This window comes from Triticum aestivum, chromosome 2A (assembly GCF_018294505.1).
Source record: "Triticum aestivum cultivar Chinese Spring chromosome 2A, IWGSC CS RefSeq v2.1, whole genome shotgun sequence".
Lineage (NCBI taxonomy): Eukaryota > Viridiplantae > Streptophyta > Magnoliopsida > Poales > Poaceae > Triticum > Triticum aestivum.
This window is the reverse complement of record NC_057797.1, coordinates 67101223-67172958: the sequence shown is the minus strand read 5'-3', so window position 1 is coordinate 67172958 and position 71736 is coordinate 67101223. Positions and strand designations below refer to the sequence as shown.

At 46.0% G+C, this 71736-nt stretch overlaps 4 protein-coding genes and 1 pseudogene across 5 annotated transcripts; 3 read left to right on the top strand and 2 right to left on the bottom strand.

The window, feature by feature from the left end:
- Positions 1-18027: 18027 nt before the first annotated feature.
- LOC123187525 (uncharacterized) lies at positions 18028-18683 on the bottom strand. Its single transcript, XM_044599399.1, has one exon. It carries the CDS (start codon positions 18585-18587, stop codon positions 18234-18236), a length of 354 nt encoding a protein of 117 aa, XP_044455334.1. The 5' UTR covers positions 18588-18683; the 3' UTR covers positions 18028-18233.
- Positions 18684-26228: 7545 nt separating this feature from the next.
- On the top strand, positions 26229-34156 carry LOC123187524 (F-box/kelch-repeat protein SKIP6). Of its 2 annotated transcripts, none has more exons than XM_044599397.1 (3): positions 26229-27520; positions 27652-27733; positions 32936-34156. In XM_044599397.1, exon 1 carries the CDS (start codon positions 26336-26338, stop codon positions 27467-27469), a length of 1134 nt encoding a protein of 377 aa, XP_044455332.1. In that variant the 5' UTR covers positions 26229-26335; the 3' UTR covers positions 27470-27520; positions 27652-27733; positions 32936-34156. The 2 variants fall into 2 exon arrangements, with proteins under 2 accessions (XP_044455332.1, XP_044455333.1); XM_044599398.1 differs by having other exon boundaries at positions 27652-27753.
- A 671-nt stretch (positions 34157-34827) lies between these two features.
- Positions 34828-36386, bottom strand: LOC123184756 (uncharacterized). The gene has a single exon (XM_044596820.1). It carries the CDS (start codon positions 35539-35541, stop codon positions 35167-35169), a length of 375 nt encoding a protein of 124 aa, XP_044452755.1. The 5' UTR covers positions 35542-36386; the 3' UTR covers positions 34828-35166.
- A 7889-nt stretch (positions 36387-44275) lies between these two features.
- LOC123187523 (uncharacterized) lies at positions 44276-47149 on the top strand. The gene is made up of 3 exons (XM_044599396.1): positions 44276-44565; positions 44690-44780; positions 46759-47149. The coding sequence occupies exons 1-3, from the start codon at positions 44496-44498 to the stop codon at positions 46907-46909; spliced, it is 312 nt and encodes a 103-aa protein (XP_044455331.1). The 5' UTR covers positions 44276-44495; the 3' UTR covers positions 46910-47149.
- A 4103-nt stretch (positions 47150-51252) lies between these two features.
- LOC123187522 (putative disease resistance protein RGA4) lies at positions 51253-60272 on the top strand (annotated as a pseudogene).
- The last annotated feature ends 11464 nt before the right edge of the window (positions 60273-71736 follow it).

The following is a 71736-nucleotide window of genomic DNA, read 5'->3' as shown; positions in this document are numbered from 1 at the left end:
CGCCTTGGCCTATATGGTCCAAGGGCACCAGCCCCAAGAGGCCCATGCGCCTAGGGTTTCAAGAAAGAAGAGTCCCACAAGGGGAAGGCACCTCCTAGGTGCCTTGGGGGGGAGGGAAACCTCCCCTGGCTGCCGCCCCTTCCTCAGTTGGGATCTGAGGGGGCCGCCCCCCCCCCTCCCCTTGGGCTCCCTATATATAGTGGGGAAGGAGGGCCTCTCAAGACACACCTTTGCCTTTGGTGCAGCCCTTCCCCTCTCCCAAGTCCTTCTCCTCTCCCGTGGTGCTTGGCGAAGCCCTGCAGGATTGCCACGCTCCTCCACCACCACCACGCTGTTGTGCTTCTGCTGGATGGAGTCTTCCTCAACCTCTCCCTCTCTCCTTGCTGGATCAAGGCATGGGAGACGTCACCGGGCTGTACGTGTGTTGAACGCGGAGGTGCCGTGCGTTCGGCACTTGGTCATCGGTGATTTGGATCACGACGAGTACGACTCCATCAACCCCGTTCACTTGAACGCTTCTGCTTAGCGATCTACAAGGGTATGTAGATGCACTCTCCTTCCCCTCGTTGCTGGTCTCTCCATAGATAGATCTTGGTGACACGTAGGAAAATTTTGAATTTCTGCTACGTTCCCCAATAGTGGTATCAGAGCTAGGTCTATTGCGTAGATTCTATGCACGAGTAGAACACAAAGTAGTTGTGGGCGTTGATTTTGTTCAATATGCTTACCGTTACTAGTCCAATCTTGATTCGGCGGCATTGTGGGATGAAGCGGCCCGGACCAACCTTACACGTACGCTTACGTGAGACCGGTTCCACCGACAAACATGCACTAGTTGCATAAGGTGGCTGGCGGGTGTCTGTCTCTCCCACTTTAGTCGGATCGGATTCGATGAAAAGGGTCCTTATGAAGGGTAAATAGCAATTGGCATATCACGTTGTGGTCTTTGCGTAGGTAAGAAATGTTCTTGCTAGAAAGCCATAGCAGCCACGTAAAACATGCAAACAACAATTAGAGGACGTCTAACTTGTTTTTGCAGGGTATGCTATGTGATGTGATATGGCCAAAGGATGTGATGAATGATATATGTGATGTATGAGATGATCATGTTCTTGTAATAGGAATCACGACTTGCATGTCGATGAGTATGACAACCGGCAGGAGCCATAGGAGTTGTCTTTATTTATTTATGACCTGCGTGTCAACATAAACGTCATGTAATTACTTTACTTTATTGCTAACCGTTAGCTGTAGTAGTAGAAGCAATAGATGACGTGACAACTTCAAGAAGACACGATGATGGAGATCATGATGATGGAGATCATGGTGTCATGCCGGTGACGATGATGATCATGGAGCCTCGAAGATGGAGATCAAAAGGAGCAAAGTGATGATGGCCATATCATGTCACTATTTGATTGCATGTGATGTTTATCATGTTTATACATCTTATTTGCTTAGAACGACAGTAGTAAATAAGATGATCCCTCATTAAAATTTCAAGAAAGTGTTCCCCCTAACTGTGCACCGTTGCGACAGTTCGTTGTTTCAATGCACCACGTGATGATCGGGTGTTTGATCCAAACGTTCACATACAACGGGTGTAAGACAGATTTACACATGCAAAAACTTAGGTTGACTTGACGAGCCTAGCATGTGTACAGACATGGCCTCGGAACACAGAAGACAGAAAGGTCGAGCATGAGTCGTATGGCAGATACGATCAACATGAAGATGTTCACCGATGCTGACTAGTCCGTCTCACGTGATGATCGGACATGGCCTAGTTGACTCGGATCATGTAATCTCTTATATTACTAGAGGGATGTCTATCTGAGTGGGAGTTCATAAGATGAACTTGTTTATCCTGAACATAGTCAAAAAGGATTTCACAAATTATGTCGTAGCTCGCGCTTCAGTTCTACTGTTTAGTTATGTTCCTAGAGAAAATTTAGTTGAAAGTTGATAGTAGCAATTATGCGGAGTAGGTCCGTAAACTGAGGATTGTCCTCATTGCTTCATAGAAGGCTTATGTCCTTAATGCACCGCTCAGTGTGCTGAACCTCGAACGTTGTCTGTGGATGTTGCGAACATCTGACATACACATTTTGATAACTACGTGATAGTTCAGTTAAACGGTTTAGAGTTGAGGCACCGAAGATGTTTTGAAACGTCGCAAAACATATGAGATGTTTCGAGGGCTGAAATTGGGATTTCAGGCTCATGCCCACGTTAAGAGGTATAAGACCTCCGACGATTTTCTTAGCCTACAAACTAAGGAGAAAAGCTTAATTGTTGAGCTTGTGCTCAGATTGTCTGAGTACAACAATCATTTGAATCGAGTGGGAGTTGATCTTCCAGATGAGACAGTGATGTTTCTCCGAAGTCATTACCACCAAGCTGCTAGAGCTTCGTGATGAACTATAACATATCAGGGACATATATGATGATCCTTGAGATATTCGCGATGTTTGACACCACGAAAGTAGAAGTCAAGTAGGAGCATCAATTGTTGATGGTTAGTTAAAAACCACTAGTTTCAAGAAGGGCAAGGGCAAGAAGGGATACTTCATGAAACGGCAAATCAGCTGCTGCTCTAGTGAAGAAACCCAAGGTTGAACCCAAACCCGAGACTAAGTGCTTCTGTAATAAGGGGAACAGCCACTGGAGCGGAACTACCCTAGATACTTGGTAGATGAGGAGGCTGGCAAGGTAGATAGAAGTATATTGGTTATACATTGTGTTGATGTGTACTTTACTGGTACTCCTAGTAGCACCAGGGAATTAGATACCGGTTCGGTTGCTAAGTGTTAGTAATTCGAAATAAAAGCTACAGAATAAACGGAGACTAGCTAAAGGTGAGCTGACGATATGTGTTGGAAGTGTTTCCAATGTTGGTATGATCAAGCATCGCACGCTCCCTCTACCATCGAGATTGGTGTTTGCGTTGAGCATAGACATGATTGGATTATGTCTATCGCGATACGGTTATTCATTTAAGGAGAATAATGGTTACTCTGTTTATTTGAATAATACCTTCAATGGTCTTACACCTAAAATGAATAGTTTATTGAATCTCGATCGTAGTGATACACATGTTCATGCCAAAAGATAGTAATGATAGTACCACCTGCTTGTGGCACTTCCACGTAAGTCATATCGGTATAAAACGCATGAAGAAGCTCCATGTTGATGGATCTTTGGGCTCACTCATTTTGAAAAGTTTGAGACATGCGAACCGTGTCTATTGGTGTATATGCATGAAGAAACTCCATGCAGATGGATCGTTTGGACTCACTTGATTTTGAATCACTTGAGACATGCAAATCATACCACATGGGCAAGATGACTGAAAGCCTCGGTTTCAGTAAAATGGAACTGGAAAGCAACTTGTTGGAAGTAATACATTTTGATGTGTGCAGTCCAATGAGTGCTGAGACGTGTAGTGGATATCGTTATGTTCTTACTTCACAGATGATTTGAGTAGATGTTGAGTATATTTACTTGATGAATCACGAGTCTGAATTATTGAAAGGTTCAAGTAATTTCAGGGTGAAGTTGAAAGATCGTCGTGACAAGAGGATAAAATATTTATGATATGATCATAGAGATGAATATCTGAATTACGAGTTTGGCACAGAATTAAGACATTGTGGAAATTGTTTCACAACTAATACAGCCTGGAACACCATAGTGTGATGGTGTGTCCGAACATCATAACTGCACCCTATTGGATATGATGCATACCATGATGTCTCTTATCGAATTACCACAATAGTTTATGGGTTAGGCATTAGAGACAACCACATTCACTTTAAATAGGGCACCACGTAATTCCGATGAGATGACACCGTATGAACTATGGTTTAGAGAAACCTAAGCTGTCATTTCTTAAAAGTTTGGGGCTGCGATGCTTATGTGAAAAAGTTTCAGGCTGATAAGCTCGAACCCAAAGCGGATAAATGCATCTTCATAGGACACCCAAAACAGTTGGGTATACCTCCTATTTCAGATCCGAAAGCAATAAGGGATTGTTTCTAGAATCGGATCCTTTCTCGAGGAAAAGTTTCTCTCGAAAGAATTGAGTGGGAGGATGGTGGAGACTTGATGAGGTTATTGAACCGTCTCTTCAACTAGTTTGTGACAGGGCACAGGGAGTTGTTCCTGTGGCACCTACACCAATTGAAGTGGAAGCTTATGATAGTGATCATGAAACTTCAGATCAAGTCACTACCAAACCTCGTGGGATGACAAGGATGTGTACTAGTTCAGAGTGGTACGTAATCCTGTCTTGGAAGTCATGTTGCTAGACAACAATGAACCTACGAGCTATGGAGAAGCGATGGTGGGCCCAGATTCCGATGAATGGCTCGAGGTCATAAAATCCGAGAGAGGATCCATGTATGAAAACAAAGTGTAGACTTTGGCAGAACGGCTCGATGGTCGTGAGGCTGTTGAGTACAGATGGATTTTAAAAGGAAGACGGACAATGATGGTAAGTATCACCATTAAGAAAGCTCGACTTGTCGTTAAGATGTTTTCCGACAAGTTCAAGGAGTTGACTACGATGAGACTTTCTCACACGTAGCGATGCTAAGAGTCTGTTGGAATTATATTAGCGATTACTGCATTATTTATGAAATCTTGCAGATAGGATGTCAAAACATTGTTTCCTCGATGATTTTCTTGAGGAAAGGTTGTATGTGATACAACCGGAAGGTTTTTTCTTTCAATCCTGAAAGATGCTAATAAGTATGCAAAGCTCCAGCAATCCTTCTAAGGACTGGAGTAAGCATCTCGGAGTTGGAATGTATGCTTTGATAGATGATCAAAGATTTTGGGTGTATACAAAGTTTATGAGAAACTTGTATTTCCAAAGAAGTGAGTGGGAGCACTATAGAATTTCTGATGAGTATATGTTGTTAACATATTGTTGATCGGAAATAACATAGAATTTCTGGAAAGCATATAGGGTTATTTGAAAACTGTTTTTCAATGGAAAACCTGGATTAAGCTACTTGAGCATTGAGCATCAAGATCTATAAGGATAGATCAAAACGCTTAATGGTACTTTCAAATGAGCACATACCTTGACATGATCTTGAAGGTGTTCAAGATGGATCAGTCAAAGAAGGAGTTCTTGCCTGAGTTGTAAGGTGTGAAGTTAAGACTTAAAGGTCGACCACGGCAAAATAGAGAGAAAGGACGAAGGCCGTCCCCTATGCTTAAGACATAGGCTCTATAGTATGCTATACTGTGTACCGCACCTGAAGTGTGCCTTGCCATGAGTCAGTCAAGGGGTACAAGAGTGATCCAAGAGTGGATCACAGGACAGCGGTCAAAGTTATCCTTAGTAACTGGTGGACTAAGGAATTTTCTCGATTATGGAGGTGGTAAAAGAGTTCGTCGTAAAGGGTTACGCCGATGCAAACTTTGACACTAATCCAGATTATTCTGAGTAGTAAACTGGATTCGTATAGTAGAACAGATATTTGGAATAGCTCCAAATGTAGCATAGTAGTTGCATCTACAAGATGACATAGAAATTTGTGAAGTACATACGGATCTGAAATGTTCAGACCCGTTGACTAAAACCTCTCTCACAAGCAACATGATCAAACCCAGAACTCATTGAGTGTTAATCACATAGTGATGTGAACTAGATTATTGACTCTAGTAAACTCTTTGGATGTTGGTCACATGGCGATGTGACCTGTGAGTGTTAATCACATGGCGATGTGAACTAGATTATTAACTCTAGTGCAAGTGGGAGACTGTTGGAAATATGCCCTAGAGGCAATAATAAATTGATTATTATTATATTTCCTTGTTCATGATAATCGTTTATTATCCATGCTAGAATTGTATTGATAGGAAACTCAGATACATGTGTGGATACATAGACAACACCATGTCCCTAGTAAGCCTCTAGTTGACTAGCTCGTTGATCAATAGATGGTTACAGTTTCCTGACCATGGACATTGGATGTCATTGATAACGGGATCACATCATTAGGAGAATGATGTGATGGACAAGACCCAATCCTAAGCCTAGCACAAAGATCGTGTAGTTCGTATGCTAAAGCTTTTCTAATGTCAAGTATCATTTCCTTAGACCATGAGATTGTGCAACTCCCGGATACCGTAGGAATGCTTTGGGTGTACCAAACTTCACAACGTAACTGGGTGACTATAAAGGTGCACTACAGGTATCTCCGAAAGTGTTTGTTGGGTTGGCACGAATCGAGACTGGGATTTGTCACTCCGTGTGACGGAGAGGTATCTCTGGGCCCACTCGGTAGGACATCATCATAATGTGCACAATGTGATCAAGGAGTTGATCACGGGATGATGTGTTACGGAACGAGTAAAGAGATTTGCCGGTAACGAGATTGAACAAAGGTATCGGGATACCGACGATCGAATCTCGGGCAAGTATCGTACCGATAGACAAAGGGAATTGTATACGGGATTGATTAAGTCCTTGACATCCTGGTTCATCCGATGAGATCATCGTGGAACATGTGGGAGCCAACATGGGTATCCAGATCCCGCTGTTGGTTATTGACCGGAGAACGTCTCGGTCATGTCTGCATGTCTCCCGAACTCGTAGGGTCTACACACTTAAGGTTCGATGACGCTAGGGTTATAAAGGAAGTTTGTATGTGGTTACCGAATGTTGTTAGGAGTCCCGGATGAGATCCCGGACGTCACGAGGAGTTCCGGAATGGTCCGGAGGTAAAGATTTATATATAGGAAATCCTGTTTCGGCCATCGGGACAAGTTTTGGGGTCATCTGTATTGTACCGGGACCACCGGAAGGGTCCCGGGGGTCCACCTGGTGGGGCCACCTACCCGGGGGGGCACATGGGCTGTAGGGGGTGCGCCTTGGCCTATATGGTCCAAGGGCACCAGCCCCAAGAGGCCCATGCGCCTAGGGTTTCAAGAAAGAAGAGTCCCACAAGGGGAAGGCACCTCCTAGGTGCCTTGGGGGGAGGGAAACCTCCCCTGGCCGCCGCCCCTTCCTCAGATGGGATCTGAGGGGGCCGGCCCCCCCTCCCCTTGGGCTCCCTATATATAGTGGGGAAGGAGGGCCTCTCAAGACACACCTTTGCCTTTGGTGCAGCCCTTCCCCTCTCCCAAGTCCTTCTCCTCTCCCGTGGTGCTTGGCGAAGCCCTGCAGGATTGCCACGCTCCTCCACCACCACCACGCCGTTGTGCTGCTGCTGGATGGAGTCTTCCTCAACCTCTCCCTCTCTCCTTGCTGGATCAAGGCATGGGAGACGTCACCGGGCTGTACGTGTGTTGAACGCGGAGGTGCCGTGCGTTCGGCACTTGGTCATCGGTGATTTGGATCACGACGAGTACGACTCCATCAACCCCGTTCACTTGAACGCTTCCGCTTAGTGATCTACAAGGGTATGTAGATGCACTCTCCTTCCCCTCGTTGCTGGTCTCTCCATAGATAGATCTTGGTGACACATAGGAAAATTTTGAATTTCTGCTACGTTCCCCAACATTATATTGATTGCATGTGATGTTTATCTTTTATGCATCTTATCTTGCTTTGATTGACGGTAGCATTATAAGATGATCTCTCACTAAATTATCAAGAAGTGTTCTCCCTGAGTATGCACCGTTGCCAAAGTTCGTCGTGCCCAGACACCACGTGATGATCGGGTGTGATAAGCTCTACGTCCATCTACAACGGGTGCAAGCCAGTTTTGCACACGCGGAATACTCAGGTTATACTTGACGAGCCTAGCATATGCAGATATGGCCTCGGAACACGGAGACCGAAAGGTCGAGCGTGAATCATATAGTAGATATGATCAACATAATGATGTTCACCGATGAAACTACTCCATCTCACGTGATGATCGGTTATGGTTTAGTTGATTTGGATCACGTGATCACTTAGAAGATTAGAGAATGTCTATCTAAGTGGGAGTTCTTAAGTAATATGATTAATTGAACTTAAATTTATCATGAACTTAGTCCTTGATAGTATCTTGCTTGTTTATGTTGATTGTAGATAGATGGCCCGTGCTGTTGTTCCGTTGAATTTTAATGCGTTCCTTGAGAAAGCAAAGTTGAAAGATGATGGTAGCAATTACACGGACTGGGTCCGTAACTTGAGGATTATCCTCATTGCTGCACAGAAGAATTACGTCCTGGAAGCACCGCTGGGTGCCAGGCCTGCTGCTGGAGCAACACCAGATGTTATGAACGTCTAGCAGAGCAAAGCTGATGACTACTCGATAGTTCAGTGTGCCATGCTTTACGGCTTAGAATCGGGACTTCAACGACGTTTTGAACATCATGGAGCATATGAGATGTTCCAGGAGTTGAAGTTAATATTTCAAGCAAATGCCCAGATTGAGAGATATGAAGTCTCCAATAAGTTCTATAGCTGCAAGATGGAGGAGAACAGTTCTGTCAGTGAGCATATACTCAAAATGTATGGGTATAATAATCACTTGATTCAGATGGGAGTTAATCTTCCAGATGATTGCGTCATTGACAGAATTCTCCAATCACTGCCACCAAGCTACAAGAGCTTCGTGATGAACTATAATATGCAAGGGATGAATAAGACTATTCCCGAGCTCTTTGCAATGCTGAAAGCCGCGGAGGTAGAAATCTAAAAGGAGCATCAAGTGTTGATGGTCAACAAGACCACTAGTTTCAAGTAAAAGGGCAAAGGGAAGAAGAAGGGGAACTTAAAGAAGAACGGCAAGCAAGTTGCTGCTCAAGAGAAGAAACCCAAGTCTGGACCTAAGCCTGAAACTGAGTGCTTCTACTGCAAGCAGACTGGTCACTGGAAGTGGAACTGCCCCAAGTATTTGGAGGATAAGAAGGATGGCAAGGTGAACAAAGGTATATGTGATATACATGTTATTGATGTGTACCTTACTAGAGCTCGCAGTAGCACCTGGGTATTTGATACTGGATCTGTTGCTAATATTTGCAACTCAAAACAGGGACTACGGAATAGGCAAACACTGGCAAAGGACGAGGTGACGATGCGCGTGGGAAACGCTTCCAAAGTCGATGTGATCGCGGTCGGCACGCTACCTCTACATCTACCTTCGGGATTAGTATTAGACCTAAATAATTGTTATTTGGTGCCAGCGTTGAGCATGAACATTATATCTAGATCTTGTTTAATGCGAGACGGTTATTCATTTAAATCAGAGAATAATGGTTGTTCTATTTATATGAGTAATATCTTTTATGGTCATGCACCCTTGAAGAGTGGTCTATTCTTATTGAATCTCGATATTAATGATACACATATTCATAATGTTGAAGCCAAAAGATGTAGAGTTGATAATGACGGTGCAACTTATTTGTGGCACTGCCGTTTAGGTCATGTCGGTGTAAAGCGCATGAAGAAACTCCATACTGATGGACTTTTGGAACCACTTGATTATGAATCACTTGGTACTTGCGAACCGTGCCTCATGGGCAAGATGACTAAAACACCATTCTCCGGTACTATGGAGAGAGCAACAGATTTGTTGGAAATCATACATACAGATGTATGTGGTCCGATGAATATTGAGGCTCGTGGCGGATATCGTTATTTTCTCACCTTCACAGATGATTTAAGCAGATATGGGCATATCTACTTAATGAAACATAAGTCTGAAACATTTGAAAAGTTCAAAGAATTTCAGAGTGAAGTTGAAAATCATCGTAACAAGAAAATAAAGTTTCTACGATCTGATCGTGGAGGAGAATATTTGAGTTACGAGTTTGGTGTACATTTGAAAAATTGTGGAATAGTTTCGCAACTCATGCCACCCGAAACACCACAGCGTAATGGTGTGTCCGAACGTCGTAATCGTACTTTACTAGATATGGTGTGATCTATGATGTCTCTTACAGATTTACCGCTATTGTTTTGGGGTTATGCTTTAGAGACGGTCGCATTCACGTTAAATAGGGCACCATCAAAATCCATTGAGACGACGCCTTATGAACTATAGTTTGGCAAGAAACCAAAGTTGTCGTTTCTTAAAGTTTGGGGCTGCGATGCTTATGTGAAAAAGCTTCAACCTGATAAGCTCGAACCCAAATCGGAGAAATGTGTCTTCATAGGATACCCAAAGGAGACTGTTGGGTACACCTTCTATCAAAGATCCGAAGGCAAGACATTCGTTGCTAAGAATGGATCCTTTCTAGAGAAGGAGTTTCTCTCGAAAGAAGTGAGTGGGAGGAAAGTAGAACTTGATGAGGTAACTGTACCTGCTCCCTTATTGGAAAGTAGTACATCACAGAAAACTGTTTCAGTGACACCTACACCAATTAGTGAGGAAGCTAATGATGATGATCATGAAACTTCAGAACAAGATACTACTGAACCTCGTAGATCAACCAGAGTGAGATCCGCACCAGAGTGGTACGGTAATCCTGTTCTGGAAGTCATGCTACTAGATCATGATGAACCTACGAACTATGAAGAAGCGATGGTGAGCCCAGATTCCGCAAAATGGCTTGAAGCCATGAAATCTGAGATGGGATCCATGTATGAGAACAAAGTGTGGACTTTGGTTGACTTGCCCGATGATCGGCAAGCAATTGAGAATAAATGGATCTTCAAGAAGAAGACTGACGCTGACGGTAATATTACTGTCTACAAAGCTCGACTTGTCGCAAAAGGTTTTCGACAAGTTCAAGGGGTTGACTACGATGAGACCTTCTCACCCGTAGCGATGCTTAAGTCTGTCCGAATCATGTTAGCAATTGCCGCATTTTATGATTTTGAAATCTGGCAGATGGATGTCAAAACTGCATTCCTGAATGGATTTCTGGAAGAAGAGTTGTATATGATGCAACCAGAAGGTTTTGTTGATCCAAAGGGAGCTAACAAAGTGTGCAAGCTCCAGCGATCCATTTATGGACTGGTGCAAGCCTCTCGGAGTTGGAATAAACGCTTTGATAGTGTGATCAAAGCATTTGGTTTTATACAGACTTTTGGAGAAGCATGTATTTACAAGAAAGTGAGTGGGAGCTCTGTAGCATTTCTGATATTATATGTGGATGACATATTACTGATTGGAAATGATATAGAATTTCTGGATAGCATAAAGGGATACTTGAATAAGAGTTTTTAAATGAAAGACCTCGGTGAAGCTGCTTACATATTAGGCATAAAGATCTATAGAGATAGATCAAGACGCTTAATTGGACTTTCACAAAGCACATACCTTGACAAGATTTTGAAGAAGTTCAAAATGGATCAAGCAAAGAAAGGGTTCTTGCCTGTGTTACAAGGTGTGAAATTGAGTAAGACTCAAAGCCCGACCACTGCAGAAGATAGAGAGAAAATGAAAAATGTTCCCTATGCTTAAGCCATAGGCTCTATCATGTATGCAATGTTGTGTACCAGACCTGATGTGTGCCTTGCTATAAGTTTAGCAGGGAGGTACCAAAGTAATCCAGGAGTGGATCACTGGACAACGGTCAAGAACATCCTGAAGTACCTGAAAAGGACTAAGGATATGTTTCTCGTATATGGAGGTGACAAAGAGCTCATCGTAAACGGTTACGTTGATGCAAGCTTTGACACTGATTCGGACGATTCTAAATCGCAAACCGGATACGTGTTTACATTAAACGGTGGAGCTGTCAGTTGGTGCAGTTCTAAACAAAGTGTCGTGGCGGGATCTACATGTGAAGCGGAGTACATAGCTGCTTCGGAAGCAGCAAATGAAGGAGTCTGGATGAAGGAGTTCATATCCGATCTAGGTGTCATACCTAGTGCATCGGGTCCAATGAAAATCTTTTGTGACAATACTGGTGCAATTGCCTTGGCAAAGGAATCCAGATTTCACAAGAGAACCAAGCACATCAAGAGATGCTTCAATTCCATCCGGGATCTAGTCCAGGTGGGAGACATAGAGATTTGCAAGATACATACGGATCTGAATGTTGCATACCCATTGACTAAACCTCTTCCACGAGCAAAACATGATCAGCACCAAGGCTCCATGGGTGTTAGAATCATTACTGTGTAATCTAGATTATTGACTCTAGTGCAAGTGGGAGACTGAAGGAAATATGCCCTAGAGGCAATAATAAAGTTATTATTTATTTCCTTATATCATGATAAATGTTTATTATTCATGCTAGAATTGTATTAACCGGAAACATAATACATGTATGAATACATAGACAAACAGAGTGTCACTAGTATGCCTCTACTTGACTAGCTCGTTAATCAAAGATGGTTATGTTTCCTAATCATAAACAAAGAGTTGTTATTTGATTAACGAGGTCACATCATTAGTTGAATGATCTGAGTGACATGACCCATTCCATTAGCTTAGCACCCGATCGTTTAGTATGTTGCTATTGCTTTTCTTCATGACTTATACATGTTCCTATGACTATGAGATTATGCAACTCCCGTTTGCCGGAGGAACACTTTGTGTGCTACCAAACGTCACAACGTAAAAGGGTGATTATAAAGGTGCTCTACAGGTGTCTCCAAAGGTAGATGTTGGGTTGGCGTATTTCGAGATTAGGATTTGTCACTCCGATTGTCGGAGAGGTATCTCTGGGCCCTCTCGGTAATGCACATCACATAAGCCTTGCAAGCATTACAACTAATGAGTTAGTTGCAAGATGATGTATTACAGAACGAGTAAAGAGACTTGCCGGTAACGAGATTGAACTAGGTATTGGATACCGACGATCGAATCTCGGGCAAGTAACATACCGATGACAAAGGGAACAACGTATGTTGTTATGCGGTCTGACCGATAAAGATCTTCGTAGAATATGTAGGAGCCAATATGGGCATCCAGGTCCCGCTATTGGTTATTGACCGGAGACGTGTCTCGGTCATGTCTACATTGTTCTCGAACCGTAGGGTCCGCACGCTTAACGTTACGATGACAGTTATTATGAGTTTATGCATTTTGATGTACCGAAGGTTGTTCGGAGTCCCGGATGTGATCACGGACATGACGAGGAGTCTCGAAATGGTCGAGACATAAAGATTGATATATTGGAAGCCTATGTTTGGATATCAGAAGTGTTCTGGGTGAAATCGGGATTTTACCGGAGTACCGGGAGGTTACCGGAACCCCCCGGGAGCTATATGGGCCTTAGTGGGCTTTAGTGGAAAGGAGAAAGGGGCAGCCCAAGGTGGCCGCGCGCCTCCCCCCTCCCCTAGTCCTATTAGGACTAGGAGAGGTGGCCAGCCCCCCTCTCTCTCTTCCCCCCCTCAAGGAATCCTATTCCAACTAGGATTGGGGGGGGGGGAATCCTACTCCCAGAGGGAGTAGGACTCTCCTGGCGCGCCCTCCTTGGCCAGCCTCCCCCTCCCCCTTGGCTCCTTTATATACGGGGGCAGGGGGGAACCCTAGAACACACAAGTTGATCATCGTGATCGTTCCTTAGCCGTGTGCGGTGCCCCCTGCCACCATATTCCACCTCGATCATATCGTTGTAGTGCTTAGGCGAAGCCCTGCGTCGGTAGAACATCAAGATCGTCACCACGCTGTCGTGCTGACGGAACTCCTCCCCTAAGCTTTGCTGGATCGGAGCCCGGGGATCGTCATCGAGCTGTACGTGTGCTAAGAACTCGAAGGTGCCGGAGTAACGGTGCTTGGATCGGTCGGATCGGGAAGAAGACGTACGACTACTTCCTCTACGTTGTGTAAATGCTTCCGTTGCGATCTACAAGGGCACGTAGATCATACTCTCCCCCTCGTTGCTATGCATCACCATGATCTTGCGTGTGCGTAGGAAATTTTTTGAAATTACTACGTTCCCCATCACACTCCTGGCGGGGCCTGCGGTCATCCCAACGTCCTCCATCTCGTCCACCTCCTCGGTCGTAGCCCCGACCGTTGCGCTCGGGGCGTCGACCGACGTGTCCATCTCAAATGGCCCTGAGCTCTTGACAATCGTTGGTGTTGTGGGTGCGCATGTTGTGGAAGGCGCAGAACGTGAGAAGATCTCGGCCACACTTTGTGTCTGGCTCTGCCGTGAGTACGACCACCCCTTTGTGCTTCACGTCTTTGACCTTGGCCTTCTTCTCCTCTAGATCCACGGCGGGGAGCTCGAGGAGGGAGAGGCGCCCCTGTTGGAAATATGCCCTAGAGGCAATAATAAATTAGTTATTATTATATTTCCTTGTTCATGATAATCGGTTATTATCCATGCTAGAATTGTATTGATAGGAAACTCAGATACATGTGTGGATACATAGACAACACCATGTCCCTAGTAAGCCTCTAGTTGACTAGCTAGCTCGTTGATCAATAGATGGTTACGGTTTCCTAACCATGTACATTGGATGTCGTTGATGACGGGATCACATCATTAGGAGAATGATGTGATGGACAAGACCCAATCCTAAGCCTAGCACAAGATCGTGTAGTTCGTATGCTAAAGCTTTTCTAATGTCAAGTATCATTTCCTTAGACCATGAGATTGTGCAACTCCCAGATACCGTAGGAATGCTTTGGGTGCACCAAACGTCACAACGTAACTGGGTGGCTATAAAGGTGCACTGCGGGTATCTCCGAAAGTGTCTGTTGGGTTGGCACGAATCGAGACTGGGATTTGTCACTCCGTGTAACGGAGAGGTATCTCTGGGCCCACTTGGTAGGACATCATCATAATGTGCACAATGTGACCAAGGAGTTGATCACGGGATGATGTGTTACGGAACGAGTAAAGAGACTTGCCGGTAACGAGATTGAACGAGGTATAGGGATACCGACGGTCGAATCTCGGGCAAGTATCGTACCGATAGACAAAGGGAATTGTATACGAGATTGATTAAATCCTTGACATCGTGGTTCATCCGATGAGATCATCATGGAACATGTGGGAGCCAACATGGGTATCCAGATCCCGCTATTGGTTATTGGTCGGAGGGTTGTCTCGGTCATGTCTACATGGTTCCCGAACCCGTAGGGTCTACACACTTAAGGTTTGATGACGCTAGGGTTATAGGAAAAGTATGTACGTGGTTACCGAATGTTGTTCGGAGTCCCGGATGAGATCCCGGACGTCACGAGGAGTTCCGGAATGGTCCGGAGGTAAAGATTTATATATGGGAAGTCCCATTTTGGTCACCGGAAAAGTTTCGGGTGCTATCGGTAACGTACCGGGACCACCGGGAGGGTCCCGGGGGTCCACCAGGTGGGGCCACCAGCCCCAGAAGGCTGTGTGGGCCAAGTGTGGGAGGGGACCAGTCCCAGGTAGGCTGGTGCGCCCCCCACCAAGGCCCAAGGCGCAGGGAGAGTGGGAGGGGGCAAACCCTAGGTCCAGATGGGCCTTAAGGCCCACCCTAGGGCGCCCCCCTCTCTCCCTCTCCCCTCTAGCCGCCACCCTAGATGGGATCTAGGGCTGCCGCCCCCCTTGGGGAGGGAACCCTAGAGGGGGCGCAGCCCCTCCCCTCCCCTATATACACTTGAGGTATGGGGTTGCCCAACATCTGTGATTTGATCTCTCTCTTGGTGCAGCCCTACCCCTCTCCCTCCTCGTCTCTCGTAGTGCTTGGCGAAGCCCTGCTGGAGTACCGCGCTCCTCCACCATCACCATGCCATTGTGCTGCTGCTGGACGGAGTCTTCCCCAACCTCTCCCTCTCTCCTTGCTGGATCAAGGCGTGGGAGACGTCACCGGGCTGTACATGTGTTGAACGCGGAGGCGCCGTTGTTCGGCGCTTAGATCGAAATCGACCGTGATCTGAATCGCTGCGTGTACGACTCCACCAACCGCGTTCTTGTAACGCTTCTGCATTGCGATCTTCAAGGGTATGAAGATGCACTCCTCTCTCTCGTTGCTAGTCTCTCCATAGATTGATCTTGGTGACACGTAGGAAAATTTTGAATTTCTGCTACGATCCCCAATAGCCCCTCCTCTGCTCTTGCACAATTGGTTGCTATGTTGAACAGTTTCAAAGTCATGCACAACTCCTCATGGATGGCGAGCTCCTCCTTCATCTTGATGTCGCAGATACCATCAGAAAACGCTGAGACGATGGCCTCGTCCGTCACCCTGGGGATCTTGAGACGCACGTTGTTGAAGCGTTGTATGTACTTCTGCAGGGTCTCTCCCGGCTGTTGCTTGATGCGGCGCAGGTCACCCTCGGCCGGGGGGCAATCGCGAGTGGCCTGGAAGTTGGCAACGAAGTGATCACGCATCTCATCCCAGTAGGAGATCGAGCCCGGGGGGCAGGTTCAGGAGCCATGAGCGAGCGCCGTCCTTGAGAGCCATGGGAAACCAGTTCGCCATGACCTTTTCTTCGCCGTTGGCCGCCTCGATGCTTAGCTCGTAGAGCTGCAAGAACTCCGTAGCGTCGGGGGTGCCGTCGTAGCAAGGAGGCAGATCCGGTTTGAACTTGCCTGGCCAGACAATGCTACGCAGCTCAGGAGTGAAGGCGCGACAGCCTGCCGTGGCCACTGGGGCCAGTCATGGAGGCGGAGCTTGATCTTGGTGTCCCTGCACCGCCACGGCAAGTGGCGCATGGCCCTGCCGCAGCAAGCGATCCTGACGTGGCGGTGCCGAGAGCGGTGGAGCATTTTCTTACGGACGGGGAACCTCTTGGCAGTTTCCTTCTTCGTGCGCGGGCACACGGCGCGGTGGATTACGCCGTGGGACTGCACATCTTGGAGCGAAGACGTCGTCCTGACGCGGAGGAGGCGGAGGCGCTCCATGAGTCGCGCGTCTCGGTGCGAGGGCGCCATCTTGTTGCGGAGGGGGCGGAAGCGCTCCGTGAGCCACATCGCCCGCAGCCGGGGGCGGGCGAGGCAGCGAGAGGGATGGTGCAAGAGAGCCCCCCGCGGTGGTGACGCCGTCTTGGGCTCCACGGTGACCTCCGTCCTGCCGTCTTGCTGGTCTTGGTCTCGTTGCACCGATATGGAAAACTTTGCCTGATGCCTCGGGACTCCTCGCTTGCGCTTGCCTCTTTAGCACCAAAGAGGAAACGAGGACACTCAGCGCGCTGGCGCCCGCCTGGCTCCGGTCGTCATGGCTTGCGTCACAGAAACCTCGCGAGGTGTCCCTTGCCTTGAACTCTCCGCCTCTCGCGAGCCAGCCTGGTGAGGCCGCCCCTAAGAAGGTCTTGCGTCGTCCGCCTCGCGAGGCTTGGCCCTCGCGAGGGTCTTAAGTATTTGCTGGTGAAGATGGGTTGGCGGGGCCGCTGGTGGAGCCACACTGTGGGCCGCAGGCAGGCAAGTCTGGGGACCCTCGTTCCCAAAACGCTGACACGTTCGTTTCGTAAGACAAGAATCAAAAATTGGATTCAAGATTTTTGATAAAAGTTGAAAAGAAGTTGCACTGGTTGGTACTACCTCCCTTTCAAATTAGTTGAAGTTATGGTTTTGTCTAAGTCAAACTTCTCCAAGTTTGACCAGGTTTATATGAAAAATCCAATATCTACAACATCAGATGTATACTCCCTTCGCCTAGAATTACTTGTCACATAAATGGATGTATCTAGACGAATTTTTAGTTCTAGATCCATTAATTTCTATCCATTTTTGCGTCAAGTAATTTAGGACCGAGGGAGTATATGAATAAAAGTATATATCTGATGATGAATTTAATGAAAGTAATTTGATGGTGTGAATGTTGATATGTTTTTTCTACATATTTGGTCCCAAATTAGAGAAGTTTGATATAGGATCAACCTAAAACTAAAATTGTGTCTCGTTGGAGGAAATTTGCGATAAGGAACGAGAGTTACGAGGATACAAGACGTGTTATCCATTGTTTGGCTAGGGGGAAGGGAGTTGAGGAGAGAAGGGGAAAGGGAACCAAAGAGGTCAATTTCCACGCCTCTCTTCCCTAGCCCCTTGCTAATTCAGGCTGGATAGAGGTTCCTCCCAAATTCTCACCGATAATTGTTCCCACCACACATCAAAAAGGAGACTGAGACTAAAATTCTAGTAATTCTCAAGTCTAATCTCTAGACAAACTCCTCGCTGTTGTAATCTTCATTCCCTTTCCCTCAGACTGCCAGACACGCTGCAAGTAATTTGGAGAGGGGGAAGTAGTTTCGGAAGTAAACAAACATGCAATTACTGGATACAGCCCGCAAGCAACAGTTTAAGCAGACGAACCAGAGTATACACAGCCATTAATCAGAACTCCATTGTCATGGATCTCTTCTACGTACAGAGTCTCCGAATAAAACACAGCAAAGAGATTCATCGAGATACAAAGCGAGGCGACCTGCCATGAGAATCCAGTAAGATGATCAGGTCCTCTTGACGGGGTCGAAGTTGGAGACGGCGACGACGGCCCCGGCGATGCCGGCGAAGACGACCCCGCCGGACACGATGCTGAGCAGGAAGTTCTTGAGCGACGGGGACAGCCCCGGGGACGCGGCCTCCGCGACCTCGGGCAGCACCAGCGCCGCCGCCACGGCCGCCGCGGTCAGCCCGGCCGTGAGCTTCTCCTGCACGGACGCGGAGGACGCCCGGACGGCCGTCATCCTCGCCGCGGGCCTGCCGGCCCTGGCCACCGGCAGGGGCCGGAACGACGCGGCCTTCTTGAGCCCGGCGACGGACAGGGGCGCCGCGACGGCGGACAAGGACGCGGTGGCGGCCATGGCGTGCGTGCTGCGTGGGTGCGTCTTCTTCTTGGCTTGGCGCGCGGCGTGAGGTGTGTGGGGGACGGGATGGTTGGCGCGGAGAAGGTTTTAGTAGGGCGTGTGGAGGATCGCGGCGTGCCAGGTCGGCGCGGGAGTCCGACGTGGGGAGCTCTCGTCGCGCCGTGGAGGGATAACGTTATCCCCGGAGGTGGCATGTGGCTGTGGCGTTCCAGCTTGCGATTTCCGGTTCGGATCTGATTGGCTCAGGTCCCCCCTTTCTCCGTGTTAATTTTTTCAACTACACACAAGGTCCGGAAAATTCTCACAAAATTGGTGTGTTTACATCCTGTGATGGGGTGTGAGGCACATAACTTAGCAAGAACGTGTCTCTTTGTGTGTCGACATAATAAGTTGTGCGTACAATTACCATCCGTCTTTCCTTTTATAAAGCGCAAATATTTGTTATACATAGTGTTCTGGATTCATACCGAGTCCAACAAGTTCAAAACTTTTAGTACTTTGTACGTGTGCATTTGATTCGTTTTTAAGCAAAGGATATGCCCTTAAAATAATTTTAAAAAAAACACATAAGCTCACTAAAAAAAAGACAAGCGATCTGATGTCTACATGAAGAGACGCATGAGACTTTGCGTGTAGAATTTGCAAGAGACCAATTCTAGAGAAACTAGACTAACCTTGAGGGTTTGAAAGATGGACTGTACTAACGCGCAGTCGTTCGGATTTTAAACAACAAATTAGGACGACCTAACTAGTGCGTGCATGCATGCGAGTGCATGCAGCCATTTTTCTTCACATGCATGTGATTACTAGTTTTTCTCTCTCTTCATGCACATGTCATGACTCTTAATACAACGCCTAATTATATGCATGCATGTAAGACAAAATTGATGACATCACTCTAGATTTTCTCATATTTTGAATTTCCAAAATGTTTTGTAGTTCAAACCGTCGGTCCGATCGAAAAATTGTTTTCACATAAAAAATTCGGCGCGACGAGACATTCGAAACTAGATTCCATGTTAATATGTTTCGACAACTTTTTTTTCTGAGGCAAAATGTTACCACGCCTGGGTATGCAAGTTATCACGTATATGGTACATAAATTACCACAATGTTTACATAGGCAAAATTCTGGCCATAAAAATGACTTCTTCCAGCTTTCTCCCCTGATTTCGGGCATAAAAAGTGCGAAAAAGCTAATGTCATCATAGATTGTTTTTGTTTTAAAATTTTAAAATGTTTTATAGCTCAGACCGCTTGTTAGATCCAAAATCTGTTTTTACAAAAAAATCCGCCACGGCGAGACCATGTTTTTTTTGGCATGGTTCGAATACTTTTTTTTGGGTCAAAAATTATCATGCCTGGGCTAAATAAATTATCAGCTCTGCTATGCGTATATTACCGTGTTATTTACATAGATCCTACCAAACTTTGTTTTCATCAACTTTTGTTCACGGGTCAAAGTTATCGAGGTGTTTGTACCTAAATTATCAGATCCGAGAGCCTATATTACCATGTTATTTATACTGATGTTACCGAAGTATGTTTCCAAACAACTTTGTTACGCGAGTCAAAGTTATCGTGGTGTTTGTATCTAAGTTATCAGATCCGAGAGTGTATATTATCATGTTATTTACATGAGAAAAAAATTAGTGGTATGTTTTCAACAACTTTTTTTCACGGGTCAAAGTTATCGTGGTGTTTGTACCTAACTTATTAGGTCCAGAAGCCTATATTATCATGCTTATTACACAAAAAGTTACCGGTGGTATGTTATTAACATCTTTTTCCCCTAGTCAAAGTTATTGTAGTGTTTGTATCTAAGTTATCAAGTCCGGGGGCATATATTACCATGTTATTATTTACATAGATGTTACCGAAGTATGTTTTCAACAACTTTTTTTCACGGGTCAAAGTTATCGTGGTGTTTGTACATAAGTTATCAAGTCCGGGAGTGTATATTACCATGTTATTTACAAAGAGAGTATATTTCCAACAACAACAAAAATTCACGTGTCAAAGTTATCGTGGTATTTGTACCTAAATTATCAGGTATGCGATGTATATATTACCATGCGATTTACAAAAATAAGTTACCAGGGGTGTTTTTAACAACTTATTTCCTGGGTTAAAATTACCCCTCGATATTTATATGCAACTTATCAGCTCTGTGGTGCCTAAATTATCATGCTATTTATAAAGAAGTTATCGGTACTATATTTTCAACAACTTTTTTTTACGGGGCAGAGTTATCGTGGTGTTTGAACCTAAGTTATCATGTCCAGGAGCCTATATTATCATGCTATTTACACGAAAAGTTATCGGTGATATATTTTTAACAACTTTTTTTCACGTGTCAAAGTTTTTGTGTTGTTTGTACCTAAATTATGAGGTCTTCGATGTGTATATTACCATGCGATTTACAAATAAGTTATCAGGGATGTTTTTCAACAACTTATTCCCCGGGTTAAAATTACCCCTAGGTGTTTGTATGCAAATTATCAGCTCCGTAATGCCTAAATTATCATACTATTTACATAGAAGTTATCTGGGTTCGGATTTTAGCATTTTCGTAAATATAATAGGACATCTACTTGACACAAACTGCATCTATTGTCCCTCGGATTTATCTGTTGAAACTAAATTTACCTCTTAATTTACCCAAGCTGCATTTCACAAAGAGAGAATGGAACAATGAAAGTCTGATTTTTCTGAAAACTAATAGTAGACCTTGGCCTCATACACTTTCTTCAGATAAAAGAACACTAAAAACAGAATTTTCTGGATTGAAATGATGCATTTGTACGCATGTTCTAGCTGTTACTGCCGCTGCTCATTTGGTATTCTAATTGGAAGCAAAATGCAGTTGCTTCAGAGGTCAAATCTGCAATTTATTCAGAGGCCAAAAGTGCAGTCACTCCGTCACACGCAAGCTGCTGCAATTTCTTCAGAGGCCAAAACTGTCGTTGCTGCAACCGCTCCTCAGACGCGCGAGGCGAGCAGCGGCACGACGGCTCCCTCTGCCGCCCGAGCGGCAGGCACCGGCGGTAATGATGGGCGGCGGATGCAGCCCGAGGTCGAGGCACATGCGGCGATGGTGGGCAGCGGATCCAGCCTGAGGTCGATGCAGCCGGCGGTAGTGGGCGCCTGGACTTCTCCCTCTCCCGTTTCTCTTCCTCTCACAGCCGGAGCTGGCTGAGCTCGGCCATGGCAGCCATGGCGCAGACGGAGCAGAATCTCGCGTGGATGGAGATGAAAGATTGAGGGGCTCGATTGGGGGCTGTACGGGTCGGAGGGAGGTGGCAGCCGGCGGCGGCGCTCGCGGGATGGGCGGCGGCGGGCGTTCCGGTCGCTCGCAGGGAGCTTTCTTTTTCTCGTGCGTGACAGTGAAAGAAATTATCGAGCGGTTGCCTGCGTCCTACGTGGGGATCGAAGGGCCATCAGGTCATACGCGCCTGTTGCAAACCACCAGTCGGCAAGATTTTAGCTTTGTCGTTGAAAGATTGGTTAAACAATCCAAATAAAGTGAAAATCTAAGGTTATCGAGAGCATTATAGTCAGGGGCTTGTCTATTGGCGTTTTCCTTCTTTTCGAGAAAGAAAGCCTCACGCCGGCCCCGCCACCGATCTGCCTGGCCTTAGGGCCATGGAGGCGTGGCGGATCTTGGTCCTTTCTAGTGGGAGGGCTTATACTTCATTTTAGATGCTTTTTTTAGTCTGTCCAGGGATTGTGTCATGCTCAAGAAGGTGAGACGTCGGCGGCTCTCTGAAGATGGAGTAAGGTTCTTCCCGCCTTGCCCTGTCCCGACGGTGCGCCTCGCGTCATCAAAGGGCGTGTGAAGGTGTGTCTCTGACGGATCTAGCAAGATTCCGTCAATGTTTGTCTTTGGCAGATCTGCGTGGATCCGGTCTTTGTTCGTCCACGTTCATCTGTCTACTGGTTGAATCCATTTCGGTCCATGCTTCTCTTCATTGGCGGCGGTTGTTGTACCAGTGCGTTGGTCCTTTATGGCCTTAGCACGACGACTTCCTGATTGTTCACTGTAATAAGATTTGACCGGCTTCGGTGAGGGAGGGGCGATGACTATGCCGCGCGCTTTGGCTCGCTCCAGTGATTGTACTCGTCGCTATGTGCTCTAAGGACACGAATGTAATTTTTGTTACTTCTTGTGCTCTTTGTACCGCCATGACGTTTGATGAATAGATGAATAGTTTTTCGTCTCTCGAATGGCAAGTTGTCAAACAGTTCAATTGTCAGAAAAAAAATCATTTCACACAATATCGTCGCCAACACAAGTACACAACTACCCTAAGGAACTCCGGATGACAATTTGCAGGGTTGGAAGCCAACGATCCATGGAACCAAAACATACGTGGGTGCGCCCGGCACCATGTGGGTTTAAGAGCCAGTTCTTTTAGCCTCATGATTCTCCAGAATCGTGATTCTGGGAAACTGCCTAGAGAATCATCTGCCCACAGAATCGTCTGCCCAGTTCTTTTCTGTGATTCTAACCTGTGATTGTTGTATGAGTTGTGTGCTGAAATGTCTGTAATGCCCCTAGACCGAAGTGTGTGATACATTGGTAACACTTGGTTATTTTGAACACGAAAACGAGTTGCAAATCTCATAAAGCATATAATATTACAATATAAAGCAAGTTGCAAAATCATAAATTGCTTGTATTACAATTTAGGACGAAAGTTGGAAATATTATATAGTGCTAAATATTACAAATTTCGTACTAACCAAATAACCATACAAATCGAAAACAGCATAAGCAAACAAGTAGCAGTATAATTTTTTTGATTCATACAAACAGAGTTGAACTAATATGTAACAGAGATATGACAAAGAGAAGGGGAGAAAGGATGAGATAGAGAGGAGCTCACCAACACCGGTGAAGTGGGCTCGGTCGACGCCGGCGCCTCCTGCTGCAGGGCGGTTGGGTCGGTGCGGGGAAGCCGGTTGGCCTCCTACTGCAGGGCGGTTGGGTCGGGGCGGGGAAGCCGGTTTGCCTCCTGCTGCCGGTGCCGAGGGGTCGGGGGTGGCTGTGGACTAGACGGGGATGCCCTGTAGAGGACCGCCGGCGGCGGAGCTGATGATTTCGGGGCGGGGAATCCGGCGGCGGCGCCAGCCCTAGGTCGCACGGGGATGGGGATGAGCGACGGGGACGAACGACTGGGGGGGATCGACGAGTACTGGGCTGGGGCGCTGGGCCTCTGTCGGTCGGCTGGCCCGAGTGGCGTATTGGGGGTAATTTCTACATCCAATAGGGGTATTTGCTAAAACTGAATCATTTTGCTTTGCGGGAATCGCCAGAATCGTCAAGTTTGCTCGATTCTGAAATACACTGCCGATTGTGGGTGATTCTAGACGATTCCTGGAGAAGCAATGAGTTCTTTTGCGATTGTGATTTTCCAGGCAGTGATTCTTCAGAATCGAGTCGAAAGAACTGGCCCTAACTACACAAGGTCCGGCAAAATTCTCACAAAACTGGCGTGTTTACATTGTGTGATGGAGTGTGAAGCACATAATTTAGCAAGAAACGTGTCCCTTTGCCTGTCGAGATAATAAGCTGTGCATACAATTACATTTTCTCTTTTTTTGCGGCAATAATTCCAGTATTCAATTACACTTTCTCTTGAAGACCCACCCTCCATCTTTCCTTCATATAGCGTAAAAATTTGTTGTACACAGTGTTCTGGGTTCATACAGAATCCACCAAATTCAAACTTTCAACTTTCAATACTTTGCAAGTGTGCATTTGATATTTTTTAAAGAAGATTATATGCCCTTGTATTAATTAAAAAACACATAAGATCACTAAAAAATAAGACACGTGATCTGATGTCTGTGTATTTGCGTGTAGAATTTGCAAGAGACCAAATCACACTCGTTATAACCAGTAAGTTTTTTTTTAGGCAACGTTATAACCAGTTTTTTTTAGAAGTACATTATAACCAGTAGAAGAAAGTATACTTTCCCCCCTCAAATCTCTCTAGCTGGATCAAATTCCCCCCAAAGTCTAAAACCGGTTAAATTACCCCCTCAACTCTGCAATACCAGATCAATTAGCCCCTTGAGTGGTTTTGGGAAGGATTGCAGGTGGTTTTGACTAAAGGTTGTTGACTGGGATAATGTTTTTGAATTGGCAATGAAAGTGAGCAAGATGCCGCCGTGCTGGCCGTGCTGTCCCGCCGCGAACAGAGTAACCGCCGCCGCCCCGTCCAGTAGCAGTACACGGCTGCCATGGCTAGGCTCGGCCAGCGCCCTCCTGTACCACGCACACTCAGCTCGTCTCGCTCACCTACGTCACCCATGGCCGAGGCCATATCCCCAAGCTTGGCCGGCCACGGCCTGACCCCCCTGCAGCCGCGTCCCACATAGGGAGCACGCCCCCAGTTGGAGCCGCACTGCCGTACTACAGCGCTACACGCACGTGTCTGCACTCTGCAGATGCCCAGCCGCCCGCGCTTGTGCCCGGCGAGCTCCATTGGACCGCCATGGCCAAAAGGGCCAAGCTCCGTTGTCATGTTTGCACTTCTGGGCTGAAACCCTTAGATCACAGGCTCACACTAACATCCTGCCACCCCGTCGCCATGTTTGCCAAACACAACAAGCCGAGCAGAGCACAAGAACGGCTCACCGGCCTCGGCGCGACAGGCTCAATGACCCGCATCAACGTCACCGGCGCCGGCGATCTCGACTTCCTTTTTTGCGTCACGGTCCCGCGCCCGCCGGCCTCGAGGCCCTCATCGCCTCCCTTCCGCCGGCGTGCATGGCGGACGCAACTCATATCACACGACATGAAGAGCAACACATACCGCCAAGAGAACGCCTTCTCCATGGAGCTCTGCCCGGTCTGCCACGGGGACCTCGTCTTCCTCCCGAGGGAGGCGTGAAGGTCACTGACGCTGGACCTCCACGACGTCACCACCCACCGCGTCGCCCATCTCGGCATGAAGAAGTACAACCAGCACCGGTTCGAGCTCGCGCTTACCAGCCGACAGCTTACGGAGTCTGTTGTGCTGGACGTTGCCCCCTCGCCGACCTTCGGCGGCGCCACAACGGCGTGCACACGGGTGCCCAGCGCGTCGGAACTGGGCAGGAATGACGCCATCGTCACCGTGAGGACGCGCCTCGGGCAACGCATAAGCCCCAGCGATCTCGCACTCGGCTACAATCTCCGCGGCGCGCCAGCGCCAACAACCTCAACCTAGATGAATGGTCAGAGCCACTACTTCCCGGCGCGGTGCTCGCTCGTCAAGAACATTGCGTCGCGGGGCAAGTCAAGTCAAAACCGGTTGCAATCCTTCCCAAAACCACTCAAGGGGCTTATTGATCGGGTATTGCAGATTTTAGGGGATGATTTAACCGGTTTTAGACTTTAGGGGGAATTTGATCCAACTAGATGGATTTGAGGGTGAAAAGTATACTTTCTTCTAACCAGTAAGTTTTTTTTTGAGGGCATCTTCTAACCAGTAAGTACACTCTTGGACTAGCCCACGTTTAAGTTCCCAAAACGTTAGCCCATGTCAGCCCAAAACTTTGTATGCTTCCCTTGGGCCGGGGGCCCGGAATAAGAGAGTGACGAGCCTCCGTCGTCAAACCAGCCGTGCTCGAGTCGTGCACAGACTCTTCTCAAAAAGAAAAAAAGAAAAAGAAAAAGAAAAAAGAGTCGTGCACACAGACGCTGAGACGCATCATCCTTCTTCCCCTCCCATCCCCAACGACGACGGCGAGCCATGTCCGCCGCCACCGCCTCTTCGCCGCAGCCGCCGGAGGCCATCCGCGGAACCCTCATCCCCGTCCTGCCCGACGACCTGGCCGTCCAGTGCATCGCGCTCCTCCCGCGCGCCGCGCACCCAACCCTCGCCCTCGTCTCCCGCGCGCTGCACGCGCTCCTCTGCCTCCACCCGGAGCCCCTCCTCGCCGCCCGGCGCCGCCTCCGCCGCTCCGACCCCCACATCGTCGTCTCGGTCCGGCCGCCCTACTCCGCGTCCCCTCGCTTCTTCCTGCTGCTGCCGCATCCCGGGTGGCCCCCTCTGCCTCTCCCCTCCCCCCCGATCCCCGTCTCCTCCTCCTCGGCCGTCGCCGTCAACGGGCACCGGCTCTACCTCGTCGGCGGATCCGTGGCCGGGATCCCCGCTTCGTCGGTGCAGATCCTGGACACCCGCACCAGATCCTGGTCCATCGGCCCGCGCCTCTCCTCCCCGCGGGAGTTCGCTGCCGCCGCGGTCCTTCCCGGTCTGCTATTCGTCGCCGGAGGCTGTGTTCCGTCGTCCCCATTCTGGGCCGAGGCTCTCGACCTTGCTTCCCCTTGCGCCAGGTGGTCCACGGTCCCCAGCCCGGACCACCTCCGGGAGAAGTGGATGCACGGCTGCGTGTCGCTCGCCGGGAAGGTCCTTGCGGTGGCCGACCGCGGCGGCTTGGTCTACCACCCGGCGGCGCCACCTGGTGAGGCGTGGGTGCCGGTCTCCCCGGTCCTTGACATGGGATGGAAGGGCCGTGCTGCCGTGGTCGGTGGAATCCTCTACTCCTACGATTACATGGGGCAGGTCAAGGGATATGATCCAGATACTGATGCCTGGAACACGGTGGAAGGGTTGGAGAAGGAGCTGCCGAGGTTCCTGTGTGGTGCCACTCTTGCCAATGTCGGCGGATTGCTCTACCTGATCTGGGAAGGGAAGTTGAAAGGGAAAGCTAGTAATGAAAAAGGCAAAGTGAAGGACATGTTGGTGATTGAATGGGCTACCATTGAGGTCACGAGGGCCGAAGAGGGGCGGTTAAGTGGGAAGGTAATATCCAGGGATACTGCTGTGTTCACAGACATGCCGAGGGGTTCTGCGATCACACATTGCATTTCATTGGATCTATGACATGGTTGCTGCAGATGTGAAGCAAGGAGAGTATGCCTGTTTCATCAAAAGGTAAATATATGATTTGTTGATTTGTTATACATGCCTTTTTGCGCCAACTGCAATCATGCAGTTTATGTTGTTTAACAGTTTGAACAACTACCAACTAGCATTGTTTATATTTGGCTTCATTGCTGTTTCAGATTAATTGTTGGCTGAGACTCTCGAAAAACTCGGTATTGTGTGCAGTACAGCTTGACATTTGCGGGGAATGCTTCGCTGGAGGTAGGCATATGTTCTTAGAGGTATCACAATAGTCAAGAAATTACTTGGCAATAATTCATAGGTTACTATGTTGAATAAGGACACTGTATTGGTAATGGACACAGGGAGTTCGTTGTTCGGGTCGATGTGACTGTTTAGCTATTTAGCTGTTTCGTGTGAGTCGGTAATGGTCATAACTCATAAATTTTGTACTCGCTCCGTTTTCATTTACTCTGCATATTAGGATTGACCTAACTCAAACTTTATAAATTTGACCAAGTTTATCGAAAACAATCTAAACTTTCACAATAAAAAATATATATGGTATGAACATATATTGAATGATGATTCTAATTGTATTGACCTGGTATTGTGGATGTTAATTTTTTTTTGTATAAACTTGGTCAAAGTTTAGAAAGTTTGACCCAAGACAAAGCTAATATGAAAAGTAAATAAAATGGAGGTAGTATGAAGTTGCTTTGTGTGAATACAAACCGCGTGTAGCTTGGGCTCTTCGCATAAGAGATAGGGCATTGCTGATAAGCTAGTGAATTGGTGATACATTTTGCATTCAGTTTTGACTTATATATCGGATCAACATGGTCTAATGTGCAAGGGAGGTTGGTTTTGTCAGTTTTGTGGAATTAAATTTGACAAATAAAAACAAGATTGGCAGTGATGTTGTTCATGCAATCTTATGTCCAGTTAAATGCCTTCTAATATCGAGCGTTGACATAGTTGAAAAACATAGTGTTGGGTTTGAGTAATCAAGATACAAACCTTTTGTGCAATTGCAAGGGATGCCAACTATAACACCCCTCCTTGTAAGAAGGAATGTTACCACATAAACACAACCAAAGCCTAACATGCTTGTGGGAGAAGTCCGACAGCATCTCTCTTGTACCGCCGGACATCCACGACAGGCAATTGAACAAACAGAGTATATATAAATGATACCACATCTTGTTTCAAAAAAAAAAAATGACACCACAAGCAGAAGCATTCAACAAGCTCATATAACCCATATGCTACACCGGAACAAGAAACCATACGTTCCAAGCACACACAGGTACTAGGTGGGGACTAGCAAACTTCAACCCACCTTGTAAAGTAAACATAGTGGTGGGAACAAACCGAAGCAAAGTTTATACACAACAAGTAGATCCTAGCTATCAAGAACAATGAACTAAAGTACGAGGGTTATCATGATCAAGCTAGGTGAATAAAAGGGGTGTGTAATTTGGGAGTGAACACTGTGAGGCATGTTATAGAATAGATAGTATCATGAAGATGAACCATGCTTGAACGGGTGAATGTTATACTCAAACCTCCCATGCTTTGAATGGCGTGAGAATGCATGAAGAATATAATGCAACCAAATAAGACCGAGGACTTGGCTTTGAGCTACCGCTGGCAAGCTGAGGAGGGATGACGTCTCAGCCAAACTCCTTTTCAACCCTCACCAAGAGGACAATAACATGAGGATGGACCCGAAGGACCATACGCTTGCAAAGCGAGAATCAGTCCTTTAATTGGGAAGATCCACTCATGATGGAATTTTTTATCAAGAACAAATCCCTACCACATACTAGTGGTATGGTGTATTAAATTATACTCTAGGGAATTGTATGTTCACCATTGCATGAATGTAAAAAACAAATGTGAACATGAACATAGTATTAAGAGAGTAATCTAACCATTGTTGCCCGGTGTACTTGCCTCAGCCGTTGCGAGGCTACCAGCGGTTGATTGGTGCTTGCAACCTGCTGTAGAAACATAAATATCAGTTTTAAAGTTTGCACCATAACATGATGTGAAAAACATACCAAAAAGCGCGCCTATCGCATTTTTGGGGTAGCAACCCTTTGCTGCCCTTTCGCCGAAAAAATCACATCTTGAGCTAGGAAGCTTGAAAACAAGCAAACAAGATGGCTATGGATTCATAAGGAACTTATCTACAAATAACTCCAACTATTCAAATTCAGAATATGAACTTATGAAGGTCAAAACCAGCAAGTACTTCATTGTTGTTTTCAGATTTAGAAATAACGAGTAGCCGCCTTTGGAAATTTATAGCAAAAAGAATACCCATGAGAATTAATTGAAACCTTTCGTACTAACAACTATGCATCACACACAACATAGCAGGGAACAAAAGCCTTTGGAAATTTATAGCAAAAAGAATACCCATGAGAATTAATTGAAACCTTTCGTACTAACAACTATGCATCACACACAACATAGCAGGGAACAAAACATGAATTTAATTGAATGGTAAAAGCTCCTAAAGCCCACGAGAAAACTCTATTTTCGTTGCCTCTGAAATTTCCGACAATTACAAAAGAGCAGTCATAACATGAGCTTCACAATTTCGATTGATAAATGATACGTTTAACCACTCGAAACGATCGTGGGAACAATACCTACAAAACATTCCACATACTGATTTTGCCATACAGGGACTCGAAATTGATGATTTCCATGTGTGAATACTTAGAAACAACAATATAGACAAATTATTGCCCTATTTCCCAAATGACCTTGCTGCTTCCAACCCTAGGAACCTAGGATTCACCTTGTACAACAACTGGGAGGATCATCTAGGGTGGGGGAACTCACCCTTGAGGCTTGAGCAAGGGGAATCAGACAGGGTAGGTGAGGATCTTTTTCTCCTCCCCTTATCTTCTCCTCTTCTTGTCTCCACTTCCTCAATATCAGGTCCAGGTTGCCCTAGGGGGTGGGGAGGGTGTGGTGTAGCAAGGAGGGACCTGGGGAGGAGTGGGGAGGGAAGGGATGATGGAGTAGCGGACTGGAGAAGAGATGGAAGGAACCGTGGAAGGACCCTTCTTCTTAGGGAAGAGAAGAAATAGAGACGTGGAGGATGGAGTGGTCGGCTCATGTGGATAGGAGGAGATGAAGATAAGGTCAAACTTCATTTTTTTTAATATAACCTAATTTCAAAGTAAAAGAAATAATCCTCGCCATCGAATCAAACAAACCGTGTAAGATGCATCCGAACTCCGGTTTGCTCAAACAAGTAGTCTACTTCGACGAGTCTGACGCATCCTCGGCATCGGATATTTGATTCGTTGAATCGATAAGTTGGATAAAGAGAGCCCAAAAGCATGAATGGACTGCTCGTCGACGGTCGAAATGGACTACTCGTTTGGGCAAATTGGAGTTTGTATGCATCTTACACAGTTTGTTTGATTCAATGCCAAGGATAATTTATTGATTTTGAAATTATGCTATATAAAAAAAGAAGTTGGACCTTATCTTCATCTTCACCACATGAGCTCCTCCTATCCACATGAGTCGACCACTCCATCCTCCACATCACTCTTTCTTCTCTTCCCCAAGAAGAAGGTTCCCTTCCACGGTTCGTTCTATCTCTTCTCCACCGGCAACCCCATCCTCCCTTCCCTCCCCAGGTCCCTACTTGCCGCACCATGCCCTCCCCCACCTCCTAGGGCAGCATAGACCTGACCTTGAGGAAGAAGTGGAGACAAGAAGAGGAGGAGGAGATCCTCACCTCCCCTGTCTGATTCCCCTTGATAATTCTCAAGCCTCGAAGGTGAGTTCCCCCACCCTACATGATCCTCTCAGGTGCTGTACATGGTAAATCCTAGGTTCCTAGGGTTGGGAAGCAGCAAATTCATTTGGAAATTAGGGGAATAATCTGTCTATATTGCTATTTCTGGGTATCCAGATCTGGAAATCACCAATTTTGAGTCCCTATATATGGAATGTTTCGTATGTATTGTTCCCATGATCGTTTCGAGTGGTTAAACATATCAATCGGAGTTGCGAAGCTCCTGTTATGCCTGTTTCTTTGCAGTTGTTCAGAATTTCAGGGGCAGCGAAGAATAGAGTTTTGCCTTGGGCTTTAGGAGCTTTTACCATTCAAATAAATTCATGTTTTGTTCCCTGCTATGCTGTCTGTGATGCATAATTGCTAGTACGAAAGGTTTCAGTTAATTCTCATGAGTATTAATGTTGCTATGAATTTTCAAAGTCGGCTACTCTCTATTTCTGAATCTGAAAATAGCAGTGAAGTGCTTGCTGGTTTTGACCTTCATAAGTTCATATTCTGAGTTTGAATTGTTAGTTATTTGTATATTTATGAAACCATAGCCATCTTGTTTGATTGTTTTCGAGCTTCCTAGCTCAAGATGTGAATTTGCCGTGAAAGAGCAGCAAAGGGTTGCTCCCTCGGGAATGCAATTAGGCGCGTTTTTGGGTATGTCTTTCATCATATTTTGGCACAATCTTTAAAACTGGTATTTATGTTTCTACATCTATTTTTATTACATGCTTTGTTGTGTGCTTGCTGAGTCTTTAGACTCACCTCTTGTGAGCTTTATTTCACGTACATCACTGTGAGGCTTTGCAAGTAGTTGGAAGGGCGTAGCTCCCATGGGTGTTCACTCCCAAATTACACACCCCTTTTATTCACCTAGCTTGATCATGATAACCCTCGTACTTTAGTTCATTGTTCTTGATAGCTAGGATCTACTTGTTGTGTATAAACTTTGCTTCGGTTTGTTCTCATGACCATTATGCTTTCTCTCCAAGGTGGATTGGAATTTACGGGTCCCACCATATATGTTTGTGTGCTCGGAACAGTTGGTTTCCTGTTTCGGTGTAGCATGTCGGTTTGGGGCTTCACCACCGAGCTCTGTATGTTAATTACGAGCTTTTTATATGCTCCCTCTTGTGTTTCGTATATATATACTCTGTTTATTCAATTGCCTGCCGTGAATGTCCGACGGTACAAAGGAGTTGCTGCCGGATTTTTCCCATAAGCATGTTAGGCTTTGGTTGTGTTCTGGTGGTAATATGCTTATGGCATGAATGAGATCATAGAGTTTGTTTTGTGCCACCCGCCATATTACTCCACCTCGTGGATTACATCTTCACACCATTTAGTCAGGTCTAATGCATCGTTTCAGTAGCAGCAGTGGTTATTATACCATAAATGTTTCCTCACAATATTTGACCTTGGCACTGAAGGAAATTTGACATGTCACCAAATGAAGAAACAATATTTCCATATTTCCATCATCTTATCATACCGTGGTGACTGCTCTGGTCCTTTGGATAGGGAAAAATATTTATAAGAATGAGAAATGCATATACTGCTCCATGGTATCTTTTGTACACATCATAATCAGTCCGCGTGGTGTTAGTTTCTAGTTTAATTTTGTTTATACTTGTTTGCAGGGAAACAGAGCAATAATAAACCTGTCTGGATGGTACCATGATTCAAGATGAGCTTGATTCAGCCCACTGTGGGTGTGGTCTTTTTCCTTGAGAGACAGGGAGCGGGAACTACTCGACCGGAGGTCTGCATTTTGATTTCGCAGTCCTTTCTTCTGGCTAGATGTGTTTCTCCAGCAAAATCGTGTACACTAAAACGAAGTGAAACAAGGTAAGCAAGACTGCCATGTCGCAAGGCTGTATATGTTGGGCCTGTCGTACAAGCATGGAAGAACTGTTGCTGTCTTGTTTCCTTCGTGGGCACTATGAAGAAGTCACGAAGAAAGTAAAGCTTGAAGAAGATTTTGGTAAGAAAAACTTGGTGAGTGTTTGGCCAGTTGGATGGTGGTTTGCTGACGTGTCATTGTCATGAATAAGCCAAGAAATATGGTCAGCTGGAGCAGCACAGACATTAGAAACACATCCATTGGTACTGCACAGAAGCTTCGCATTCGGAGAGTCGCTACAGAACACCGGTGACGTGTACAACACGAGCAAGATGAGCAGCCCCCCAAGCTATGGAAGGTGTCTAGCGAGCCGCTGCAGAACACCGATGACGTGTACAACACGAGCAAGATGAGGCAATCGCCGAGGAAGAGTTGCCCTGCCAACACAGCCCATACATCTTCACCTTTCACGCCATTGTCGAGGTGGTTGGCGGCGGCTACCGTGTCATCTCCGTGGGACAGTAGGAGCACCCTCAACATGCAAGAAGCGTAATGTCAGCCAATCTCGTGAGATCAAAGCGGCATATGTTTGCTCTATCGGACATATGGTTCCTCTTTGATGTTGTTGAGGTTTCGTGGATATGCTGGTGGCAGCCTGGATTGATACGACGGTTTCGGTGCGTACTCTGGTAGTGGCGAAAGCGCGCGAGTGCCCGGCCGGGCATGTTGTGGGATGTTGACCTTCCGGCGTTTTGTATGTCTTTGGTGCTTTAGGCCTAGTCTTGCCAGGTGCTGTTTAGGTCTTTGTCCGGTTTTCCTCGATAAACCGAGCAGCTCCTTTTTCATTTCTTCTTTTTTAGCACTCGCCTTTATGTGGTGCATTACTCCTTTGTGGTGTTCTTGTAATGCCCTTTCTAATCAATGTTGGTAGCTCTCCTACCAAAATTCGAAAAAAAAAATCTTTGGTCCGATCCGGGGCTAATCTAACTTTGAAGACAGGTAGTACGAATTAAGAGGCTATTGACAAGAGGAGGACCATGTAGTGTTTGATCGGTCTTCATCGACATTTAGTTAAAAATACGTATAAATGCAAGAGTTTAGGGGAGGGCTTTAAGAGGCTAGCTCAAAGAAGCTTCGTCTTCCGTTTCCATCTGTTTGGCAGAGATAACAAGCAGTCAGTAACAAGAAGAAAAAAAAGGGTCATTGTTTGGATTCTTGCCAACATTGCTTTCGTTCGATGGGGAAATAAACAAGAAATACATGTTTAGCTGGAACAGCAGACTTGCCATCAGAGCAGCTACCACAGAAAATTAATTGATGTTTCAACGCATCTGGCGAACAAAGGCCCTCTTTGATGTGCACGCAGACATCGAAATGAATGGCTGTTTGATTGGGTACATCAATGACGTACAATTCGTTTTCAAGAGGTTAAGGTGGATGGAAATTTTGCTATAAAACCTACAAAGAAATCTTATAACAACCAATATTTTTGCTATAAAGCCGACAAATAATAAATCTTGTAACAACCTGTATAGTTTGCAATCCTATGAATCCAAGAACTCATGTAGAAAACATGCCTAAGCAGTTCAAAAAAAGAAAGAAAGAAAAGAAACACATGCCTAAGGATTAGAACCCTCTAAAAATTCTTTGAATCAAAGAGGCTCAATGTTATTTCCGCCGATTACAACTAAGCAGCAGGCATGCATAATGGCTGTTTGATTGCGTACATGAGAGATGTAGAATTCGTTTTCAAGAGGTTAAGGTGGATGGAAAAATTTGCTACAAAACGTACAAATAAATCTTATAACAACCGAAAAAAATTGTACGGTTTGCAATCCTATGAATCCAACAACTCTGGTAGAAAACATGCCTACGATCAGAACCTTCTAAAAATTCTTCGAATCAAAGAGGCTCAATGTTATTTTTGCCGATTATATTACAACTAAGCAGCAGGCTGCCGATCGCACATGCATCACACATGCAAACCCGCACCGCACGCCCGATCTCACCAGCCAGAGCCCACGCCAGCTACTCGTCGTCGCCGCCGAACGGCGACCACGACCTGTAGTACACCGCGAGCAGGAAGAACAGCAGCGCGAGCACGACCCCCACCGGCGACCCCCGCCCGGAGCGGTAGGCGGCGTCGAGCGACTCTCCCAGGGCGAAGCCGAGGACGTCGACGAGCCGATAGCCGGAGGAGAGGACGCGGATGAGGACGACGAGGCCAAGGGGCAGCAGCGGGAGCCCCACGGGCCCGAGCAGCTCCGACAGGGCCTCGCGCAGCGCCTCGCCGCCGTCCAGGACGAACAGCGGCCCCGCCACCACCGCCCCCATCACCACCGCCATCAGCAGCCCGTGCGGCGTCCGGTAGTCCTCCCACTCCCCTCTCCTCTCCGACATCATCGCGCGCTCCCGCCTCCGGTCCGTCCCGAGCTCGCTCGCTAGCTGCAAATGGCGATACGCTCGTTGGCTCCCTCGGCCCTGCCATTGACCAGGGGCGCATCGCCGATTCTTATCGATCCCACTCCCACGTTCCCAACTGCGGTCGTTCGCTCGGCGCGCATTGTATATTTGGCAGTGACAGCGAGACGATACCGGCGAGGGCCGGCGACCTTGACCGGGCTCCCGTCGTAGCTACCACAAGGCACACTTTGCTGACGAGGTGTATGCATGGCTCCTCCTTGCCATTGGAGATATATTATCCATGTATATGTATGTATGGTACACTACGTACGTCTTGACGTTTTACATTGTAGTACACGGGAGTGACGTACAGTGGAGCCAAACGCACACACATAGAATATGACGACGACGGAGCTTCGTCTACCGAAGGCACGGCGTCCGTCCAATCCGGAGCCATGGATCGCAGGAAGAAGGTACGTAGTAGGTGGAGACACGTCGTGCGCGTTGCATGCCGCCCCGTGCGTACGCATGCACGTACGCGGTTGCTGGGTTGCTTGCTGCGAGGCGAAGCGGGTGTGCTGTTCCGAGAGCGAGCCCGACCGCCGTGCTGGTTGGCCTCTTCACCGGTGGTCGTGGTGGAGGGGCTTGGAGGTGGGCGGCTTCAGCATGGTGGAGACGGCCGCCTGGAACGCCTCGCGGGAGGCGTTCCGGAGCAGGTCGATGGCCACCCTCCTCGCCGGCATTTCTCGGCGAAGAGGACGCCTCTCGGAGGCGCGCGGGGCGGACGGAGGTCGGAACGTGGGAGGGACGACGTACGGACGGACGACGGTCGCATGTGCAAGGGGGCCGTGCTTTATGAGGGAAGAGGGGTCGCGGAGCCTAAATTTGGGGGGGGCGGCGGTTACGTACGAGGGGCTGGGATTTTCTCAGGCCTTAAGCCTATTCTGGCTACTGTGCGAATTGACAATGTCGCGTGCAAATTCAGAGCAGCAGGACATGCGATTTTTAGAACGACAAATGTCCGGTGCAAATTCAGAGCTTTCTGTCTAGGCCATGGGACATAAGTTTTAGTTTTTGTTTTCTCAGGAATATAGAAAACATCATAATGCACCAATGCGTTAGAGAGCAAGGGTATACAAGACTCGTAGCCCTAGCTGCCACGCTACCCATGGTAGTGGTACCCTCCACACCACTGCCTTGGCCCCCCTCCTCTCTTCGGTCTGACGGTCAGAGGAGTGGAACACATCCTTTTGTTTTTCTCACTTCTTGTAGATCTTTGTTTCCATTAGATTTTTTGGGGCCATCGGTGAGGTGGCGGCGATGATGACGCGTTGGAGTAAAGTCTCTTTGATGACTTCTCTCCACCTTTTACGATGTCTGATCCAGGGTTGACAAGGGGCCTGTGAGGGGGTTGCTACATCTGTTGGTTCTCTTTGGATCTTGATAATCGGTGTATCAATTAATGGAAGGAGTTGATTGGCTCTTGGTGGTGCAACAACTTCAAGCTCTTCTTTCGTTTTGTTGTGTGGCATATGATCCGGGTTTTTTTTTCAACCCTCTGTACTGGTGATCGAAAGCTGCATAGAATGAGGCCTCAACTGATGATGCTTCAGCAGTTATTAGATTTCGTTTCTAATGGTAAATGACTATTACTGTCTTCAAAAGCTTGGTTTGAGGGAGTTTGTAGGTGCCCCTTTCTCTTACTGTCGGTTCAAAATTTTTTCAAACTTCAAGGGCGGCGTACAATTGAAGAAAGATGATAACCAATATTATCCTTTCATACAACCTTTTTTGCTAGTCGTTTTGTGTCTTGTTGTCTTTCTTTTGCACTCGCATTATTTTCTTTGATATTTATCAGATATAAGATGCCTTTTCCAAGAAAGTATAAAATGATCCGAATAATGTAAAACTACAAAAGATCCCTTAGAAATCCCTACACACGACACCATGGGCGCACTTCACCCTGTCGCCAACGTCGAAGCAACAACAGGAAGTACGAAGACAAACACCTGCCACGCCTAGCTAGATCTGCAACACCATCGCATGAACTGCTTGATGAGTTGTATAAGTGCATCTAGTGCCCTCTCACTGGGTTTGAATGATTAATGAAAGAATGGTTAAGGGACAAATGTGTTTATGAGTATACACAAGTGAAAGTCACTAGGAATTTGGCTATGACCCCCTAAAAAGGTTGTGGTAACATTCGAATCCGGGGTTCCCTTTGAAGAGAAGCTTGAAGAAGTGTAATTCTTTGTCACTATCCTTTATTCTTTTTGGAGTCATATGCAAAATGTATATTAAGGGGCCTGAAGGTGAAGCAGGAAAGAAAGTCTTCATGTGTGCTCAGTCAACCTATCTACACTTGTCAGTAAAGGACTAGAAATCTTCTTTCAGGCAAGATTTCAAGTTCTCGTGTTGAAGGCGATTCTTAGAAATATCCGAGTTAGAATTCTTTTCGGAGGAGTTACAAAACTTGTCGTCAAGGTTCTCCTAGGTTCCGAGGATCCCGATGAATTTGAGTTCAAATTTTCAACCATTATGATAGCTAGTAAAAACATGTTGTAGGGTGTGTCCCGTCGAAATCACCACATACTCCTCGCAGTCGACAAGAACGTCTCCTTCCATTGAACGAACGTCATCAAAAAGACTGAACAAAAAAATATGAGCACCACTGCCAAGTCCTAGACTTGAACCCTAGTGGGCTGGTTCCATCACAAGAAACCTAACTATCTTAGCTATGTTCAGTCCACGGTTATCTATCTATCTATCTATCTATCTATCTAGTTTGCTCATTTTGTTTAACTTAGTCATTTTGCATCGCTTACCTCTGAGTCGGCTATTGTCTAGCTTCAGTTTTCTTCATTATTGTTCTGCTGTAGTTCTTTTACACTATTTTTCTTCAAAGAACTGATGTTTTTCAAAGAAATTGTTAAAATCTCCCATTCATCCTCTGGCCGATTCATGTGGTCCTACATGAGTTGATTATGCGACCCCTGCGAGCGGCGAGTACGAGACCATTGTGGCATGTCGACGAGATTCTATCCCCATGCTTGCTAGAGCGTGAGACTCTGTGTGACAATATGAGGGACAAGATTGAATTCGCGTGCCTCCAAGTCTCCAACAACATACCTTGCTCTGAAGCACCCGTTGTCCGAGAAACACCATCATTGCCACTTTTGGAGAAGACGAAAATGTTCGTCCCAAACTCGCCGATGGTATAGGAGCGCTTGCTATAGCAACAAAACCAAAGATGGAGACCAAATAACGAAGCAATGTGGTCATTATCGCCTCACCGGCATCACCCCACAATCCTAAGCCTGCCGACATGAAGGGGGCAACAGGAGACACAACCCCCTATCTCCTGCGCGCCGCCATCAGTGCTGTTGATATGGGACTGGAGCCGAGCATGCTTATTGAAAATACCATCGTCCTGGCTACCAAAGCAGCGCCGCTAAATATGAACCTAATCTACATTACGAGAGTCCTTCCCACCTGCAGCCGGAGAGGCCGAATGGGAGAACAACCCACATCCGGCGCCGGTGGATGCGATATGTTTTAAATTTGATCATGAACAACTTTTGGATCTCACAAAAAATATGAAAAATCTAGAAAGTTGGGTACTCCTTCATGTTTCGATATGGTAAAATCTACTTAACTTTTCAAGGAGGCAGAGGGGTTCCTTTCGCTTCTGCTTCCCAAGCCAAAGAATGATGCGAACAAACTTCCCTTTTTTTTATGAAGGTTTCAAAGTTTCAACAATGTTTTTTTGTAATTTCCATGTGTATCGAAATATTTGTACAATTTTGCTAAAACACATCTAGATGTGCCCTAAGTATTACACATCTAAATCCTATATCATCAATTTTACATGAAGATTCATGCAAACATTTTCTTTTGTCATTTTTTTTGTTTTTAGTTTGATTAAGTCACTTAGAGCAGTTCCAACGGGCCGACCCAAACGGACATTGATTTTATCTGTCTTTTATCTGTTTGGGTCGCCCTTCCGCCTGTCTGTGTCCGCTTTTTTGAATGAGTCGGCCTGTGTGCCCAGCGGGGGCAAACGTATTTTAGACATGTCCGCGTCGGCATTCTGTCGAACACCTGGTGGGCGAGCTCCGCACCGCCGCTCCGATTTCCCACGCCGCCTCGCCTTGCCTCCGCCTGCTCGTGTCCTCGGCGCCCAGCAGCTCGCCCCGCCCCCCCGCGCCCGCTCGCCGCCCCGGCGCTCGCCCCGTGCCATAGCTCGCCACCCTGAGCTCGCCGCGCCTGCTCACCGCCCCGCAGCTCGTCGCCCCGCTCGCGGTGCTGCAACTCGCCGCGTCAGCTCGACGCCCCGCAGCAGCTCGCCCCGCAGAGGCGAGCTCCCGCGCCCACCTTGAGCTCGCCGCCCTGCTCGCGGCGCCCGTATTGCAGCTGGTCGTGCCAGCTCCCGCGCCACGCTGCAACTGCAGCTCGCCACATATGCTTGTACAAGCCATGGTTTTGGATACCGCCCGAGAAAAACGGATACCGGGCGGTTACCAAGCTTCTCGTTGCCCCACGAAAAAGATATATGCCAAGCAAAAAATTCCGATTTTTTTGAATTTTTACGTACAATGTTTCCTACAATATCACGGTATCTCTAGATTATAACAAAACGTTGATGTTGCGTGGTGGTAGCATTCTACTTCCCTACTCGAGACCACTGCGATACTATCAACTCAAGACCTCCTCGCTAAGACAAGCACGATGTTCCACTGCGATACTATCAACTTTGTGCTCTATATAGGTTCAAAAATTATCTATATCTGATTTAAAAGAATTTGAATTCAAAATTCAGTTTTAAATTTCGTCCGAAATATGTCCCCCCCCCACACACACACACACGCGAAAATTCTTCCATTCGGAATCCAAAACCTTGGTACAAGCACGCATGGATAGCTAGACATGTACATGCACGCATGGCATTCTCTCTCTCTCTCTCCTCCTTGTGCATGTACATGCACGCATGGCATGCCCTATACGCGTGCTCGTCGCTGCACGCGGGAGCTCTGTTCACCGGCGAGCTGCAGCCAAAGAGGAGATCGCGCATCGACGAGGAGCTCGCCAAGGAGGAGGTCGCGGCGCTCACCGGCTCCGGCCCTTCTCCGACGCTGTCCCGCGGTGTGGTTGGTGGTCTGGAGTAGGGTGGGTGGGTGGGAGAAGAGAGAGAGGAAATGAGGAGAGAGATGGGATGGGTGGTTGGATGGCATGTGGGCCACTCGACACATGCAGTGGGCAGAAGCGGACAAGGAGTGCAGAGAAAACGTCCGTTTTGTGTGCGCCGCCGACCCAAATGTAACCTAAATTTGAGACAAAAATGGGTCCGCGCGGACACCAGGCAGACGCAAAATGAAAATGGGTCTCTTCGTTGGGCAGTCTTTTTTGTACGTGCCGACCCAAACGGACGCAGACGGACGAAATGGGTTGCCGCATTAAAATTGCTTTTATATGTACAATATCTATGACACATCGGCCTCTTTTGATTCATAGGATAGGATTATCATAGGAATAGGAATCTTATAGGAAATGAGATGACATATATCTCAAATCCTATGAGTAGGAATAGAAAACAAGATGTCATTTGGTTGATATCAAAGGAATTTTTTCATTGAGTCTAGGCTCTTTTTTATTTTCCTATGAAATATGGAGGATAGGAACCAATCCTATGTAGGAATAGAAATCCATTCCTATGAACCAAAGGGTTCTAAAGGAAAAAATCCTATAAAAATCCTATCATCTAGAATTCCTATGAAATTCCTCTAAACCAAAGGAGGCCTAGATGTGTCCTAAACCCTTGTATTTGTAGCCTTGTGATTTTGGTCTTTTGGACCAGGTCCAAGCTACTTCACACAAATCTTAAATTAGGTGAGTTAAAATTTGCAGTGACAAGGAAGGGCTGGCTGCTACTACTTGGGACAGCAGCTCGGCGACCAGGCGGAAGCAGCCGTAGCCGCCGGTAGGTGCCAGGTTCCATGTGCCGCTGGCCGCCGGGGTACGGGTGGGGGTGGGTGCGTCCGTGCGCGTGAACGACCGCACTGCGATTTTTCTTTTTCCTGCAAATCAAACAGCCGTGAGCCGTGCATCGCGAAACCGGCAGGCTCATTGGCTGGCTGGATCGCAGGAAGCGCGGCCGCGGTTTCGGCCAAGGATTCCAAAACCACTGTCTGCTTTTGCCTTTATTAATCCCGGTTGCTCCAGGTGAAGCAATGGGTCGTCGCCTGCGACCTGCCCATGGGTAGCTGCTAGTGCTGCTCGGGAATGTTGGGAGCCGCCGCCGTTCTTCGATCTGTTGTGCGCTTACCTATGTGGTAGCATATGTGTTTTTTTTTCAAAAAAACTTTTGATCTATTCATTTTCAATCATAACAATGCAATGAACATCATAAATAATAAAAATCACATTCAGATTTGTAGACGCGCCTCCATGTCCCCCACCCCCCCACCGGAGCCGGGCAAAACCTATCGTAGTAGACAGTCGAAAAATCGTCGTGCTATGTCCCCATAGGACTAGCACACCAGAACATAAATCATTGCCGATGAAGAGTAGCATAGATCGAAAGAATCCAACCTGAAGACACACAAGCGTAGACGAACAACGAACAAATCATCCGAGCAAATCCACCGAAGATAGATCTGCCGGAGACACATCTCCACACACCCACCGACGGTGCTAGAGGCACCACCGAAACTGAGCTGGGGCGGAAGAACCTTATTTGCCCAACATGACACGCGTACCACTCCCAATCATGAAGCAACACAATAGTCTGACAAATGCACCCCATACACCACTGCTGCGAATCCCCAACATATGTTCCCAGCATCACAGAAGCGCCCCCGTCGACTGGTTACAAATAGAGAAAATCGCAACTACGACTCACACAACCAAAACAAATGCTAATAATCTTCCATCATGAAATCGGGGATGCTGATTGGGAGCAATGGGTCATAAAAGATGATCTTTGTGGGCATCAACCCAAATGGATCTCCTTAGCAGGGCGTATCTCTAATACATGTTGATGGCATGGGAATATTGCTCTATTGATGAGGGTGTCATAATCTCTGTATTCACTGGATCTCTATTTAACTAACCTTAAATTTTTGAACTTAACTAATAAATTGAGACAACTATCCTTTGCTAACAAAAAAAAAAAAACTACCACGTCCTTCCTTCTCGGCTAGCTTGTCAAAAAAAAAATCCATGCAAGCAACAACCATTACACAAGACAATGGAAGGTATGATTTGTGTACACGTCTTGTTTTTCACAAATATACCTTCTCAAAATATGACAATGCCATCCACGCAAAAATAAATAAATTCGATAATACTTAAGACCTGTGTTTTTTGTGTGTTACCAAAGACATTTTACTTCCTGTAAATGACACATGAAAGATATTAAATATTCTCTCATAAAAAGAACTAAAAAACGCATGCCATTGCAAAATCTATGGAAATATCCAATGCAACAATTGAATACTTCAAGAAACGCCATTATGACAAACGATGACATATATGTAATCACCCTATTTTTGCATCAGTATTTTTGTGGGTAAGTCTTTCTTTGCAAATACGACAAATCATGAAGTTGGTAGTGGCATAAACTAAATAGACATGCGAATCAACCTGTGGTTGAGTTGGTTAGGTGGACAGTGGTATTCCCAACCCACCAGAGTTCAAATCCTGGTGCTCGCATTATTCCTGGATTTATTTCAGGATTTCCGCCGATGCGCTTTTAGTGGGAGGAGACGTTCCCATCGACGACGAAGCGCCTACGGTGACTTCGTAAATCTCAAGATGATATGCCGGCTCAGTCTCTCGGAGGTGCTCATAGGGGTAGGGTGTGCGTGTGTGCGTTCATATGGGTGAGTGTATGCGCGTGTATATGAACGCTTGTGTCTGTACTGATGCTAAAAAAAACTAAATAGACATTTTCTTCCCTTTCCCTCGGCGGCTAGGACAAACTCGTCCCCTCCAAGCTTCACAGGCGAGCCCGTGGATTGTTCCCCATCTGCCTGCCGCTCCGGCGGCTGGTGTCAGGGAGTGAAATTCCGATGCCTCCACTCCGGCTAGTAGTTTAGGTTAGGTTTTTTTTCGTCCTCGCAGGATGCGGTGTCCGGGTGGATGGCAACGCTTCTTCTTAAAGTTTGTCTTCTGGGTTCCGATTCTGCTTGAGTTTGTCCGTCTAGACGTAGTCGACGGAGCTCCGCCGTAGATTTCACCGTCTCCTTCAGGCGGCGATGTTAGGGTTTCTCGCCGTGCATGTGCAACACCGAGATTTGGTGTCAGGTGCTTCAGATCTATCCAAGAGTTCAACAACGACGGCCACAAACTTTAAGGCGCTGGTCCTTAGGGGCACGTGGATGGAGACTGTCTGACTGTCATCGACAAGGTCAAGCTGGCTCCGGTAGAAGAGCATCGACATCGTCGTGTCGTCAGCTCATTCTAGCGGCGGTAGTGGTCATTCAGTAGACTAGGGATCTAACTGCAATTTTTATTACATTTGAGGTGCTTTTAGCTCTTATAATAGATTCTCAGTTTCCAAAAAAAAATCTAGCGCAGAATTACTTAAATCTAAAATCTGAATGTTGGATGAACGATGTGCCATCAGCAACCACAGGAGAGGACACACACCATTCCCCCGCACGGCATCCGGCCCCGCTCCCGGTTCCGCCACGAAGACGACGAAAACCACGAGCCACGTTGGTGGCGGCGCAGCCTCCACCGCCCATCGCGGACCGCGGTATCGTGCCGGCAGTAGACTCATTTCCCCCGCCCCCACCCACAGAGCCCCAAACCCTTTTCCCCTCTACTTCTACTCCTCCTCCCCCCACCCCACCCCACCCAGCCCACCGTCTCAGAAGCACACGCGCAGACAGATTGGAACCGGAGAGCTCGATCTGATAGCACAAGCTTTCGAATCCCTTTCGGCGGAAGGAATGGCGGAGGAGAAGGGGACGCTGCAGGCGATGAGGGGGTGGGTCGTGGACCACAAGCTGCGGGCCGTAGGTGCGCCGCGGGGAGCTCCCCCTCCCGCCGCCGGGGCTTCTCCTCTTTCTTTTCGTGTCGTTCCTTGCTGTGTGATTGAATTGAATTGAATCTGATCCCCTTTTTTGTTGTGTGGGTTTTGCAGGGACGCTGTGGCTCACGGGGATCGCGGGATCCATCGCCTACAACTGGTCCAGGCCCGGGATGAAGACCAGCGTCAAGCTCATCCACGCCAGGTCCGTTTCCTCTGTCTGGTGGGAGGGGGAACTGCTGTCAATTGTGCATTTCAACCTGCCTTGTTTGTCTCCTGAGTTGAATTTCTATGTTGAAGTTGATTTACTTCCAGCAATGATGCATGAACTGTGTGTTAATTTTGCCTGCCAAGTTGAAATCGGCTTAGCTCCCATCAGCAATGCCCGTGGAGTTGTAGTTGTGGTGGGTACTGGACTAATGGGTACCTGTGGTGTGCCCCTCTACTGTTGGTAAACAAGGATGCGAGTATTCAATTCTGGAGTAGTGTATCACAAATTCACAAGGATGGTATGAATTCGTAGGACAAGATGTGGTTATAGGTTGAACGGAATGCAGAAACAAAGAAACACGAATTTCTTTCCCTGTAATCAGTGGCACCTCAGTCAGGAGTATTATGCACACACTACATTCTAAATAGATCTATTAACTTGATCTTAGAGCTATTTATGCAACAATATCCCAAAACTGATAATGACGTGAATTTGTTAAGGGAGGTAGCTGCTTTTATGTGATCAGAGGCTTAAACAGTGCAGTTTTAGTTTTCCAGTATGTCTTTGGGGTAATAATGTCATGGAAGTCCTTGGTAATACTCATATGAGTGCTTAGTATACTCACATCATGGTCCACACGGTGTCAGTTGTCAACTAGCTGTAACCCATATTAGTGCTTAGTATACCTCATCATTGTGACCGAAAAAGGGTTCTAGCTAGTCAACCTCATCACTGCGTTCAATGTAAAAGGTCAGAAATAGTTTTCTGTCACCAGACCTATAAACTGTAATGAACACATTTCTCGTGATAGCACCCTTCTCCTCAGTTTTAAAAAATTACTGTATATCACTAGGTCGTTATATGTAGGGAAAGATTAGCTTGTTGTACATATCTTTCTAGGTGTCAGTGACGATTCTGCGTATTGACACATAATCTCTACTATCCCTCATAGAAATGCAAGACTGCCTATATGTTAGAAGAGGAACTCACCAAGAATTTACCATACCTCTAGAAGATGATTTTCTTTTAAAGGAGGGATACATTCAGTGATCAATGTTATTACAATCTTATGTTATCTGATAGGCAGGTCGAAGCCAACCCATGTAAAAAACCACAGCCCAACCGCCTCTTGCCTAATTGGTCTGGTGATGAACTTTTATGATTCTTGAATCCGCAAGAGCAGCCATGATCGCACAAATATCCTTGATGATATCATGAACATAAGATCTATCCTCACCAATAGATTGAAAAAGAGACAGAACAACCGGTAGACAATCTGTTTGCCAAGGGCCCAAGATTACCTGATGCTGGGTCCACTAAGCAGCCACATAGATCCCTCTAAACAAAAATCAGTTAGGCATTCTGCTTCAACTGCACCCAGAAACTTCCACTGTGACAGAAAAAGTTATCCCAGTTAGTCTCTTATCATGACACGAAACTTCCTTGGCAGAATGACTATTGAAACTCACATCCAGATTTATCTTAAGCCAGCCAGCTATAATGGGATCCCAATAACACACATCTGAATTAGTATGGTTCTGACTTGATGTAGGCTTGAGCACCTCTGGATTTTTGTTTTGCCCTCTCGTGGATGAGAGTTGCAGGGGGGGTTATTCTGAATACTTATCAGACCTTTTATTAACGCTTTAGGTTCCTGTGATACTTCATTAATCTACCTACTTGTATTGTTCTTGACTGATCTTATAGATGTCCTGCTAAGCCTTTAGGTTCCTACTGTTAATCTTTAAGTTCCAACTGTTAATCTTTTAGGTTCCTGTGATTTCATTCAATTTGTTTGTCTACATCCTTGTTATCACTGGTGGCATTGTTCTTTTTTGACTGATCTTATCAATGTCCTTGTGCATCTCCACGATTAGTTTGCATTGTTTACTTGACCTTTTTGTGTAGTCAAATCTAACATGTTTTGGCTATACACATACTTAATTTAATTTGAATTCTTCTACCTTGGCAGGCTTCACGCTCAGGCCCTCACTCTGGCTGCCTTGGGTTGTTCTGCGCTTGTGGAGTACTATGATCACCAGTCAGGTTCAGGATCAAAGGTTCACGACTATGCAAAGCAGTTCCTTCCATCGGACAGAAACGCCAAAAAGGACTCCGTGTAGAAGAGGCAGCAAGTTATAATATAGGCTTCCATTAGCTGATATGGAATTTGTTGATGTTATTTTCTGAGCAAACAATCTGGCATTTCACATGCCGTTATCCAAGTTCTGCAGGCTTCCTGTTCTCTGTATAAGCTACCGAACCAGCATTTAGATGCAGCCGTATGCAAATCCGTGGGGATGGAAATATGTGCTTTCCTGAACCGTGCATGAATGTAATGAATGAAATGTTTCTCTCTTACAGTACTACTGATGAAGTAAACCGACAAGGTGAGTTCGTGCGCAGAAGCTTCTGCTCAAGGCAAAAGAAAAACCTTATGGAGTGTTTCATTTCTAAACGTGACAGTAAGCATGATGCGTGTTGTGTTGGCTTTTCTCTTTTACTGCAAACGACGTTTGAGGGCGTTTTGATGGACAGATATAGTCAGCAGCCGGTCATATTCTGAAGTCTATTTAATTTCTTTCCCCTGAGCTTGTGTGGTATCCACTGCCCAGTGCCGGATAGGGTACCTCTTGGAGACGCGGACGTCTGGTTTCTCGGTGTATCTATACCCTATATGAAAAATAGCAAATAAGTAAAAGGTCAAAAAATCTGAAACATTTTTTAATAAATTTTGACCTTCCATTGTATTCCCTCCGTCCGGAAATACTTGTCATAGAAATGGATGTATCTAGACGTATTTTAGTTATAGATACATCTATTTCCATCCATTTCCGTGACAAGTAATTCCGGACGGAGGGAGTACTTGTGAAAAACATTCCACAAAAGGAAAACCCCCCCTTTGACCTCTAAAAACAAAATTTCGGCCAAAAATAGTGTGAATAGTCATCCATAATAGCAAATAATTTTTTTTGTCCAGAAGTCAAACCCTGGTTTTTTATTTGTGGAAATTCATATACTAGTGCAAAAGAAAGTCAAGTTAATTCTATACAAACTTCTGAAGTATTTTGATTATTTTGTATTTTTTTTCCTCATATAGGGTGTAGATACTAAGATACAACCAGAAACCAAAGTTATTTCCCACCTGTTGGGCACTTATTTCAGATCTAGCCTTCACCAACTTCTCCCACTTCTCTCAAACCATAGTCGTTTGATTCTTGAAGAGATTCTTGGTGAGATTCAAGAGGGAAACATTTCAAAGCAAGATCCACTCATTCCCTACACTTTAACTAATTTTTTTTACCCGCAAAAGAAAACTAATCAATTTTTTTATCCATGACATTCTTTTGTTACTCTTAGAGGTTGGAGACCTTTAGGCGGTAAGAGTCTTCGATGAGAAATCGATTTGTGATTACCACATTGTTTGTAAAGGTTTGGAGACCGCTTCAGAGTCTACCAGATTGTTGAGGAAACCATTAACTTGTAGGCGCTCGGTTGGTTGGCGAGTAGGGATTAATATGCTAAATGGCAAGTTAATCAGCTATTTAATCAATTAATCGACCGATTTATCAGTTTATCGGCTACTCAGTGACCCTATGAATAGAGATTAATCGGCAAGTTAACTGGTTAATCGGATAAATTCTTGAACAGGGGACTACCATGAGTAGTTGAGAATTGCCTTAATGGTAATATCTCAAGGAGGAGAAGGTGATCCATTGTGGTGTTGGATTCCCTTCATGGAATTTCTATCCTTCTAATGCTAATTAGCTCTCATTCAAGGGAGTAAACATCGAGATACATCTTTGTGTCCGTGTGTCCAAATCGATTGATGGAGTTGAAATTGTTGTATCTAACCTGTGTATTAATTTGGACAAGAGATAAGTTCTTTATTGTTTCAAAAAGGAGGACACTCTCGACCTCTACATTGATCGATGGAGTTGGAACTTACGGAGCCAACCGAGCATATCTCACCTATCTTGCTCGTCTTCAAAATTGAAATTGTCTTGTTGCTGGTGTGTGTGGCCAGTTGTTTGGCATACGCCAAAGTGTGCTTTGTGTGGCTTAAGTGATGCCGGCTCCATTTGTGGTATGATATGGCGAGTCGAAGTTACTTGCTCGATGAGAAGTAGTGACGATGATGTTCACAGGCAACCAGCTTGTGAAGTGTGTTTTGGTAGTCAGGTCGGTCAAGGGTGCCTAGTGTGCTTGGGTGTGTTATTATAACGGTTTTTGCCAAGTTTCTGTTAATTAACTGGTGATTCTCTCCTTAATTAAAAGGTGAGGTATTTATGCTCCCATTTCAGATGTTCAATTTTATTTTTCCGTGTCTATTAATTAGTAGATACCTTTGTTTTGTGCGTCATACATTTCGCTCGAGACCGAAGGCGGGGACGGCGTGAGGAGCGCCGACCATGGCGAGATAGAGCTGTGTACGAGCGGGAGTGGGCGATAGCCAGCTGGAGCGAGTAAGAAACTTAACAGGGGGTCGAGGGTGGGGGTGGAGGGTGTCGCGGAGTTGTTAATCAGGGCGAGACTTAGAAGGATGGTCGGGGTAGTGGCCAGCACAACGGTGGTAGGAGGTCAAAGGGGAGGGCAGGGCGGCAAGGTGGCAGCAGCCGCCAGTCGCCGGGGGCAGAGGTAGGCGGTTAGGGCTGGGTCAGCCATCGGCTACGTGACGAAGAAGAGGGAGGTGAAGATAAACAATGCACAATCTGTTTTCGGATGAAGATCTAACGGTCCTGAACAAAAGCGGCTGATGCAAACAAAATATTATGGTGCATGATGTATAGGCGCTCCTTTATTTTTCAGAAGTTGAATACAGTCATCTCATCACACACAAAGGCCATTGTGTTTGGTCAAGACGTAGCTAAGGTTTGATCGAGCACGACATCATTCCTTTGATTGATGTGTAATAGCCTGGTTCGTGTTTGTGCTTGTGCTCGTCGTCTTGTGACGCTAGCTGCCATTGCTTCCCTCAGTCAAGAGCCTAGAAATGGAATTTTATAATATAATAAAGCTTTGATGTGACATGTGACGCTGCTGCCAGTTGAGACCTATCGCTCTATCACCCAACCATGGCTCCTGTAATCGTGTTCGTGCTCATGCTCGTGTTCGTGTTCGTGCTCATTTGGACCGGGGTAGAAATTTCCTGTCTGAATCTGAATAAAGAAGAAAGGGATGGCCTGGAGCTTCGCAGCTGACTCTTAACATGGATTCGTGTTTTTCGATTTCGTGCTCGTGTTCCCGGCCCCGTCTCCCCGTCCACCCCCTCGTCTATAAAGAGCCACCCCCCGTCCGCCATTTTCGCCACGCTCTGAAGCTCCAAATTAACAGTTCTCCCCTCTACACGCTGCCAGCAGACAACTCACAAAGTCGCAGATCGTAGCTAGGCCGCCATGGATGTGGAGAGCAATGCGAGGGCCATAGCGGAGGCCGGCCGCGACTGCACCAAGCTTCCGCTGGCGCTGATCCCTGGAGGCGTTTGCCAGGCCGCGGCGGCGCTGCGGTTGTTCATCTTCAAGAAGCCCGACGGTATGTTCCTGCACCATGGTAAGGTGGCCTTCTACCTGTACTACGCCTTGCTGACGGCCGTGGCGCTCTTCGGCTTCGTCGAGGCGTCGCTGGGCTTTTGGGTGGCACGCGACCTGCACGACCATCGCCGGCAGGCTTACGGGAGGGTGGCCATGGTGGTTTCCGTCCTCTTCCTCGTCCTCGTTGGTGGCCTCGGTGGTTTTGCCATGCCAAAGTACTAGCAGCCATGAGCCTAGCTATGATCACGGTGCTTTCCCTGTATTTGGAAATATTAGAAGAAGCTCATGCAGTAAGTTTGTCCATCGATCCGCATACGAATACTGTTGATCTAGCGGATTATGTCATGTTATCTTTTTTTGTTGTTGCAAGGATGTAATGTTATCTTCTTTTTGTTTTTCTGCGGGGATGTAATGCAATCTTTGTTTACATTATTATATGCTCTGTAATTTTATTATGAGAGTTTTTACCAAGGTTTGTACTTTTATACTGTCCTGATACAAACTGTAATCACTGTAAATTCCATGGCCTGTAATAAGTCGGCTGAATTTTGTTGTACTTTGATCCACTTCTTTTCGAATTTTTGATCCACTCTGTTTGAAATGGAAAAGGGGGGAGGCCAGTTGAATAAAACGGAAGGATTGTGGCAGTTGTATGGTGGATGGATATTTGCAATAGAAAAAAAAATAGAGAATGCTGAATGCATACGCGTGAACTGAATTTTGAGTGTCACGGTCGTTCCTCTTCAGAGCAAGCAGTTCGCGACACAAGTCTGCGTTCCCTGAAAAAAAAATGTTCCGCCAGTAGCCTAGCGGCCCAGCCCACATACACACTTTGCGGCCCAGCCCACATACACACTTTGCGGCCCACCACCACCTATAGCTTGCTTAAGAGAGATCCCCCGGCCTTGTTCCCTGAAAACTGCTCTCCCATTCGGCACTCCACACCTCCCACCGTTGACCATCGCCCGAGAAGAGGCGGCTCTGATGGAGGAAGAAGCTCTGAGGGAGGCCATGGAAGACGCCTTTCTGGAGGGCGCGGCCCAATGGCGAGCGGACAACATCCTCCAGACCCTGCAGATGGACAAGCTGGACGCGTGGATCCGCCAAGAGGGGCTTGGCGGTGACATCGAGGCGCTCAAATCTGAGATCGATGAAGTCATGGCGACGGTCTCTTATGTCAAGGGGAGGGCGGTAGGCAACAGGAGGCTGGCTAGGTCTCTCGCCGCGATCAAGCAGAAGCTCTTCGACGCCGATGACGCGGTCGACGAGCTCGACTACTACAGACTTCAACAGCAGGTCGAACTCGAAGGAGGTAATTTGATTCACAGAAATGGTTTCTATTTCAAATTCCAGTAAAATTAGAATTTGATTCATTCCAGTAATGCCATGAAAAAGATCCAAGTAAACTCTCTAGCTATGCCGCATTTGTTCTGCAATTTCGAATTTTTACATTCCGACAATCTGGGCCCGCTTGTAAGCCTGTGGTGCCACGTGAATTCGCTACGACCACATCACGTCATCACCTCTATCGCGACGAGTCTTTCTCCTGCGTGCCGAGGAAGGAGGGCACCGCTGCCGCCCCTCGTCGAGAATGGCGCATGGCATCCCCTCCTCCCTTGTCCCTTGTCACGGCCTCGGTAGCCATTAGGTGGAACCATAGTTGTCATGTTTCCGGTACGGTGGGAACGAGGAACGGGAACGGGGGACGAGAGTCGGGGGCTGGAAAAAATAGGGTACAGTGGGGGTATACATCTCTAGAACGATTTTTCTAAAACGAAAACGTGATCCAATCAATTCCGGTACGATGAATCCGGTACGGTACCATGGAACGAGGAACGTGAATCTTTACGGGTGCGGGGAGCAACTGGCTGGGAGGGACCGAGGGAGTACTTATACAGGGAACTGGCTACATCGTTGATTCATGAAGACTAAAATATATCATCTCCTTCCCAATGGAAAATTTATTAGGAGCCTTAGAGTAATTGAAGAGCAGAACAAGGAATTATTTAGGGGAGTGGAAAAAAACGGGGCAGAAATTAAAGTGAGGAGTTCATGATTGATATGGCTGACCTTTTGGTTACTCGATCGATTCAAGAACCAAGACTGTCGAGTCGCCGAACCTGAATCGACGATCTGGCTGCGGAAACACCGAATCTGCATCGAATCTTACCGAATCGACCCTCGTTCCCGAATCTGATTCCGGGTCGATGAATCCGGATCAAGGGACGGCCCATCGTTCCCCGTTTCCGGCTACTATGGGTGGAACCACGGCGAAAGTACCCTGCTTGCGAGCTCATATACACCTTCAATTAACAGTAAGTTCGAAAGTAGTGGCGGAGCCAGGATTGATGCAAACCCCGGGCCTAATTTTTTTTCCAGCAACATGGAAACTTTCCATAGCATATAAAAACTACAAAAGTTCTTCACCGCCGTAAAAGATACCGCATATGAAAAGCTCACAGACCCAATTGCACTAGAATATCAACTCAATGTATAACAATCCAACAAAATAGACACTCCTGTTATGACTTATGGGACCGATAAAAAACAGTTTCTTCATCGTCTATTTTTTCTAAAACATGAAATCGAATTGATATAAAAATGCATCATTTTAAGATCAATCAATACATATACACAGTATATTTCAATGCAATTTATATTCGATATAGGCACGCAAAACCTACCAATGTTGGAGAATGGAGTGCCCGGCGGCTGCAGCAGCAACACAGGGGCCAGGGGGCGGGGCTTAGACCGGGGAGGCTAGCAGTAGGGGTGGAATCATGTGCGCATTGTGGATGCAGGGACAGGCGCCCCGGCAGCATCGCAACAGTACGACATTTTGGGCCAGGACTATAGAAGAGGGCATGCAGCGCCAAGGAGGGGGCAGGGGTAGTCGAGATCGTGAGGAAGACGGCGGACAGCAGCGCCGAGCAGGGCAAGCGGCGGTGCGTGCGCGTGATCTGTCTCTAGGTCGGCAATTTGGGCGATTGGAAGGGATAGAGCTTTCGTACAAGGCTTCAGGCTTTGTGTGTGCCCAGGCTGTGCTGGGCTGCGCCCCAGGCCCAGTACGAAATATGCATAGGTATAGGGCTAAACCATTCCTCACGCCCCGGGCCTGGGCCCTGGGTGCCCGGGGCCTGGCTCCGCCCCTGTTCGAAAGTAATTAGTAAAAAAATCAAAAAAATCTGAATTTTTCGGGGTACAAACATTGACTAATTATCAACATGCGTGCAAATTTTCATGAAGAAACAACATTCCAAAAATGCTTCCTTAAAAGTACAAAATCAATGCTCCAAAATACTTTAAAAAACAGACTTTTTGGAGCATCAATTTTGTTTTTTCACGGACGCATTCTGGAATGTTGTTTCTTCATGAAAATTTGCACCCATGTTTTGAATTCTTCAATGTTTGTTCCTAACAAATTTCAGATTCTTTTAATCTATTTTATTATTCTTTTTTACTGTTCATGAGGGACCATGTGAGCTCGTAAGCAGAAACTCCATGCCGCCACTTCATTTTGCCATGTGCTACTTGCGTCTTGAGCCACTGTCAGAGTTTATTCTTTTGATGTTCATCTTGAAAACTGGTACATACGAAATTATATTGAGACATAGCAAAAAATGTATTATTATTATGTACAATCACAATTTTTTTGAAGGAAATTGGGAGGGGAAACCCGGCCCCTACCTACAGTTTTTTATTTTTAAAAACATAAGCAAAACGCTTATGCATGCAATTTATTTCGGGCCATCAAGACTCATGTAAAAAGAAAACATTAATGTGTACGTGTGTGTGTGTGGGGGGGGGGGGGGGGGGCATATCTTGTCTCCGCCATTTTAGTTTCCCAATTTATGTGGTAATGTTATGCACTTTTTTCTTCAATATTTTTTAACAAAGGAGAAGGTTAAATATAATCTTTTTTTACCAAACAGGACATCTTTTATTTCAGTATCAATATATTGTGTCTCATTTTAATCATTTTTTATTTCAATGTAATTTACGAATAGATTAATTAAGATCGACACAGCGTTATTTGTCGACATTGTCTTGCTGCCGGGACGAACATGCTTCCTCAATGATGGCACCTCGATGTCCCTGTCATTGCCACCGATCATTGTGATAGTGGTCAATTGTGGCGGGGCCTGGGGGCGGTTGTGGAGGAGGCACACGATGACATGCGAGGAGGGTTAAAGTGGGTTAATTCCCTAAAGCGGCCAGTTTTTTGGGAGTTAGACATTTATTAGGATCGACTAGAGTTGCCCTTAGAATTCAAAAAAATTGGGCTATCGAGCGCAAGCTTTAGACGTGGTTGATCACATCAATCATCAAATTATCTTTGTTTCAGTCACCACTCACCAACACCTTGTCCATCTCCCAGCAGGCCAATACCCGCTGCTGTCTTCATCCAACGCGCACAACCGCTTCGCCTCTGACGGTGTTATCCAGTCTTGCACCGCAGCCACAGTGACTAACACCGGTTAGCCGCCGAAGGACCTCACCTTGATAATATCGTTTTTCTGGTCTAGCAGGACCACGCTAATAGCCCTCTTCTTTTGGCGCAGTTACTTTGCAGGAGCCCGAAGGCATGCATGAAGCAGCGCGAGTAGATCATGGCACATCGATGGACGATGGTGATAATATACTGCCGAGAAGAGGTCGTGGCAAAAAAAGGTCCCCACATTGGGTTGATTTTGAGGAAATATATGACACTGATGGAAAAACCGTGGGGGCAGAATGTAGACACTGTAAAAAGAAACTTAAATACGACGGTAAACAAGGGCCAAGAGTCTTGATGACTCACTCCAATAGTGCCAAGTGTAAGAATACGCGAGGAGCACGTCCCCAGCCGCCAAGCCATTCAAGGTACGGTTTCAAACTCAAAAAACGACGTACATTTCTTCATTTCTACAAATTGCAACGACACACATCTTATTCTACATCTTTGCGAAGAGATGTGCAGCTGGACTTTTATTTGTTACGAAGGGAAATTGCATTTGAATTGCTTTAGGACATAGTTTACGTCATGAAAGCTGAATGTTATACACTTGGTTCATCTTATTCTTTGAAAGTGCTCACAACTTAACACGCATATGCTTAACAATCCCTTGCCTTTTTTCTTCTCACAGCATGGATGATGCTACTGAAAATGCTACCCCCGTTGCTGTAAGTAATTCACCCAGCATACCAAGGATGGGAACGAATCCAGAGCCAACACAAATCACCGCAGCTGTTGCTCACCCTTGGAATAAAGACGAAATTTCCAGTAAGATACAGAAAATAACTCATCAGTTGCAAGGCATCCGAGGGGATGTGACAAAGGATCTCAACATGTTTGGGTCACACTCTGGTGCAAGTTCATCTCTCCATCAAAGTACAGCCTCAGATCCATGCCGAAGAACATCAAGTCTTCTTCAAGGCAAAGTGTATGGGAGAGACAAAGAGAAGAGCTCCATCATAAAGTTGATGACAGCTGGTAAATCTGACAGTGTAACTGTTGTGCCTATTGTAGGCATTGGAGGTACTGGGAAGACAGCTCTCGCGCAATTTGTATATAACGATCCGAAAGTGCAAGACCATTTTGACCACAGCATATGGGTTTGGGTGTCTAACAACTTTGATGAAATGGTACTGACGAGAGAGATATTAGATATTGTCCCTCGAGAAAAACACGAAGGGTTATGCAGCCTTGACAAACTTCAGCAGGTCTTGAAAACTCATATTGAATCAAAGAGGGTTCTACTTATTTTAGACGATGTCTGGGATGACAAGAACATTCGCAGATTGGACCTAATACTTGCTCCTTTCAAGTCAGACAATCCAAATGGCAACGTGATCCTTGTGACAACTAGAAATCTCTCTGTTGCAAAAAGGATAGGAATGACTGAACCAGTTGTGTTAGGTGCGCTGGAAGATGACGAATTGTGGTTATTGCTCAAAGCACGAGCATTTGGTAAAGAGAACTATGAAGAGCATGGAAATCTAACGAACATTGGACAGGAAATAGCAGGCAAGCTAAAGGGTAACCCATTAGCAGCAGTAACTGCAGGGGAACTATTAAGAGTTGATCTTACTGTTGATCACTGGAATAAAATTCTCAAGGACGAAGATTGGAAATTGTTGGGGCTCAGTGGAGGCATCATGGCTTCTTTGAAGCGTAGCTATGATCAGTTGCCGTACCATCTACACCAATGCTTCTCGTATTGTTCTATATTCCCCGACAGTTATAAGTTTCTTGGTGAGGAGTTGGTCCGTATTTGGATTTCACAAGGATTTGTCCAACAGAGCCATCCAAGTAAGAAATTAGAGGAGATAGGAATGGACTATTTGGCAGATTTGGTGAACATGGGCTATTTTCAGCAAGTTGGAAGAGAAATTTCATATGTTTTGTGTGGTCTTATGCATGATTTTGCAAGGATGGTTTCAAAAACTGACTGTGCAATTATAGATGGTCTACAGTGCAATGATATATTACTAACTGTACAACATTTGTCAATAGTATGGAGCAAATATCCGTATTGGAACACATCTCAGATTAACAAGTTTATAGAAAATTTGAGAAATACAATTGCACCAGTAGTTACAAAACTGAGGTCGTTGGTGTTTATCGGGCACTACAAGTCTTCTTTCTTCCAGTCCTTCCAAGACATATTCCGGAAGGCTCCTAATTTACGTCTGCTGCAAATATCTGCAACCTTTGCAGATTTTAATTCCCTCATGTGCAGTTCTGTTAATCCTACTCATCTTCGCTATCTAAAACTGACGGCCAATGAGGCGAGGGGGGGTTTGCCTCAGGTTTTGAGCAATTTTTGTCACCTTCAAGTATTAGATGTCGGCTCAAGCACTCATCTTGATGTACCTGATGGCATGAATAATCTTGTCAGTTTGCGGCATCTTGTTGCAACTTCCATTGATAGAATTGGCAAATTGACCTCACTTCAGACACTAAACAATTTCAGCATACAAGATTCCAATGGCTTTCAGATTATAGAACTTCAATGCATGAACGATCTTGTCCAACTTGGGGTTTCTCAACTTCAAAATGTTAAGACTCAGGAGGAGGCTTGTGGAGCAGGACTGCTTGACAAATGGCACTTAGAAAAGCTGCACTTGTCCTGGGAGGATATCAACCTGAATATTTTAGATGTTGAGAACGTCACGTGCTCTGAACCTTCTACCAGCATAGAAACAGAGGAGTGCTTGCAAAAAGAGGTGCTTGAGGGTCTTCAACCACATAAAAACCTAAAGCATCTTCAGATATTTGGATACAATGGTGCCACCTCTCCATCTTGGCTATCTGGATACAGATGCAATATCTCTGTTACCTCCTTACAGACTCTGCATTTGGAGAACTGTAGAAAATGGCGGATACTTCCATCTCTGCAATTGCTTCCCCTTCTTAGAAAATTAAAGTTAAGCGGCATGCCAAAAGTAGTAAAAATATCAGTTCCTTCGTTAGAGGAGCTGGTGTTAGTTAAGATGAAAAAGCTGGAGACATGCTCCTGCACTTATATGAGGGGGTTGAACTCCTGTTTAAGGGTTCTGAAAATTAAGAATTGCACTTCATTGAAGGTGTTTGATCTGTTTGGGGACGGCCATAAATTTAAAACTGAGAAGAAGTCATGGTTGCCACGTATTTGGGAACTTGTTATCCACAACTGTCCTCTTTTGCTGGTACCACACCCTTTACCATCTTCAAGTATTGTTTCTAGAATTTCCATGAGGGGAGTTTCGAATTTTCCAAGTATAGAGGCATCGTCCTTTGGAAGTTTAATCATCGGCAAGGATCCTGGTAGATCTGATTATTATGAACATGAATATGATTCTAACAAGGATCGTTTTGAGGTGCTTTCTGATGAGCTGTTGGTGTTAGATGGAAAGATTTTGGCATTCCATAATCTAAGTTTCCTGACAGAGTTGATAATAGGTTACTGCAAAAATCTAATGTTTATTTCATTAGAAGGATTAAGTCAACTTGTATCCTTAAAGACACTGAGAATAGTGTATTGTCCAGGGATTTCCAGTTTCGATGTTCCACCAGAGCATGCCCGTGAAGATTTGACAGCTGCAAAATACAATGCCATCCCATCTCTTAAACATATAATGATCCGGTCATGCGGCATAGCATGGGAGTGGCTATCATTGATTGTGCAATATGCGCCAGCACTAACGGAATTGGATGTACAGAACTGCCCAGAATTGGAATCTTTACAGCTGAACTCCTGCACGGCACTGCAAAAGTTGAAGGTATGTACATGTGAATCGCTTGGCACACTAGATGTCTTGCAATCCCGTTCCCTCTGCATTATGGAAGTAAGGGGCGCCCCAAATTTGAAATCTCTACAGCTGCACTCCTGCACGGCACTGCTAATGTTGGATATTCGGAGCTGCACATCACTCTCTACACTGGAGGGCTTTCAATCCCTTGGCAGCCTCATGCATTTGTATCTACGGGAATGCCCTTGCTTGCATTCATGTTTGGAGGGTTTGCCAGTGCAGGACTACGAATTATGCCCTCAACTGGAATATCTTTCTATTAGTGACTTCTCTTTCCTTGCCACGTCTTTCTGCAAGCAACTCACATCACTCCAGAGCTTAGTTATTAGTGGTTTTGAAAAAGAAACACCAGCAGAAGGACTAACAGATGAGGAAGAGACAGGGCTTCTGCTCCTCAGTTCCCTTACAGAGCTCCGATTTATGTGTTACAAATATCTCAAAGATCTTCCTGCAGGCCTGCACAGACTTCGCTTTCTCCAGGTGTTGGATATTTCATTTTGTCCGAGCATCTCAGGATTGCCGGACCTCCCGCCTTTCCTAGAGGAGTTGAAAGTCTTCCGGGGCAGTGAGGAGCTGAAACGTCAATCCAAATCGCTAGTGTCAAGCAAGTTAAAGGTCAAAATTGACGACCAATATGTGAACTGATTACTCGGTGGCTTGTCAAGCACAACCTGCACAACAGATGTAGTTGTACACTTTTGAGGTATATTTCTAGCATAAATCATGTTATGCCCAGAGTTTACTGTACTGCGGTGCCTTTTTCTTTTTGTGTGTGGAAGCAGCAAAAACTGACTTTAGGCCAGCTCCTCGACAGGATTGCTTTCACGTCAGAACCTTATCATAATTTGATCTGTTTGCTGACATACAGAAGATGTCCGAATGTGTCAAGGCTGCCGGAAGCGGGCCTTCCACCTTCGCTGGAAGAGTTGGACATCTCGCTTTGCAGCGAGGAGCTGAACGGTCAGTGTAGAATGCTCACGACAAGCAAGCTAAGGGCTGGCATTAGTTTTCAAGATGTGAATTGGCTAGTCGTTGTCTCGTTAAGCATGAGCTTGTACCTCCACAAGGATATCGCTGTACTGCTTTTGAGGTATACTTCTACAATACATCATGTTGAAGTTTTTTAGGGGCGAGTAGATCATGTTAGAATTAACATACTGAAGTGATATTGTTCTTTTTTTCTGCGAGTATAAGAAACTGTCTTATGCCAGTTCCTGGACAGGTTTGCTTTCACTTTAGAGCCTCATCCTTTGCTGTCATGTCAACTGTAGCAGTCAATTTCCTGTCCCAAAAAAAAAATGATAGCAGTCAACAGGTATACTAGTCTGTTTCGCTGCTTCTTACTTCAGTTTTCTAGTCTTGTGAGCTGAAAATGATTATTGCTTTTCACTTCCTTGACATCTGAAGGCAAATCAAAGACACAATTTCAAGGATGCATTGTGCTGTTCATCGGCCTGAAGAAGCTTATCCAAAACTTCCTCAAAACACAATCCGGAAATGCTCTGCTGCTACAAATAATGCACTTTGTATTTCGGAACTCCACCTCTTAGCCAGCATATGTTGCTCCGTCAGAATTCAGGACGCGTCAGAAGACACCTGATTTGTTCATAGATTTCAACTACTATAACGCCCGTGCGTTGCCACGGGCTCTTTAAAATTTATAATCAGTATCTTTCATTTATCATCCCCTCATATTGGGTGATTATGGGGTGCTCTAATTAGAAACACAACAATCAAATATTAGGAAATTTCACCGAACGAACAATAACGAATAATACGATATCTATCAAACGAATAAAATGAGGTCATATTTTTGGTCCGTCATGCACTTCTGTTGAAAAGTGCCTATCCCTTTTAGAATCAACCCACTGTTTGCTCGCACGCAAAAAAAATACATCTCTAAAGTGGGGAACCGATCGGTGCCAAAAAGAACTCAAACTCCTATCCAATCTCGACTTCGTGCTCTTCCACTTCCATTGATAAAGATGGGACGTCAAGGGTTTCATCATGATGACCTCGAGCAGCCGCCGACATCCCTCCCCACATCTACCCCTACCCCCTGCTGCCGCTTGCACTGTCCTTGCTCCTCGAGGGAGTTAGGGACACAATGTTCTCTAGGATGGGCATGACCAGATCCACGAGGAGGCCACATTCTTCCATGGGAACCCAACCAAGCACACCACCCTCCGCAACCATCCAATCCCAGCCTAACAAAGTCAAGACCCGCCATCGATCCACAAATCAGGCTCGCCGCATCCAGGTTCACTGCAAGTCTGCGACGAGTCTGTAGTCGACATCTTGACTTTGGCTATCCCCACGGAAGAATCATCGGATCCTGCTTACTTTTACCATCACTTCGTCTCTTCCCAAGGCAGCGACACCACCCAGCCAATCACCACCACCGCTTGCGGCTTGCCTACATAAAATCATGAGAAATCCCCACGGCGGTGCTGTAAGATCACCTTGGCGACCTCGACAGTGACCGACTGGTCTAAGATCTAAGCTAGCCGCTCTTTGTAGAAACCAATAGAAGTAGGCATGTGACTCAGATTTGTTCTTTGGTGTGCATGCGTTTCTTGCTGCCCACCAGCTCTTGTCTACAACTCGCCTATCTCTGTACCAGCTCTTGGTCTACAACTCGCCTATCTCCATGCTCGAGACGACCAAGCTCGATGCGCAAGCCGCATACGTCTGCTAGAGCTATATCCAGGCCCTATGATTTTTGGATCACTGGCACTATGGGTGCCAGGACCGGAGTCGCCCTCATCCACCAAGTGGATCAAGGAGGCCCACCACCTAGACTCTACATCGCAACATTTTGTGTTTTCCTATAAAAAGTAAAGAACCTTCTCTAATAAACGTAAATATAACCTTTTGGTTTTATAGTCTCAACTTTTCTACACTCCAATACCAGAAGGATTTCTTGGTTTTATTTAATGACCTTCTTGAATGTCATTCACTTAGAAAGGTAGTAATACAATCTGTGATATTAAGGCAAATTATTAGTCATATTAAAGTGCAAAAGGCCCTATAGGAGTCAAAGCATGATTTTTATGGTTATACTGTAATTTGCAAGATCTGAGATTTATGCAAGTGTACAATTAGAGAAGAGCCAATTAAATAGATTTTCACATTCAGAATAGTACGATTAGCAGTAGCACTTCAATTTTTTCATGTTTGATCAGCTTGCTAGGTGGTTATCACTAAGCATGTTGGAACGATGAGCATAACCTAACTTAGTTCAGTACGTGTTGCTGCAAATTAGTTCAGTACGTACGAAGCTGTTGCTAATTTCAATGCCTAGCTGTTGCAAGTTTCAAATAAAAAAGTACTTCAGGTCAAAGGTCAGGGAATATACACTTTTGTTATCATGGTTGTTTCCTTATAGTGAACAACTTTGATCACCACTTCAGCAGCTACTATCTATAAGAAGACATTAGCTAAGTAGATACAGGCAAAGAAAGCATGTAGGCAAAACCAGAATTAAAAACATCCTTCTCAATGGAGCTCGTGCAGTTCAGAAGACCCTAATCATCGATGAGGGACCCCTCCGATGGTAGCATGGCGTGACAATTGCCGTCAATGACGACACCCAAAGTACCTTGCACAATCCATCGATCCAGTTCGGAACAATCAAGCACATACCTTGCAAAGTGATGTGGATCTGAAGCAGAGGTGGGAAGGTAAAGGCTCAGGTGAGGTGGAATGAGACGTTGATATAGACGTGCACGCATGAGAATAAGGCGGTGCCCAGGATGGATCTCCATCGGAGGAGGCCGGATCCGCTGGGGAGGAGGTCGCTGTAGTACCTGCCATCTGTGTGATGGATCACGGGGCTGGCAGGCAGGGGGAGGGGATAGGAGGGAGCGGGTGGGCTAGAGCGCAGATGGCGGGTGCCCCCGACGACGGCTGGGAAGGATGGTGGAGGAGGTGGATGAGGATGGCGGCGGCGGCGTCTGCGGTTGCGCCTCGTCCGCAGCCGTGCTGGTGGTGGTCGATGCGAGAGCCGGATGGCGTCGGCCAGAATCAGGCAGGGGCGACGAAGATTTAGAGGAGAGAGAGAATGGAGGCGATGAGCGATGGGAGGAAGGGCCACCGGCGATTGGGGTGGCCTCAGATCCGCCCTCCATGGCCACCTATTTCATGGGACGAACACCCGTGCTCACCGTCGGGCTCGCCTTCGGCCGCTGCCTCGCCGACATTCACGACGTAGAGCCCCTTCCTCCGATCCCATTTGCCAGGGAGGCAGTGCCATCCTTCATCGCAGAGAACGAGTCCACACTGAGATCCCAACCAGATCATGATTGCGCCTCCCCAAACCGCAGCGGCACATCCCACTCCATCAACGACCAACCTATATGAGGCGGAGGGTCAGTGTAGGACGCGAGCGCCGTCACCATGGACGTGGGGGACGCCGTAGGTGGGAAGGAGGCGGCGACGGCGTCTGTGTCAGGAAGATCGCACGACGGCGGCGGCGTTTACTCGAGGGGATCGAGAGGAGCTGCGTTTGGTGCCGGGTGGGTTCTTTGGTGCGTGCGTGGGGCTGGAGATTGTGATAGGTGATCAGGTGAGGGCGTGCCATACCTGGATCGATAGCCTTACCATACCTGGTGGTAATTTAAATTTATTACCATATTCGATATTTCCCGAGTTATGGCCTTACCATACCTGGATTGATAGCCTTTGGGGTAATTTAAATTTATTACCATATAATTACCATATTCAAAATTTCCTGAGTTATGACCTTACCATACCTGGATTGATTTATTACTATACGTGGATTAATTATGATTTATTACTATATGATTTATTACTATACGTGGATAGCCTTACCATACCTGGTGGTAATTTAAATTTATTACCATATTCGATATTTCCCGAGTTATGGCCTTACGATACCTGGATTGATAGCCTTCGGGGTAATTTAAATTTATTACCATATAATTACCATATTCAAAATTTCCTGAGTTATGACCTTACCATACCCGGATTGATTTATTACTATACGTGGATTAATTATGATTTATTACTATATGATTTATTACTATACGTGGATAGCCTTACCATACCTGGTGGTAATTTAAATTTATTACCATATTCGATATTTCCCGAGTTATGGCCTTATCATACCTGGATTGATAGCCTTTGGGGTAATTTAAATTTATTACCATATAATTACCATATTCAAAATTTCCTGAGTTATGACCTTACCATACCTGGATTGATTTATTACTATATGTGGATTAATTATGATTTATTACTATATGATTTATTACTATACGTGGATAGCCTTACCATACCTGGTGGTAATTTAAATTTATTATCATATTCGATATTTCCCGAGTTATGGCCTTACGATACCTGGATTGATAGCCTTTGGGGTAATTTAAATTTATTACCATATAATTACCATATTCAAAATTTCCTGAGTTATGACCTTACCGTACCTGGATTGATTTATTACTATATGTGGATTAATTATGATTGATTACCATAAATACGTTGGGTATTGCCGGTCAGACGAGAAAAGAGAAAAACCGGTGGGAGGGGCTGGTGGGAGGTGGGACGAAGAAAAACCGGTTGAAAATAAACCGGTTGAAAGTGGAAAGGACTATTCAACCAATTCGTCCATTAGGAGTAGAGATATGCGACCTTGCTGGGTTGGTTACAAATTTTGTTCACTGTAATACACTCCAAGGAAATCGTTTTGTTTGGGGTTTCTTCTGTGATGCCACAAGGCCAACGTGTTGCGCTTGAGACCGTGCTTGGTTATTCAGATAGTTTTGCTCTAGACCTGTAGTAGAACTAAATCTTGTTGAATCGACCCATTCAGAACTTTGCGTCTCCAAATTCCACATTTTGGTTTCAGTTCGCCTTCCATTTTTGCGTTAAGGCATAGACATAGTCAATATTCAGTTTTTTTTCATTCACAGTAATATCTCGGGTTATTACATCTCCACTCTTTGTTGTATTGTTTACTTGACCTTTCAGTAATTTCGAATCTTATATGTTTTGGCTGCAAAGAAACCTGGAAAATGCATCATTATCACTGCTGCACGATCAATCTACACTCTATAAGTTGGTGCTGCATGATTTATCTGAATGCCTAATTTAGTTTTGTTGATTGTCCTCGCTAAGATGGATATGATAGCATAGAGTAGGAGTTAGATTAAAATGTAGTCCCATAGAGTCAATTGGTGTCACTTACGGAGACCCAGGAAGTATGGTTACGGTGGTCTTGGCTTTGCTGATGCTAGGTTTTTTAAGCTGCAAAGCATTGAGGAGAAAGCACACAGTCAAGCACACGAATTGTGTTCAGTCTACCACTGCCAACTCTAGGTGTCACGTGATTACTTATGATTTTAATGAACCTATCAAAAGTTTTTTTCTTGGTAAGCTTAAAAGTCTAGTATTAACCGTGAAGGGCCCACATATCAGAGACAGATCATGGTGAGTGGGATTCGATCCTTCAACCTCAACCTCATTTGACCCTTTTTGATCATTCAAATTTAAATTTATCCGAATTTTTTAAAATGGTAGGTTGGTTTTGGGTGAGGCAAACGAAAAGACCGGTAACTGATCGATTAAAGAAAATGCCGAGCCAAAAAAAATCCATGGCCCAGATATATCTTGCTTTGATCGAGAACGACAGCATTGCTTTGATGTGAGGCTGTGTTTGACTTCGAGATTGCCACCGCCGTGTTCGTGTTCGTGTTCGTTCTCGTGCTCGTGTTTGCCAGATATGCGTGTACGCCGCTTCACAGGAGAGAATAGTAGTCGGGTTCGTCGCACTGGATGCCATGTACTCATGTCCGTGTCCGTGTTCTTGTTCTTGTTCTTGTTCGTGTTCGTGTTCATGCTCTGCTTTCATGGTCATGTTGGTCGTTGTGCGCGTCGCACCAACGCCGGCGCGATTAGTATAAATCTACTCCCACCTCCCCTTCTTCCATACACACATTTCTCCATTCCTCAAGCTCCAAACGCCACCTCTCCCTGCCACACAGTACACGCAGATCATCACAATTCACAAGTATTCATGGGTGACCTGGAGAGCGCAGCAGGCGCCATGGCCGACGCAACCCGCAGCGGCGAGAAGCTGCCCTTCGCTCTGACCCTGTGCGGCGTCCTCGAGGCCGCGGCCGCGCTGTGGCTGGTACTCTACAGGAAGCCCGGGGGCGTGCTCGCGGACCATGGGAAGGCCGTCTTCTGCTCCTACTACGTCGTTCTAGCCGCCGCGGTCGTCTTCGGGCTCGCTGAGGCGTTCGTGGGGCTGTGGGTGAGCTGCCGTCCGTGCAACCGGCGGCCGCTCGCCGTTGGGAAGGTCTTCTTGTGGGTCTCCATTTTTCCTGTCGTCCTCGTCGCTGGCCTCGGTGGGATGGGCTTTGCCGTCCCGAAGTAGTATGCATAGCATGGCCGTGTGCGCATGCTGCTAGATCAAGCGCTATTTTTCATGCCTTTACTTAGTTTCTTGGATGATCGCCCTGTGTTTATTGTATTGTATTGTAATTTCCCATTTTAAGTACTCCACTCTCGCAGTAATGTATTTGTAAAGACGACAATATGTGTAAGAGCATGCATGAGTCAATTAATTTTATTTATCTCCACATTTCTGTTCATCAATTTTGAGAGTTTCAGTTTATTTGTTTGTTCATGCTCTTCATAGCATTCTGTCCCTGGCGCCTAAAAACAGAGTACGACTATGCTGGCCTGTCAACGGCAGCCCATTAAGCTCAGCGGTGTGGCCCAACCCATTTTTTAAAAATGGCGACCCAGCCCATTTTGCTTAGACCCGAGCGAAGTGCAGCAAGTGGCACATTGCACGTGCATCACTTGTTGTAACCTCGATTTTTTCTTTTAAGTAGATTCATTTTTCAAAAGGTTTATCTCTTGAACTGCGTGTCCAAATCACGAAGCTTTTTCATTGTTGGATTTCTTGCATCGGGATTTTTTAAACTAGATCCCATGTTAATAGGTTTTGATGAACTTTTTAGACATCGAGAAAAAAAGGAAAATCAAAAACAAAAGAAAAAGAATTATGAAACAAAAAAGATAGAAACAAGAAAGAGAAAAAAAAAACGAAGCACCGTTGAGCTTTTAAGAAAATTAGAAGCACAACTGTGCTTTTCCCTTTTAGGGAAGCCCAGCCGTGCTTCTCGTGGAAGCACAGACTGTACTTCTCTTTTTCTTTTTCGGAGAAGCACATGTTGTACTTTTTCTTTTTTCGGAGAAGCACAGTTGTGCCTTTCCTTTTTCGGGAAGCATAGTTGTGCTTTTTTTTCTTTTCGCAAAGCACAAATGTGCTTCTTGAGGAAAAGCAAGGCTTCCAAAATAACAAAAATAAACTCCGTCAAAACCTAGAGAAAATCATGAAAGCCCTGAAAAGCCAAAAAAGTGAAACACTTGCAGAAAAAAGGAAATCATGAGGGTGCGCCCAGTGTGCAACATGTGGCTGGACGCACCACTTGGCGTACTCCCAGGGCCCAAAGAGTGACCTCTGCAGGGCATCCCTTAACTAGTTGTTCCCTCTTACGCTGAAGCTACGGACACTTTCCTTGTGCCGACGATTGCGTGGCTGGTGCAAACCATAATCGATAGCCTCGGAATCCATGAGCTAGATTCACAGATCTACTAAGGTGGGCTTCAGGATGCCATCGAGAACCTCAAGTCTGAGTTAGATGAGGTCCATGTGGTGCTCTCGGAAGCGACGGGGAGGACGTTCCAGAGCGCGTGGCTAGCTAAATCCCTCGATGATCTTAAAAAGTTTATGTTCGACGCCGACTACTTGAGGCTTCGACACCAAGTCGAAGGGGGCATTCAATTTGAATAAATCGATTATAATTCAAATCCCTGTTAAAATATCAATTTACTACAGTTAGAACTTCAAGCATCAAACTACCCCTATTTCAGTCGCCAACACGGTGACCATCTCCTAAGAGTCGCTGACATCTTCGCGTATATCACTCCACCTCTGATTGTGTTACCTAGCCTTGCACCTCAGCCACAATAATTACCACTGCTTAGCCGCCGAACGAACTCTATTCCATCTCGGAAGGTCTATCAGGACCATGTTGGAAATATGCCCTAGAGGCAATAATAAAATGATTATTATATTTTCTTGTTCATGATAATTGTCTATTATTCATGCTATAATTGTGTTATCCGGAAATCATAATACATGTGTGAATACATAGACCACAACACGTCCCTAGTGAGCCTCTAGTTGACTAGCTCGTTTATCAAAAGATAGTCATGGTTTCCTGACTATGGACATTGGATGTCATTGATAACGGGATCACATCATTAGGAGAATGATGTGATGGACAAGACCCAAACCTAAGCATAGCACAAAGATCGTGTAGTTCGTTTGCTAGAGCTTTTCCAATGTCAAGTATCATTTCCTTAGACCATGAGATTGTGCAACTCCCGGATACCGTAGGAGTGCTTTGGGTGTGCCAAACGTCACAACATAACTGGGTGACTATAAAGGTGCACTACGGGTATCTCCGAAAGTGTCTGTTGGGTTGGCACGAATCGAGACTGGGATTTGTCACTCCGTATGACGGAGAGGTATCTCTGGGCCCACTCGGTAATGCATCATCATAATGAGATCAATGTGACCAAGGGGTTGGTCATTGGATCATGCATTACGGTACGAGTAAAGTGACTTGCCGGTAACGAGATTGAACAAGGTATTGGGATACCAACAATCGAGTCTCGGGCAAGTAACGTACCGATTGATAAAGGGAATTGTATACGGGATTGATTGAATCCTCGACATCGTGGTTCATCCGATGAGATCATCGTGGAGCATGTGGGAGCCAACATGGGTATCCGGATCCCGCTGTTGCTTATTGACCGGAGAGGCGTCTTGGTCATGTCTGCATGTCCCGAACCCGTAGGGTCTACACACTTAAGGTTCGGTGACGCTAGGGTTGTAGAGATATTAGTATGCAGTAACCCGAAAGTTGTTCGGAGTCCCGGATGAGATCCCGGACATCACGAGGAGTTCCGGAATGGTCCGGAGGTAAAGATTTATATATAGGAAGTCCAGTTTCGGCCATCGGGAAGGTTTCGGGGGTTACCGGTATTGTACCGGGACCACCGGAAGGGTCCCGGGGGTCCACCGGGTGGGGCCACCTATCCCGGAGGGCCCCATGGGCTGAAGTGGGAGGGGAACCAGCCTCTGGTGGGCTGGTGCGCCCCCCCTAGGGCCCCCGTGCACCTAGGGTTGGGAAACCCTAGGGGTGGGGGCGCCCCCTGTTGGGGAACGTAGTAATTTCAAAATTTTCCTACGCACACGCAAGATCATGGTGATGCATAGCAACGAGAGGGGAGAGTATGATCTACGTACCCTTGTAGATCGCAACGGAAGCGTTAACACAACGTAGAGGAAGTAGTCGTACGTCTTCCCGATCCGACCAATCCAAGCACCGTTACTCCGGCACCTCCGAGTTCTTAGCACACGTACAGCTCGACGACGCTCCCCGGGCTCCGATCCAGCAAAGCCTCGGGGATGAGTTCCGTCAGCACGACGGCGTGATGACGATGATGATGTTCTACCGACGCAGGGCTTTGCCTAAGCACTACAACGATATGATCGAGGTGGAATATGGTGGCAGGGGGCACCGCACACGGCTAAGGAACAATCACGTGGATCAACTTGTGTGTCCTAGGGTGCCCCCCTACCCCCGTATATAAAGGAGCAAGGGGAGGCCGGCCGGCCCTATGGGGCGCGCCAAGGGGAGGGGGAGTCCTCCTCCTAGTAGGAGTAGGACTCCCCTTTCCTAGTCCAACTAGGAGACTTGGGAAGGAAAGAGAGGGAGAGGGAGAGGGAAAGGGGGGCCGCCCCCCCCCCCTTCCTAGTCCAATTCGGACTCCCCATGATGGGGGCGCGCCACCTCTTGGGCTGCTGCCCTCTCTCTCCCCTCAGGCCCAATAAGGCCCATTACTTCCCCGGGGAGTTACGGTAACCCCTCCGGCACTCCGGTTTTCTCCGAAATCACCCGGAACAATTCCGGTGTCCGAATATAGCCATCCAATATATCAATATTTATGCCTCAATCATTTCGAGACTCCTCGTCATGTACGTGATCACATCCGGGACTCCGAACTAACTTCGGTACATCAAAATGCATAAACTCATAATAACTGTCATCGTAATGTTAAGCATGCGGACCCTACGGTTCGAGAACAATGTAGACATGACTGAGACAAATCTCCGGTCAATAACCAACAGTGGGACCTGGATGCCCATATTGGCTCCTACATATTCTATGAAGATCTTTATCGGTCAGACCGCATAACAACATACGTTGTTCCCTTTGTCATCGGTATGTTACTTGCCCGAGATTCGATCGTCGGTATCCAATACCTAGTTCAATCTCGTTACCGGCAAGTCTCTTTACTCGTTCCGTAATACATCATCTCACAACTAACATATTAGTTGTAATGCTTGCAAGTCTTATGTGATGTGTATTACTGAGAGGGCCCAGAGATACCTCTCCGACAATCGGAGTGACAAATCCTAATCTCGAAATACGCCAACCCAACATCTACCTTTGGAGACACCTGTAGAGCACCTTTATAATCACCCATTTACGTTGTGACGTTTGGTAGCACACAAAGTGTTCCTCCGGCAAACGGGAGTTGCATAATCTCATAGTCATAGGAACATGTATAAGTCATGAAGAAAGCAATAGCAACATACTAAACGATCGGGTGCTAAGCTAATGGAATGGGTCATGTCAATCAGATCATTCAACTAATGATGTGATCCCGTTAATCAAATAACAACTCCTTTGTCTATGGTTAGGAAACATAACCATCTTTGATTAACGAGCTAGTCAAGTAGAGGCATACTAGTGACACTCTGTTTGTCTATGTATTCACACATGTATTATGTTTCCGGTTAATACAATTCTAGCATGAATAATAAACATTTATCATGATATAAGGAAATAAATAATAACCTTATTATTGCTTCTAGGGCATATTTCCTTCAGTCTCCCACTTGCACTAGAGTCAATAATCTAGATTACACAGTAATGATTCTAACACCCATGGATTTTTGGTGCTGATCATGTTTTGCTCGTGGAAGAGGCTTAGTCAACGGGTCTGCAACATTCAGATCCGTATGTATCTTGCAAATCTCTATGTCTCCCACCTGGACTAGATCCCGGATGGAATTGAAGCGTCTCTTGATGTGTTTGGTCCTCTTGTGAAATCTGGATTCCTTTGCCAAGGCAATTGCACCAGTATTGTCACAAAAGATTTTCATTGGACCCGATGCACTAGGTGTGACACCTAGATCGGATATGAACTCCATCCAGACTCCTTCGTTTGCTGCTTCCGAAGCAGCTATATACTCCACTTCACATGTAGATCCCGCCACGACACTTTGTTTAGAACTGCACCAACTGACAGCTCCACCGTTTAATGTAAACATGTATCCGGTTTGCGATTTAGAATCTTCCGGATCAGTGTCAAAGCTTGCATCAACGTAACTGTTTACGATGAGCTCTTTGTCACCTCCATATACGAGAAACATATCCTTAGTCCCTTTTAGGTACTTCAGGATGTTCTTGACCGCTGTCCAGTGATCCACTCCTGGATTACTTTGGTACCTCCCTTCTAAACTTATAGCAAGGCACACATCAGGTCTGGTACACAGCATTGCATACATGATAGAGCCTATGGCTGAAGCATAGGGAACATCTTTTATTTTCTCTCTATCTTCTGCAGTGGTCGGGCATTGAGTCTTACTCAACTTCACACCTTGTAACACAGGCAAGAATCCTTTCTTTTCTTGATCCATTTTGAACTTCTTCAAAACTTTGTCAAGGTATGTGCTTTGTGAAAGTCCAATTAAGCGTCTTGATCTATCTCTATAGATCTTAATGCCCAATATGTAAGCAGCTTCACCGAGGTCTTTCATTGAAAAACCCTTATTCAAATATCCCTTTATGCTATCCAGAAATTCTATATCATTTCCAATCAGTAATATGTCATCCACATATAATATCAGAAATGCTACAGAGCTCCCACTCACTTTCTTGTAAATACAGGCTTCTCCAAAAGTCTGTATAAACCCAAATGCTTTGATCACACTATCAAAGCATTTATTCCAACTCCGAGAGGCTTGCACC

Bases quoted from the DNA above. Each gene is read 5' to 3' on its own strand.
- LOC123184756 (XM_044596820.1), bottom strand. From the start codon at position 35,541: ATGATGTCGGAGAGGAGAGGGGAGTGGGAGGACTACCGGACGCCGCAC.
- LOC123187523 (XM_044599396.1), top strand. From the start codon at position 44,496: ATGGCGGAGGAGAAGGGGACGCTGCAGGCGATGAGGGGGTGGGTCGTG. The intron at 44,566-44,689 runs GTGCGCCGCGGG...TGGGTTTTGCAG, and splicing joins CCACAAGCTGCGGGCCGTAG to GGACGCTGTGGCTCACGGGG. The intron at 44,781-46,758 runs GTCCGTTTCCTC...CTACCTTGGCAG, and splicing joins GTCAAGCTCATCCACGCCAG to GCTTCACGCTCAGGCCCTCA.
- LOC123187524 (XM_044599397.1), top strand. From the start codon at position 26,336: ATGTCCGCCGCCACCGCCTCTTCGCCGCAGCCGCCGGAGGCCATCCGC.
- LOC123187525 (XM_044599399.1), bottom strand. From the start codon at position 18,587: ATGGCCGCCACCGCGTCCTTGTCCGCCGTCGCGGCGCCCCTGTCCGTC.